The 70,140-nt window shown below is 40.6% G+C and overlaps 5 protein-coding genes and 1 long non-coding RNA gene across 13 annotated transcripts in view; all 6 read right to left on the reverse strand.

The window, feature by feature from the left end:
• The window catches only part of atf7b (activating transcription factor 7b), a 5,785-nt gene extending 3,241 nt beyond the window's left edge, over nt 1-2,544 (reverse strand). Inside the window, exons 1-6 of one of the 3 annotated variants that reach the window (XM_080892376.1) lie at nt 2,246-2,544; nt 1,251-1,312; nt 914-1,010; nt 637-764; nt 414-539; nt 167-324 (exon numbers count right to left, since the gene is read on the reverse strand). In XM_080892376.1, the coding sequence (XP_080748502.1) occupies nt 167-324; nt 414-539; nt 637-764; nt 914-1,010; nt 1,251-1,298 (557 nt within the window). In that variant the 5' untranslated portion in view covers nt 1,299-1,312; nt 2,246-2,544. The remainder of the gene's footprint in view (nt 1-166; nt 325-413; nt 540-636; nt 765-913; nt 1,011-1,250; nt 1,313-2,245) is intronic. The other 2 variants (XM_080892375.1, XM_080892377.1) reach the window with 2 other exon arrangements.
• A 1,092-nt stretch (nt 2,545-3,636) lies between these two features.
• larp4ab (La ribonucleoprotein 4Ab) lies at nt 3,637-13,980 on the reverse strand (the record flags this gene model as incomplete). 2 transcript variants are annotated; one of them, XM_080892373.1, is made up of 15 exons in its annotated part: nt 3,637-4,798; nt 4,946-5,123; nt 5,222-5,340; nt 5,435-5,596; nt 5,718-5,769; nt 5,865-6,026; nt 6,551-6,654; nt 6,876-7,103; nt 7,626-7,679; nt 7,925-8,035; nt 8,323-8,426; nt 8,857-8,993; nt 9,479-9,704; nt 10,807-10,945; nt 12,833-13,980. In XM_080892373.1, the coding sequence occupies 15 exons, from the start codon at nt 12,833-12,835 to the stop codon at nt 4,430-4,432; spliced, it is 2,148 nt and encodes a 715-aa protein (XP_080748499.1). In that variant the 3' UTR covers nt 3,637-4,429. The 2 variants fall into 2 exon arrangements, with proteins under 2 accessions (XP_080748499.1, XP_080748498.1); XM_080892372.1 differs by lacking the exon at nt 12,833-13,980 and having other exon boundaries at nt 10,807-10,951.
• Nucleotides 13,981-14,128: 148 nt separating this feature from the next.
• On the reverse strand, nt 14,129-17,732 carry pfdn5 (prefoldin 5). Its single transcript, XM_080892379.1, has 6 exons — nt 17,580-17,732; nt 17,241-17,343; nt 16,486-16,517; nt 16,294-16,368; nt 16,075-16,180; nt 14,129-14,426 (listed from the first exon to the last, which is right to left on the reverse strand). Exons 1-6 carry the CDS (start codon nt 17,643-17,645, stop codon nt 14,344-14,346), a joined length of 465 nt encoding a protein of 154 aa, XP_080748505.1. The 5' UTR covers nt 17,646-17,732; the 3' UTR covers nt 14,129-14,343.
• Nucleotides 17,733-18,869: 1,137 nt separating this feature from the next.
• Nucleotides 18,870-37,593, reverse strand: espl1 (extra spindle pole bodies like 1, separase). Of its 2 annotated transcripts, none has more exons than XM_080890849.1 (32): nt 37,426-37,593; nt 37,194-37,282; nt 36,728-37,030; nt 35,881-36,633; nt 35,669-35,770; nt 34,584-34,695; nt 34,172-34,299; nt 33,758-33,951; nt 33,379-33,621; nt 33,067-33,211; nt 32,406-32,565; nt 32,162-32,301; nt 31,628-31,762; nt 31,427-31,540; nt 31,126-31,300; nt 30,861-30,998; nt 30,615-30,771; nt 30,312-30,421; nt 28,945-30,089; nt 28,469-28,850; nt 27,851-27,982; nt 26,174-26,387; nt 25,893-26,086; nt 25,570-25,697; nt 24,906-25,028; nt 24,572-24,721; nt 24,308-24,475; nt 24,050-24,154; nt 23,736-23,851; nt 23,569-23,652; nt 22,405-22,569; nt 18,870-19,802 (listed from the first exon to the last, which is right to left on the reverse strand). In XM_080890849.1, exons 2-32 carry the CDS (start codon nt 37,272-37,274, stop codon nt 19,601-19,603), a joined length of 6,498 nt encoding a protein of 2,165 aa, XP_080746975.1. In that variant the 5' UTR covers nt 37,275-37,282; nt 37,426-37,593; the 3' UTR covers nt 18,870-19,600. The 2 variants fall into 2 exon arrangements, with proteins under 2 accessions (XP_080746975.1, XP_080746974.1); XM_080890848.1 differs by having other exon boundaries at nt 28,457-28,850.
• An 897-nt stretch (nt 37,594-38,490) lies between these two features.
• Nucleotides 38,491-47,250, reverse strand: pfkmb (phosphofructokinase, muscle b). The gene is made up of 22 exons (XM_080892663.1): nt 46,954-47,250; nt 44,672-44,745; nt 44,078-44,155; nt 43,613-43,802; nt 43,229-43,394; nt 43,096-43,140; nt 42,572-42,680; nt 42,385-42,480; nt 42,209-42,301; nt 41,995-42,120; nt 41,749-41,813; nt 41,589-41,652; nt 41,319-41,465; nt 41,104-41,174; nt 40,903-40,990; nt 39,901-40,053; nt 39,636-39,800; nt 39,474-39,535; nt 39,277-39,388; nt 39,076-39,175; nt 38,864-38,969; nt 38,491-38,735 (listed from the first exon to the last, which is right to left on the reverse strand). The coding sequence occupies exons 1-22, from the start codon at nt 47,036-47,038 to the stop codon at nt 38,594-38,596; spliced, it is 2,337 nt and encodes a 778-aa protein (XP_080748789.1). The 5' UTR covers nt 47,039-47,250; the 3' UTR covers nt 38,491-38,593.
• Nucleotides 47,251-60,191: 12,941 nt separating this feature from the next.
• On the reverse strand, nt 60,192-64,209 carry LOC308401974. Of its 4 annotated transcripts, XR_013972661.1 has the most exons (4): nt 62,537-64,209; nt 61,973-62,151; nt 61,670-61,853; nt 60,192-60,813 (listed from the first exon to the last, which is right to left on the reverse strand). It is a non-coding gene; the product is annotated as an uncharacterized lncRNA (long non-coding RNA). The 4 variants fall into 4 exon arrangements; XR_013972662.1 differs by lacking the exon at nt 62,537-64,209 and having other exon boundaries at nt 61,973-62,518; XR_013972663.1 differs by lacking the exon at nt 62,537-64,209 and having other exon boundaries at nt 61,670-61,751; nt 61,973-62,515.
• Between the last annotated feature and the right edge of the window lie 5,931 nt (nt 64,210-70,140).

Consider the following 70,140-nt stretch of genomic DNA (forward strand, 5'->3'; position numbering starts at 1 on the left):
TCTGGTTGGACTGGATTACTGACTTTCTTGCTAGTTGGTCATGTGAAATTAGACTTATAATTTCTACATTTTACCAGCAGTTAATTCATTTTAAGTTTTACAAATTGTCAGCATGGTCCAAACAGTAAAACAGTAAAGCAAACCACAGCAACCTAAATTATTTTACCCAAGCTGTCTGTTGGAGGGTGGAGCTTGTGTGATGACGGAGGTTGGAGATGGCAACGTGGGGTGTAGTGAGTCATTACTCATGTGAAGGGGAAGAGAACCAGGACGCACAATAGTTGGAGTGGGAGCAGAGCTTGCCACGGGCTTTGTGTAGATCTCCTGTTAATAAATTAAGCAATGTAACTATTTTTGTGTGTCCATCATTTTTACGTGCGTGCAAGGACAGCAAATTACAACACAGCTCTCACCCTAGAGTCTCTGCTGTTTTCTGACATGCTGGACGAGGAATCAGGAGTTCCAGGAGGAGAAGAATCGACTTGTAAGGGCCCCTCATCCTCATCTTTTACTTCAGATGGTGTTTGTAAAGATGCGGCCTTGAAGACCAAAAGCAAAGATGAGAAGATGAAAGCCTTCAAATTTTATCTTGAAACCAGCACACTGCGTGATCTACAGTAACCCTGTCTTTCTCACCGGGTTTTTCGTCCTCTGATCATCTTCCTGCGTTTTGCAAAACTCTTGCTCGAAGGAGGTGGCCAGCTCATTGAACAAACCGACCTCCTCACAGTTCTTCAGAAAACGTGTGGGAGTGGGGGTTTGGTCTGCCAAAAAACAAAAAAAACTGTCAGTATTAGTGGACAAAAATATCACCTTCAGACACAGACTATTATATACAATTCATCTATTCAGAGCACTGACCACCTCCTCAGCACAGATTAATTTAAAAAAAGACAAATGGCGATGCCATTACCTGCAATGATAACAGAGTCTGTCCTGGCAGGACCAAATTTTAATGTCATTTCATGCTTGTGTTTGTGTACTGACAGGTGATCTTCATTTGTGAATCTCTGCAAAAGACACCACACATGACATTTAAGGAATATCAAGACAGTTTTAATCCTGATGCGAGATTAATAACGCCTGGTTTCCACTATTAAAGCAATGTTTCATCATACATTACACAGCACCTTATCAGCAGTCGTAATTGGTGAGCTAAGCTGGGTTCAGTTAATAACAAGAGAATAAAAAGCAGAGATTCAGACTCCTATGGCTGTTTAGAGTTAGGGGTATGTCTTAAGAAATCATACCTGCCCACATCCTGGGGCAGTGCATACAAAGGGCCGGTCATCCGCCATCTCAGACAAATGATCTGTAAAAGAAAGCAACAAACACAGCAATGTCATCCAATTTATTAGGCGATAAACCAGCTGATGTTCAGGTTCCCAAGACATATTACATAAGGGCACCAGATATGTTACTACCAAATGTTCTTAACCTACAGCATCAGCTTGAGTGTCATGGAGCTGATAAGAACTACAATCTAAATCGTCATAATTTACACATGCCTGCTCATCTGTCACCAAAATCACAATAACATCTGGATAGGAGGGACACAGGCCGAAGACTGTGGGCCTGTTTTGAGCATTTCTTTAGACTCGGTTGGGTATAATGTGGGACTAGCGTTCAACGATGAGGCAGCAAGAGCCAAAGCACCTCACCATGCAACCTCCACTTAACAGGATCGAGTCACTGGCGTTGGCTATTAGCGCTGTCGATGTAGTCCGGCTATGTAGTTAGCTATAAGACATGGGTTACAGACTGTGGACAGGACACACAGGTTACCAATCCATTACTGGTTAGCTATGACTTAATGAGAAATGGGCCGCAAGGTAGCACATCCACATTGCTAAGCACGTGAAATACTGTTTTCCACAACCTGACATACGTGTCATTATAGCGAACATGGAAGCTAACATTGAACAAACTCATTCCAAATATCAGAAGGCGCGGCACGTCTAGCAAATAAAGCTGTTTAGTGCAAGTACAATCCCCTAGCTGAGCTCATGCTAAGTGCTAATGGAAGCTTCGTTAGCTTGCCTTAAGTTACACTAACACGTCCGCCAACTTAGTAGCTAGCATTACACGTTAGCACGCTAATGCTAAATAGTGCCCATATACCAAGCCACGACTGTATGAGCGCGGTGCATGCCTTATGAATATCCAGACACATATATATACACACATTTTTTTTCTTTAAATGACGATTTACATTACATTTTACTAAAGTATGCCCTAAACTTACCCCACGTTTAGACTGCCTCTTCACTCCCCCCCTCCCAGCTCCGGACAGCGCTGCTGTGCTGCTGCTTGGCCGTTGTTGACACTCTTGACACTTCCATTATCCAAATACCGCGAGAGAACTTGGAAGAGTTATTATGTAACAGGATTTCTCTATGCGGGAGGAATCGTAGATTTTACACGAAATAAGATTGATATTATATGAATCATTACATATTCCCTGACTTTTATCTCAATGTGCCGTTATGTCAACTCTACATATATATTCCGCTGTGTTCGCGTCAACTACCAGCGAAAGCTATGAACACACCCACTGAAGACTAAGCCAAACGCGCCTACAGCAGTTACATAATGTTTATTTCCGGATGTTTACTTGGCAGATGGCATGTTGAAATCCTTGAACAGATTTTGTTTTCTGGCTTAAAACACAAAAAACCAAAACCAATTTTAAAAAATAAAACCTTTATTTTTTTGAATACATCAAGCTACTATAACTCAGCGCATAAACCAATGTACTCCGAAAAATGTCCAGCCCATTTAAAAAAAAAAAAAAAAAAGGGGCAAGTCCTACAGAATGAACTGAAACTTTTGTTGCCTCAAAATGAGGTGGTTTACAGCATTTTTTACAATGAAATTAAATCCCATTAAGGCACTAGGAGTTTGGTTTGATAACTCCTTATAGTCTAAAACACAAGCAGTGTCAGTCAGCTGCACACTTTAAAAAAATAAAATAAAATAAATAAAAATCCAGTATAAACTACTGATTACTAGAGTGTACAGCCTGTCTTGTAAATTCCCTGTTAACATCTGAATTCTATCTTAAATTACTCATCTCTTTTAACCATATTTAATAAGAACAAGTTGAAAAATCCATCCCAATACCCTTCTGTCATTTGTAACTGAAAGATATTCATTGTCAAGCCACAAGCTGCATTACAGATCAGAACCTAACCGCTAATAAAAATTAGTCTACACACCAATTCATCAACATTACAAACACTGAATAACATGTAGTCAACGCTAACAACAAAATACACTACCATGTGGACAAACAAAAACTGAATTTGCAAACACAAAACATACATGTTAAAAATCATTAAAAATGGTTTGAGATCCACAGCTACATTCAGCACGTGTGATTCAAGCAATAAAAATGCTACTTTTGAAATCAAGCAGTGAAAACATTCAACATTGAGGGGAAAATTTCTGCTCCCTGTCCCTCAGGCCATTCATAATATTTTAGTAGTAAAGAGGGTTCACTGACGAAGACTTGAGTCAGCATGACTGTTCCACTTCAACAATCTGAAACTATGAAGGAACCACAAACACCAAATTACTACAATGACCTAGTTAACTGGATTATTTACCTAATCCCAGTGTACACTGGTTTTGTGAAATAGAAACCAAAGTTAGCTGAAAAAAAACAAAACAAACCCTTTTTACTTGTACTTTACAAAGCAGATGCCAACATCACCAAGATCTGGTCAAACACTTTCCTGCCTACATCCACCAACCATTAGCACTGATAGAATAATTAGATATTTATAATTTATGAAAAAGAAAAAGGTTTGTAAAGTCTAGTAAAAATGACATAAGCAGATCTGCTCCACTTATTCCAATGTTAGCGGTATTGATCCAATATTTGTGCCACAAAGGAAAATTATTGCAAAACACAAAACCCAACAAGTATTATAAGTTCAAGACAAGATTCACTAGTCGTAGAACAAGTGTCTACAAACATTTCTACAAATATTGCTACTCTTACCTTTCAAAAGTTCAACCCACTCTGAAGCTGAACATGTCAAGTCCATGGATAACTGACAATAGATACTAGTTTTTCAGATTACTTGTTAATTACATGTTTAAAAAGAGACACAAGGTCTCATATTTTCTAAACCACAGATGTAGATGCCACAAATTCAACAAATGTACAGGGACATCCTCATATCATATCATGACACTACTTTCAGCAAAGTATGCTTCATCACCGCGAACCCTGCGATTCCATCCATGACGACATTTTTCCGAAAAGGAAAATCTATTTATAATTTTTCAAATAATTTCAGGCCTGCAGTAATCTAAAGAGATGTGACAAACTCATGAAATGAAATATAGGCATCTGTCTTTATATATTACATATGTACATATATTCTTTTCTGTTTTCAGTTCATTTTCCCCCACCCTTTGGTTACTTTGGTGAACTTGGAGGGATATTCTGTTCTTTGCCACTGCGTCTGGCTGCCCGCTGTGGTGAAAATCGTTTCCCAGTGTTCAGGCCCTTCTGATGTTCCCGAATCTTCTGCCCTGGCTCTCGGACTCTGGCTTGGCCACTTCCCCCTCTGAAGGAGCGCAGTGGTTGCCGAGGAGGCCGTTTATCTCCACGTTTCTCTGCAGTTTGTCGGCCATTGGGACGAGGCTCCTCCACCCTGTTTACCTTGAGCTCTTGCAGGGGTTGGCTGTCTGAAGAGGTGGGAGTGGAGGGAGAGGGCAATTGTGCTGGCAGCGGTTCTTTGGCCAGCTTCTGGCACACCTCTGCATAACTGAGCTTTTTTAGACCCTGGTGAAAGAACAGGGAACCACAGTTTAAAAAAAAAACAAAAAAAAACAACAACAACAAGATGACAAAACACGCTGAGTTTGGAGAGTTGTAAGCTGATGTTACAAGACAATATAATGTGATAAGCAGCACAAAATAAGTCCTTACCGGTTCTGATGTTGGAGATGTGGGAAGCGATGAAGATGTTTCGGTAGAAAGAGCCTGGCTGCAGGTGGAGGGAGCATGTTCTGAAGGTGATTGTGTGTGAGTTTGTGCGGATGAGGAGACATTTTCCTTTGTTACAGGAGCTTCAGTTTTATCCTCTTCCTTTACGACAAGAGAATCACTAAACGTATACAAAAAAAAAAAGTAAGGGATAAGTGAATTGTTGAAGACTCAATACCTTTGTTATTCACTGATATATTAGCCTGAAGCAAAGGTTACCTTGAGACTGGTGGAGTGGTTGTTTGTGTGGACACAACAGCAGGTTTAGGTGGAATTACAGGATCAGGTTTGTTTACAGGACCTTCTGCGATGTTTGTGGGAACATCTTTGCTGACAGACTGTAATGACAATTAAAATTTGTGCATTTATATTTTACCTCATTTTGTAAAGAGTCTTAAGGATAGAAAGCACCAGGAGAGGCAACATATTCACCTTGTTTGTCACCTTCAGGCCACGCACAATATCAGAAAGGCGCATCTCAGGGACACTTTCCTCCTGCATACTGACCACAGATCCTGGCAGAGGTGGAAAATTGGAGGCTGCCAGGTCAAACTTTGGATGCGATGCCTTGGCCTCCGGTACAGGGACGGGCTTCTACATTGAATGAAGAAATAAAATTCAATATATTAAAAAGCAGCACACCAAGACACTGTAGGACACAGTCCAGGCAGTCAACTTCTTAAATGAAGAGCACGAAAAGAGGAAACCGACTGACCGTTGCCTGCTCATCTTCCCTTTTTCTCCTTGTGCTTCTATTGGGGCCTCTTCTATAAAAACAAACAAACATACCATTAGACTGCCACATCAGATTGGAAACCGTTTTAGTGTTAACAGGGGTAAGTGTAGGATAACACCAACTCACCTGCCCCGTCCAGACCCGCTCACATCTTTAAGGTTGAAGGAGGCCAGAGAGATCAGCTGTTGTGTTTGCAGGACCTGTGGACCAGACACACCATCCAACCGGTTCCTTGGAGCAAAAGAAGAGTGCACATCTCCAGGCCTGGGATGACCTCTTAAATGATTTCTAGGTGCACACAAAAAAATTACAAGTTTTACTACAGAAATCAAGCGCTACCACAAAAGCATAGTTTGACAGGATTGTACACTTTTTTTTTTTAATAAAACGAGTGAACACAAGACCAATGCAAGAAAGCTCATCTTTATTGGTTTGCAAATGACAATAACAGAGGAAACTGACAGTACTCTTTTTTTTTTCTCCTTTGTTTTTTTTAAAGAACAAAGTTTCAGTCCTGAAGCAAAATAATGGACTCCGGAAGGACTGGTACCAAACTGCGTTCTATTTAAGTTAATGCTAGCATTACCATCCGCAGAAAGTATTTTACCAAGTTCAAAGTCCTTAATTACCTAAATTAAAGCTTACAACAAACACTGCCAGCACCTGATGGTCGGTGCTGTGCTTTTGGAAACCGAATTTCCCAGAGGAGCCCACCCGAGGGATTAATAAAGTTTTATCTTATCTTATCTGATGGTAACTTCAAGTCTGCACTGATCTAATAAACTAAAAGTTTGTATCATAACTGTACATACCGGTTCCTGGTCATAGCAGCATGTGTGTTGACGGAGCTTGAGTTAGCTTTGTAGTTCCCGGAACTGCTGTAACCATTCATATATCCACTGTTGGGGAAAGGTGCCTGCATATCACCAAACAGGAAAAATCATTACAAATGTAACTAAAAAAAAAACAAAAACAAAAAAAACCCTCTGATACTTCTAATATTAACTTTGAGTTTACAGAGGTTATAAATATTAGCTACAATGGAGACTGCCATTAATTTGAACAGCATTAAAAACATTAAAATAAATAACATAGCAGCTTTATGGGACATTCTGAATAGTATATTAAGGTTCTCACCAGCGGTGTTTCGAAATAAGGCATGTTTGATGGCTGAGGATTCCAGGAGGGAGACACAATAGGATAAACAGGGTATTGCTGCTGAGGGCTGTACATCGACTGCATGTACACTGGAGCACTTGAGTCATATGGGGCCTGCAGTGGAGCATGTTGACTGTACACACCTGAATCCTGGATGCTACAGAAGCCATTCTTGCCAAAGAATGTATTAATGGCCTTAATGCGGGCCTGCAGGGAAAATGAGTGAATCAATATCGATATAACATTTCCACAGGACCCATATAGCTCTACTGTCCTTAGTCCCCTCAGATCTCATAATCTCACGGTCATTAGGCCATAAAAACTGCACCGACTAGGAGGAAAGAAAGGTGTTGAGGGGGAGGAGGGGAAGGAGTATAAAAGAAAAATAAGGGAGAGAGGAACAGCATAGAAACAGACAGATTTTAAGAAAGCCAGTGAAAGGTTCCACCCAGCCAGCCACAGTCCATATGGGTCCTTCCAAGCGCGATACTGATCATCACTGGGGCTTAAACAGGACCATCAACAAATCAGTGTTATTTGCTCCATCAGATAAAAGAGCAGGGCACACGATGTCATAGCAAAGTCCAGCAAAAATATCACTGATAGAAAAACTTTTTTTAAAAGCCCTTAAAAAAAAAAAAAAAAAAAAAAATCCCCATTCTTGCTTATCAAGTGAAAAACAAAGCGTAGCAAGCTCCATACATCTATAACAAGCACTGACTGACTCACCATGATTGGTTTCCCTTGGAACATTTTAACTTCCTCTCTTAGGTATCTGTAAGCCTGAGGGCAAGAAAAGAAAACAGTAAAGAAAATGTGGTAGAAATGCTCTTTCCTTTAATGCAGAACCTTAGTGAAACATGAAAAGATCAGAAAGTACTGCACCTGCTTGGTAGTGAGATTTAGCAATTTTAAGTTAAATATGCCAGGTAATAATAGAATATTTAACTGGTTGTGTAAACCTAAAATTGTACAACCAGTTTAAAAATAAGTAAAAGTAGCTTGTGGTAATTCATAAGGGGACGTACCTGTAGTGCATCCATGTCTGACTGAAAAGTTATGTACCAGTTGCTGTTGTGCGCAAACTCAACACTTAACAGTTTCGGGCAGTGTTCACTCTTAAAAAGAGCCTCTACTTCCTGTGAGAGGAACACAACATGAAACATTTTGACCTAAAACAGACCATTCCATCACTCTCCACAAGTCAGCATGCAAAGTCTGACCGAAAAGAAAAAGAGCTATCACTCAGCTACAGCATACACACTACCACACAATATTTTAATCATCTAAAGCTGACTTGACAATAGTTATCACAATTTATGCAAGCACAATCAGTTTCCAGCCCTCGTTTGTAGATTTTACTATTCAGTCAGACAGTATGGGGTTACAGAGCAATATTTTATTAGCATGTAGGAGTCGTCTTTACCTCAACTGGGGTTGTCTCCGGCACTTCTCTTAGAATAATGATGCAGCGACTGTGGTTTGGTCGAACCTTCTTCCCAGTTTCATCAACTTGCACCATGGGGGAGGCTTATTAAAAAAAATAAATTTTTTTTTAATTATTTTCCTAAATCTTCACAGTGCAGCTGAAGACAACTGACATATCCCATTTATGTAATAGCTATGAAAGACCTTTGCTCCACTGTAGCCAGTTTAAAGTTGGTAGACACTGTGAATAATCTTATTTATGTGGTAAATTAACCACACACTAAGAGTAAAACAAAAGGAATGTAATGAATTCTTTCAAGTATGTAATGCATTACTTTTTAAAAAGTAACAATGGGCACTTTAAGTAGTAAACTAGGTAATTGCATTTACCTAATAAATAAAAAGTCTTACATTAAATCTTCTATATTTGATCAAGCTGGAGCAGGTAGCAGTTTAAGAACTATTAGAGTTCAAAACTTTTAAAAGTATCAGCCTGTCTATGTGAAACAACGACAAACAGAAGCACTTGTACCTCGCAGTACATCCAGAATGAGGTCCATGTCAGTGGTAAGAGCTTTAATGTTCTCCATACAAGCAAGTGTCCAAATGGGAACAAACTGATCACCATCCATCTGGGATATCAAGTAGAGGTCCTTTGAAAGATTCTCTCTGCAATACCCAAAACATTGGTCTCTCTGAGTTACAGCTTTTTCTTTGCAGTAATAGTAAAACACAAACATCAACCTTTTAACAACCAAAATGATGATGGTGGTTGGTGGTGGGGTTGATGTTAAATCATTTACATTAGTGTAGGAAAGCCATTTATTAAGCACTTTTGTGTTAGACATTGTCCAATTTAACATGTCACTATAAAATAATTTAAATTAAAATAAGTTTTGTTCAATAAGCACAGAGTTCGCAAATACTAAAGACATTTCAGAACATTAAATCACTATCGGCCTGAATTATTGTTTGTGCAGCTGAATCAAGATGAAAACCGCAGTTAAGCCAAATTAGAAACTTCAGACACCAATGACTCAATATAAGAATATACTCCAATTAAAAGTTAAATGGCTTCTTACAGTTATGAAACAAAGTAAATTCAGTAATTACTGCTGTCCCATTAAGGCAACAAAACATTATACACAACTCACCTAGAAAAGAAGAACTCGAGACGTTCCTTTAAAGACTGTCTCAAACTCTCTTCGGACATCGCCTGCACCTCAGATGAATTATCTATGGCGGATTCGCACTGTGGGTCAAAGCCTAAATACCCCTGGTCAGACGGACTGATGTCATTCACAGGGGTATACTCAGCAATGCTGTCCACGTTTTCACTGTAGTATCCTTTACCTCCTGAAGAGGGAACATCTGAGTAATCTAAGAGAAAACAGTAGCCAAGTGATAAGTGTCACATTCAATAAAGTAGTACACAACAGGACTGAGTGCACCTTTGTGCAATCTCACTAAAAATGTTTCATTATTTCAAATATTACAAGTGCAAGGTTTCATCCTATGGAGATATATCTTTTGAGGACTACACTGAAACTATAACGGGCTATAAACTATAACCCTGCGGGCCCTTAACATCAAAATGAGAGCTAAGCAAACTCTAATCCAAGAGATTTCCAATTAGTTCAACTACATGCATGTAAAATGACATGTGAATACGTGAACTCCAAATTGTGGATCAACTGCCAGTGAAATTCAAACATCTGATTATAAGACTTTAGCAGAAAAGGCTACAGAAAAATGGGTGATGACAATCGGTACAGTAATCAATATGTATAAATGAGTCAAAGCATCAGTGACACAATATCTGTCTTCTTAAAATGACAGAGTGTACCACTTGCACAATCTAAGTGATGAAATTAGATGGGCCAGTGTTTCAGACTTGCCAAAGGGCTTATTAAAGGAAATGACTGTTTGTCTGCTTGAGAAGTGTCAAGGACAATACAGAACTCAACCTTCATGGGTCTTCCAGGGGGGTGGGGAATAAAAACAAAGCAAAACTTCATTGGCCTTCAACACAAAACTGCAAGACCAAACTTTGCTACACAATATGAACCTGATAAATACAGGAGCACACTAACAAACCCCCCCCAATCTCATTCATGAAAACCAACCAACTTTTGTTGCACTCCGGTCCTACTGTTTGGTCAGCAATTTTCAGTTTAGTGAACCTGAACACTTAATTCATTCAATCCTCACTGTGCAACATTTATGTCATAACTGTTGATACTATAATACACAAAACAAGGTTTGTCATGTTTGCATTTACTGCACACTCCCATGGACAAGAGAAGCAACCTCAACCATTTCCTCATACCATGTCTATAATTTTACTATACATGTCTATACTTGCCACACAGCAACTCCCTATTTTTTTATTTAAAAAAAAAAACACTGTACAAGTGAGAACGTTTGGTTTTAGTGTAGTACCATATAAGAGGAACTAACTTTTTCTTCCCTGCAAACATACCTTCGGTCATTTCAGCAGGAGGAGGGCAGGTATTGAGCCATGGAGCATTGTCCATCTCCTCGGGACTCTCACTCTGTTGGGCAGGAATCTCCTGCCACACTTTGGCATTGGGGTTCAGGCCCGCTCCCTTTGTGGTAACCTGCATGATCATTAAAAGAGACAGAATAAATAGATTTTTCCTTCAAACATTACACATAATTGCATACAGTTGGTAGGTTACTAATTTCTGAGAAACATTCATCAATCATAAGAAAGTGGTATTCAAATATGTCACTCAAAGTGGAGTGAAAGTAAGACTGGACGAATTGTAGCAAGAGTAAATGTAATTTTTAAAAATGAGAGATTGTGTACAGCCTTGTATAGTGTAAAAACATGTATATTACTGAATAAAGAGATTACTTTAGTGTTGTACTTACTGCACTGTGGTCTTAATTGATATTTTTGATTTGATATTTTTTTAATATATGTACTGGAGTTTAAAAAAAACAAAACAAATTGAATGAGTCATAATAATAATAATAATAATAATAATAATAATAATAATAGATTGGGTTCCTTGAAAAGCGCTGTATAAATCCAAAGCGCTTTACAATGCCACTATTCATTCACTCTCGCATTCACACACTGGTGGGTGGAGGCAAGCTACAGTTGTAGCCACAGCTGCCCTGGGGCAGACTGACAGAAGCGAGGCTGCCATATCGCGCCATCGGCCCCTCTGGCCATCACCAGTAGGCGGTAGGGTAAAGTGTCTTGCCCAAGGACACAACGACCAGGACAGAGAGCCCGGGGAACGAATCGGCGACCTTCCGGTTACAGATGCGCTTTCCCACCCCCTAAATGATGAGTCTCAAGTGTCAAAAAACATTTGTGTGCCATATGTCAAGTCAATCAACAAGACAGGTCAGTCAAGATCCTAAATAGACATTCAAAGCTAATTTAGCATTATACATCAGAGCCAATCCAATGGATGAACTCTGTTCATTAGCGATCCTTTAATCCAGCTTTGCAAATGTGTCGACTCTTCACACACATTCACCGGAGCCCTGAAGTAGTACTACTAAAGCATTGACACGCATACGCACGTAAGCCCCAGCTGAATTTTCATTGGCTTGCTTATCACCATTGTTCCGCCTCTCAGTCGCTCACATACACCCGTACATGGCGCAGACCCGCCTCAAGGCAGCATGACTCGAATAAGGCAGTTTGACCTGTCATCCATTGTAAAATCTCGAGTGTGCAATATTTAGAGTAGCTACACAGTACTAGAATCTTATTTTCAATCCAATCTGCTTTCCAACACTGTATTACAAAAGCAGCAGGTCTGGGTTTACAGTGAAATACTAGAAGTACTTTGAGGGTCGAGAAGAGCACATGGCACCGACATGCCTGAGCGCTTTCAAACACGAAGTGATATTCACTGTGTTCATTTAAAGTTCGCTTAAATAAGTCTCCCTCTGGTTAAAATGGCTGTCATCGATCATCATTACCCCTGCTGTACGTGTTCTTATATTTTCACAATGAACGTCGCATAGTGCTATGACCTTTATCACGGGCTATTCAGCTACAGTGGTGCTAACGTTTAACACAAATCACGTGCCATATTTACTACACGTGTAATCCAACTTTAAAACGCACACCGAGTGTTACTCGTAAAGCAGCAACACCAAGTCAATGAGTTCGTAAATACGTGTTTGCCGAATAGGGTCTTTGGTTGGTGTCCTACCGTAACGTTGCCATATGTAACAAGTGACACCACCATGTTTCGCTAACTCGCTCTCGTCTTACCCGCACACGACACCGGCTACACTTCGTACTGCTAAACTAAGCTAATGTGTTTGACATGTTAAAATAATGCAAGAGAAGTGCTTGTGGTGAATGAGAAACGTAAAGACAAAGTGTAGTGTAATCAAAGAAAAAGCACACAAGTATCTGAGAAACTTCACACAGCACGCGTGTGTGAAACGAGAGAAAGGAAGCAAACAGGTTGCTGCTCGTTAGCTAGCAACAAGGCCTCGTCAAAACTCACCATGCTGATTTGATCTTCTCCGTAGGTCCTCGTCAGTCGCGGGGAACCGATAGTTCAATTGTCGTGCGAAGTTTGCTATTAAATATCGTAAGTCGAAGTTGCTGATCTTGGTGTCTACGTTTAATTAAGGTCTCTTCCAACAACTGCGGCAGTACGGTTAAACGACAGCTCGCGCTCCAGTTCCAAAGGCACGTCCGCGCGCACGACAACTTTGAGATCTGTTATCTTTAAGACACCGAAAACTTTTTTCGCTATATTTTTTAACAAGCACTATCCATTTTACTCATGAATTTCTTCCATTCAGATCCTCATCCCGCAGATAAACTTCGCTACTCTCCTCCAGCATGTGACAGTTACGTCCTCTATCTTCAACCGACCGTCCCGACAGGCTGCACTCCGCCTCCACGGCAACAGCAACGCAGCATAGCAACCATCTGTGACCTCAGGAAACGGAGTACTGCCAAACAGCCTTGAATTAGCTTTGGAAAGAGCCAGTCCAATAAGTTCGTGTTGTCGCAGTAGGAAAAGTAAAAGCAAGGAGAGTTTTTAAAATGTGAACTGTGACAGCATGCAGTTCGGACAAAACTGGGTTACCGGGCGAAGTTCACCTAAACAGTAATTAGTGGGTGGAACTTGACACGGTGCTGCTCCAGCACGACAATACTGATGAAATCATGTCGATTGAATCAACGCAGCTCTCATAAAACCCGCACACGTGATTTCACTTTTGGCTGATTAAATCTGCAAATTAAATCAGAACTGTGGAGGACTGACAAAATTAGATCATTAAAAAAAACTGCTGTAGAGAAGCTGTAGTTTACTCTGAAACAGTCAAAATGTCCTGTAGAGGTCACTGTTTTTGAGATTTACCTCAGTCAAACTTATTACAGGGACTTCGTTTACCACAGTCTTTCAAAAGCAACACAATTTGCACAACACTATGTGATTAGTGGATTACTGATTACCCAGCCTGTGCAATAAATCAAAATCCCTGCTAACACCTGAAACACTGCAAACACAGAAACAATGATCACTGTCTGCCTTTTAAAGCCCTGCAAGCTTCATTCTAACCCAACCCCTTCTAAACCCCAGCTAAACAAGTCAGAAAGGATGGCGCAGCCCCTGTGAATTTAATTAACCAGAATAAATAAAAACATGGGAGTGGGAGTGCAGCGTCTTGTAAGTAGTACCAAAGTAGAGTCTAGTAGTGCATTTTTACAATCTTCAGTCTTACAAACAAAACAGCTGTCCTTATTGACTTTCACTGATAAACACAATAACACAAACACTTCAATGTTCATTGAATCCACAGTGACCTCTTTAATAATCAAACATGCTGGACACCCAATTTAATTTAAAATTGACCAAGCGCATATGGCTGCTTTACAATAACAACAGGCTACTTGTAATATATTTGAAACAAGGTTTGTGCTCGTCAGATTGAAGCATGTTTTCTCAACACAAACTAAAAAAATCCTCCTGCTCATAAGGAGTTCAAACAGCTGTTCTTATTATGCCTTGGTGGTCCCCATTTGCGAGGCTTGTTGGCTCTGTTGTAACTGCTGGATCTTCATGTTCATTACTTCAATTACAGCTGCAAAAAAGAAGACAAGTATAATATAAATTCAACGCTGCTATCGATTAACATTAACATTTTCCGATATGCACTCATACCCATCTTTTGTAATGGCATGGACACTGGAAATTACCGTTATTCTTTAATGTTAAAGACTCAACACATGGCTTCATAAAAAAAACAAAAAAAAAAAACAGTCATGGTTCATAAGTCCACTGATCAAACATTTGCTGTCCCAGAAAAAACATTTAGTTTCTTTATATATTGCTAGTTTAATCAATAAGAATATACATAAAATCCTTGCTAGATTAATAATTTATATTATCCAAATCCCAAAGAATAGTCACTAAAGTGACATTTGGCCCCTCCTTAGACTAACCCCTGCGTAGTGCAGGAATTCCATTGCAATACAGACAGTAGGGGGGCAGGAAATGTGCCAAATTTAAAGACTGAGCAGTTCATAAGCATACAAATGACTTTCAGTTGAGCTGTTTCTTAATTTAGCATGCTGTTCCTGTTGGATGGGAGAGGCTGAAAACATTGCTTTTCTTCACATTTGGACTATTCACTCAGGTGATTTGATGAACGACTTTTATTGTATTTTAGCTCTATTACCCTTCATAGCTTACTCAGAATAACCCTTGAAGCTCTTTTCTGAGTGGTTTCTGTCATATTTAATTCCTGACTATTAGAACAAAATGAGTGTGTTTGAATCAAAAGTTAGTGAGGGGGTTTCTGCCCCTAGTTACCCCTGGATAAACCCGAATACTGTTCTAATGGTTGTTGAACCACATCTTCATTGATAAATGCCAAGGTGTAAAGTCGTTACTAACCCAACAACACTAACATGCTGTTTTATATAACTTACACATGGGTTAAATCACCCAGCATTAGTGTACTAGGTTGAGGGTACAGGCGAGGTCATCAAATGTCATCTTCATAGGTTAATTCATCAAAATTCATATTAGCTAGCTATGCTGAAAGCTACTTAAGTATTTAGTTTACTACTCTTTAGTGTATAAAACAAAAACTGTACTGTAAAAAAGCCAAGGCTAAACGAACTAAAAAACAAAACAAAAAAAAACAGAGTGAGGACAAGTACGATGCCTGGCACAGACACAGTGAAGATGTGGGGGAGTTATGTTGCATTGCAAACTTATTATCCAACGTGGTTCATCACATGAGTGGACATGGATTTGCAGCTGATATCATCTTCACCTTGTAAGTCTGTGTTTTTGTCAATGATGATAAAATGTGTTTATGAAGACACCTTCTGTACGGGAAACAACTGCAAAGGCACTATGAGTAATTTGGTTGTTATTTGGCACAATCTGTCACCACAACTGTATCACAACTCTGCAAGATACACACATGAAGCTTTGCCGATGAGATCAAAAGGTAAAGGTAAAGTTTCAAGACTGAGGTTCAATCCATTCAAAAAGAGTCGACATTAATGTGGTGAAAATAATCATAATTGCTGTCGTCTAATTTTTAGGATAATTTCATTTTAATTGAAGAAAAAAATAAAAAGTCCAGAAACATGCATGTCATTGAATAAAATAAGTATTTCATCCCCCTCCAACCCAGCCAGAATTCTGACTCATACAGTGCTTAAAACCAGTATAATGTCACATTGTATGATGGTGCACCGAGATAAGGAAATTACCTTGTTTCATGGCATGTTTTTCCTGTAGGGCCGGCTGAATTTTCTCTATCTGCTTTGTGAGGAAGTCTATTTTGCGCTTAAAGAATGCCTTTGAGTCTTCCACGTTCTGCAGAGACATAAAGGAGAAATCTCAACACAACTCAAACACATTTAAACATTTTGTTTCATTATAATCCATTCATGGCTTTTCAAATTGCAAATTTTATTTTATTTTTTTACCTTTTCAACATAGTATCCTGTCCCCACATCCACTAAAACGTGTTCCACATCATTTAATGTCCCAGGGACATACATCTGAGTAACAGGAATGTCAAGGACAAACATGCATAGCTCAAGATAACCATGACGTAATTTAAAGCACATCATACAACACAGCAAAACACTTACTGTCCAGTGCAAACAAAAGGATACAGAACTGGTAAGAGGCACAAGGAGTTCTTTTCCTATATGAGAGAGGAGAAAGGAGGAGGTAATAATAAATCAAATTAAGCCACAGATTTCCAGCAAACATTACTGAAAAAGCAGAATTCTGTTTTTGGCCAGAAATGGTCGTGGGGGGTGTCATAAGAACTAATAAGGTTGTAACAAGTGTCGTTTTTAATGTGATGACTGGTTATATCATTACAGTGCATATGAGCTCAGATCAGCGCCTCAGCCCTTCTGTGTTTTGCTCTTGCTTTTTTTTTTGTTGAAACTGCGAAAGGGGTAATAGCCACAAAATTTAGTCATGTACACTATAATCCAGGATGTGTAGTTGATTTTTCATAGAGGACGTCCGATGAATGTCTTAGACCTTAGTTATTAAGAGTGGTTATTTGAGTTGCTGTTGTTCTTCCATCAACTCAAAGCAGTCTGACCTTTCTACTCTGACATCAACATGGCATTCATTCAACACTTGTGCTGACTTTCAAACCTCTCTAGGCTGTCTTCAACCTGCTCCTCACTCTCACTACATAACATTTATCAGTTAACTGGTTGGTTAAAAGGGGAAGTAAATAAACAGGGTAGTAGCTGCTACTTGCATTTCATTTGAATACCGGTGCATCTAATATATAATAATACGAGTTATTGCCGATATAGTCAGTTTCACGCCTCTTGAGTCTTGAGATAAACATGTTTTTCAATCTACCAGAGGTAGGCTGTCAGAAGTTAAAATTATTACTCACCTTTATTGTTTTTGTTTAGGACATTCAAGCTATCTTTTGCCTCAACATACTTGGTCTGGACAACTTTGAGCTGACCTATCGAAGACGTCAAGAACTCAACTTCCTGCAAAAAGACACAACGCGTAGAAAGCAAGTGGCACACGGTTACCAACCAATGGTTTTATACTTGACTTGATAAGGTGTGCCGACAGCATCAACAACAATGGGTTTGCACTGTTAGCATCAGTGGTGCTAGCCGGCTGAATACCCGGGCCCGTTCTCAGCACGCTTAAAGCTCTGATTAGACCCCTTTATAAGGACACATTCCACACACACACACGGATAAACTAGGCACACTACCTGGTCTAGCTGGGTTTTCAGTCCCTCTAATTGAGGCAGGGAGAGGTCTGTCAGATTCACCGCCATGTTGGAAGCGTGATGCTAAGAGACCTTTAGTGATGCTGTTTCCGGGTTATGGAGCTGGACCGTCACTAGTCTGAAACATCGCCCCACTGCGGAGAAGTGAGGAAGTGAACCAGCTCCTTATGCCTCTTCAAGGAGAAGTATGTGAGGCTGACAGATGGGTTCAAGTTTGAGCTGGGATAACACTGGGGATCTGAACTGAGCCCCTTCTTGTTTAAAATGGTGATCACTGACAGATGAGGTCAGGGAGGAGTTTCTGTGGACTTTGATGTTTGCAGATGGCACCGATCTGTAGTGAGAGCAGGAAGAAAGGAAAAGAGCCTGAAGAAGTGAGGATATACTCAGGAGAGAAGAGGAAAAAAAGTCAATAGAAGAAAGAAAGAATACATATGTGTGAATGAGAGAGGTAGCGAGGTGCAAAGGTAGTGAAAGTAGAAGTTTAAATACCTGCAGTCAACCATCTGAAGCAATGGACAGTGCACAAGAGAGGTGAAGAAGAGTGTGTAGGCAGGGTGGAGCCAAGTGTCCGGGGTGATTTGTGACAGAAGGATATCAGCGAGTGTGAAAGGGAAGGTTTACAAGGTGGTAGTGAGACATGCTATGATGTATAGTTTGGAGATAGCTGAAATGACTGAAACACAGCAGTCCGAATTGCAGGTGGCAGTCGAAGATGAACTAAAGACGCTTCTTGGATAAAAGATGAAATGTCTCCAGATGCTTTCTCCCCCCCCAAGCTCCATAGACTACGATGACCTGGTTGACTGAGAACCTTCACAGACAATCGAAGATGTAGTTTTCAGTGGGAGAGATCAGGATTTAGTAATGAGTACACAGAGGGAATAGCAGTTTGATGAGGTAAAGCTGAGATGGTTTAGACCTGCGAAAAGGGGAGATGGCAGATGTATCAGACAAAGGATCTTGAAGATGGAACTGCCAAGCAGCAGGAGAAGAGAAAGACAACAGAAAATATTCATGGATGTAGTTAAGGATGGTATGCAGAGGGTTTGTGTGACAGGGGATTCCTGGGATAGAGTGTGATGCAGGCAGATGATCTGCTTTCAATCTGCTCAGGCCAAAAGAAGAAGAAAAATATTGCTGGATATAGGCCCTATATAAAATTTATTTTTTGTGCTTGTGACAAAACAAAACTAAAACTGCAAGAGCACCCAGAAAGTGTGGACATCCACCAACTGCTGTTAAAAAATAATTTATTCCAAAGAAATAACACCATGCATGCCCCATGGGTGCAAAGTTCAAAACAGTGACTAGAAAAACATTCAGCAGTGATACGAGAAGATGGGCTATGGGGGGCTCCTTTCTGAAGACATTTTTCGTGTCAAACACTTTTATACCGTTACTCTTCTTTTTTTGTATTGGTTTAAGGTAGAGAGCTTTATGTAAATATGTCAGGTACCACAGGCACCAGGTTCAATGTACACTCATTGGCCACTTTATTAAATAAACATTGCTAGTACTGGGTTGGACCCTCTTTTTCCTTCAGAACTGCCTTCATTCTTCGTGGCATAGATTCAACAAGGTGCTGGAAACATTCCTCAGAAATGTTATTCCATTTAAATATGAACGAATCACAGAGTTGCTGCAGATTTGTCTGCTGCACATCCATCATACCAATCTCCTGGTCAACCAACTCCCAGAGATTGAGATCTGATAATTGTGGAGACAGATCTGGGCTTCATTTCTTTACATAATTAACAGGGCACCGACAGATTGTGGGTGAAAAAAACATTTATTATATTTTAAAAAGGAGTTCATTCTATACATTAATGATGAATTAAAAAAAATAAAATAAAATCCTAAGTTATTTAAAACATATTGACACACACAAAAAAAGATAATCAAAACAATGGTTATATAACATTTTTTTTATAATGTTATACTCAAAATGCATTTATAAAAAAAAACAAAAAAAAAAAAAAAAAAAACCCCTCAGTGGCTCCCTATGATAAGTGCACTGGCAGCCCGTATACCACGGGCGCAGAGCCTATCAGATATTTCAAGTGAGTGGCCTGCCGAGACGACCCCATGAAGTCGAGGAGTGGTGCCCCGGAGCCAGCAGAAAACCACGACTCTAACAAGACCTTGGTGAAGCGATCAATATCCCGATCTGTGACATCCCAGAGATTTCCCAAGATGAATGGGCTAAAACAAGCAAACAAAAAAAAAAAAAAAAAAAAAAAAAAAAAATCAAAAGGATGATGACCATAAGACATGTTACAAACTAGATACTCTACAGCATAGGTGTCGAACTCTGGCCCGCGGGCCAAATTTGGCCCGCAGCCTACTTACATTTGGCCCACGAAGCCATACCAAATTACTATCAGAGCTGGCCTACTGGTATTATACAGCTAATATATATATTGTTTAGTATAAAGCTTTGCTTGTTCCATATTCAGTTTTTCAGCAAACGTGTTTGAGTCCATAAGAAAAGATTCATTCTTATATCTGGAGGAATAAATATATTTCAATAAATATTAACGTTAGCCCGCGACTTTGTTCCAGTTTGAATTTTGGCCCACTGTGTATTTGAGTTTGACACCCCTGCTCTACAGGATGGGCCATTTATATGGATACACTGTAATAAAATGGGAATGGTTGGTGATATTAAAGTCCTGTTTGTGGCACATTAGTATATGTGAGGGGGCAAACTCCTCAAGATGGGTGGTGACCATGGTGGCCATTTAGAAGTCGGCCATCTTGGATACAACTTTTGAATTTTTCCCCAATAGGAAGAGGGCCATGTGACACATCAAACTTATTGGTAATGTCACAAGAAAAAACAATGGTGTGCTTGGTTTCAACGTAACTTTATTTTTTCATGAGTTATTTACAAGTTTCTCTTTGTTCACAGCCATTGACATGTCGAAGAGGTTAACACGTGAGGAGCGGATCGAAATTGTGTTGATATCTGGTGAACGCAGTAACCGGGTCATTGCAGCAGATTTCAATGCAAGACGCCCTACGAGACCACCCATCTCCCATGCTACAGTCAGCAAACTGCTCGCTAACTTTCATGTCACTGGAGAGTGGCATTAGTCGAACATCCCTTCGGTGGATATTAGCTACTCACAAATGGCACCCTTACAAACTCCAGCTGCTGCAGCATCTCACCGAGGATGACCCAGATTGGCACACAGAATTTGCAGAATGGGCAAAACAAAAATTGGAACAGGACCCTCAGTTCACGCAGAAGATTTTGTTCAGTGATGAGGCAAACTTTAACGTGAATGGTGAAGTTAAACAAAACCACCGCTATTGGTCTGACACTAACCCACATTGGATGGATCCCTCCAAGACTGTTGGAACAACAAAAGTGATGGTTTGCTGTGGTATATGGGGTACAACGATAGTGGGTCCATTCTTCATCCATGGAAACCTCAAGGCCACTGGATATTTGAAATTGCTACATGATGATGCGTTTCCCTCTTTATGCACTGAAGCTGGCAGGTTCCCTGAGTTTTTCCAGAAGATGGTGCACCACCACATTATGGGTGCCAGGTCCGAGCATTCCTAGATGAGCAGTTTCCTGGAAAGTGGATTGGTCGTCGTGGGCCAGTTGAATGGCCCCCAAGGTCTCCCGATCTGACCCCCTTAGACTTTTATCTTTGGGGTCATCTGAAGGCAATTGTCTATAGTGTGAAGATACGAGATGTACAGCACCTGAAACTACGGATACCGGATGCCTGTGCTGGCATTTCTCCTGCGGTGTTGCTATCAGTGTGTGAAGAGTGGGAGAAGTATAAATGGATTAACTTGTTATGTGAAGCCAAAGCAAGCAGCTGAGAAGGAACTGCAGTCAAAATAGATTTTGATTGAAACAAGATATTTTACCTGTATTTATAAAAACAAATGTACATCCATTAGATTCTATTTTTTAGATTTAGGGACCACTGTTCTTTATTAAAATGATTTCTGTCAGTTTACAAAATAAGCCTTGTATTGCCTTAAAATTATCCCTTAAATAAAGTCAGTATGCAGTTTTCTGACAAACTTGAACAGTTCACTGGATATAAGTGACTCAATTTGACTCTCAGACACAACTGTGTTTGTTTATGTAATTACTGTATATAAAAAAAACAAAACAACCTATTGTTTATATTCACATTCACAATGGGCAGCACATTGAACACATTTTATAAGTGGTCATAAACTTGTAAATAACTCATGAAAGAATAAAGTTACGTTGAAACCAAGCACACCATTGTTTTTCTTGTGACATTACCAATAAGTTTGATGTGTCACATGGCCCTCTTCCTATTGAAAAAACAAAAGTTGTATCCAAGATGGCCGACTTCTAAATGGCCACCATGGTCACCACCCATCTTGAGGAGTTTGCCCCCTCACATATACTAATGTGCCACAAACAGGACTTTAATGTCACCAACCATTCCCGTTTTATTACGGTGTATCCATATAAATGGCCCACCCTGTACATAAGATTCCCAAATATTCCTTCTGTTAACAACAGTTTGTTTCAAAAAAATTGCAATTAAATCTGCAACAGCAGTATTAAAAAAATATATTATTTATGTTTATTTTTCTTTATTTAAATTTTTGTTTTTAGGTTGTAATCATAAGTACTTTGTAGTGCACAAGTTAAAAATAAATGCATACAATGAAAAGGTTTCACATCAGCTATTATAACTTGCTTCAGCCATCAAAAGGAAATGCTGTGCATTTCATATGATCACGTTATCCAGTTTTCATTCAGCTGCACATGAATGAAAATGCAAAAATATCTTACCAGCCTGCTATGATGTAATTTAGCACAATGCCATTTCCTTCCTGCTGCCCCCGGACAGCCAGGGCTCCGCTGCTGCAGCCAAACAGCAGAGATGCTGCCCTCAGCGGCCGTTTGAGAACAGCCTGGCTGTCCAGGAATCGGGCTCCTGCTCCATGGCCCACATAACTAAAATCATGGAGAGATAGATTAAAAAAAGTGAAACTCGCAAAACGAACAGAAAGAAAAAAATAAAAATAAAAAAAATAAAATAGAAATACAAGGTAAAAAAAGATGGATGGAAATCTGTTGACAGAACTGAATGTTATGAAAAACAAGCCCTAATTATGTAAAATAGAATGACTATTATATGTTTGACAAAGAGAAAGTTTTATTTTTGATTAAGAAATCAGTCCCAGTGTGAACCATCTACAGTAAAGCTCAGGGTCACCATCCAGACACCTTCACTTTCTGCACACTGCCCCTTACTTATCTCCAGAAGGCCCTCAAAGTAGCACATTAAGCTTTGGGTCTTTTTGTACACATCTCTACATAGGGCTGTTCGATATAATGATATATATCGGATGACGATATAAAAACGTCTATCGTTTCATTTTACGCTATCGTTTGTTTCGTGGTGTCGCAAAATAAAACAATATTTTTTTCATCGTTCTGATGGTCACTGTAGTGGCTATATTAATTTCTTAAAGTTCTCTCTTTCTCTTATATTTAATATAACCACACTACAGACGGACAAGCGCCTGTTTTTACGGGTTGTCGTTAGCAACAACGATGGTAAAACCAGACTTGTCCTCAAGCTACTCCAACAAGACCGTGGCTGAATTATTTTTACTAATAGAAAAACTTTCACCCCAACCTCTTTCCTTTAAGCCCTGACAGGTACACCAATAGCATGATGCTGCCAAGATGAGAGTATTACCCAAGTGATGAAGTGCCTTGGAGTCCGTCACAGTGCTTAGTGGTCTGCTTACAGAATTAATTTTTACAAGTATGTATATATATGTAGTTCATTCAGGTTGACATTATTGGTTTTAATGTGTTTTTAAGGGAGACCCTTTTTTTTTTTTCTTTTTAAAGAATTTTAAAGTGAATCTTGAAGAGAGAAAAATGTTCAAACAAAGGGGTTTGAATCAGTAGTTAATTTTTACTTGAAAAACTGAAACTCACATGTAGACGTCTTTTGTAGAAATAGCTTCTTCTAGTCGGCCCAAGGCAGGTGCAACTCCACACACTCCTTCCCAGTCCGGTTTGCTTTAATGAGAATAGAAAACTGAACTGATGAAAAACATTTATGCATGGACTTGTGCTCAATTACTGATATGTTTCAGTCTCACCTGCAAAACCAGTCTTTGAAACGCTCCTGGGAGTTTCCTAAATTGTCATCAGGATCGAGCACATAAAACACTTTCTTTGCATCCACACCACGCCTCAAAATAGACTCGGAGTCAGTCTAAAAGAATGATTGAAATAATGATAACATTGCGACTATTGAAATCAACTATTTCATTAGCAATACAGACACTTTGCATTAATCCTTGACAGCATGGGAATGTCTTTATTAGCATTGCAGTTAATGAGAGGTGTGAATGTTAAACGCCTTAACATACATGTATGAGTCCTACCTGACAGTTATAGAGCTTAATCATACCTCTTTTTGAATGCTCAGTCCAAGCAGCGAGTGCAGAGAAGGCATCCGACTTACAGAGCTAGACTTTAAGACGGGAATGCTCTCCCATGGCAACTTCTGAAGGTACTGCAGCAAAAAGCACAAAAGCTGATAAGCAGCAAATACTTTGTCTTCTCACAAGTGATACAATGCAGTGATGCTTTTCAACTTGTAGTGACACACATGCCTGCATTAGCTATAAAAGTGAATTCAGTATTTCACAGAGATGATGAAACCAACCTTGTCAAGGATTAGAACCACATGATTTCGGGGCTCATCCCTCTGTAAGAGCTGGGACACAGCAGTGTGAAGAAGCTGATCACACTCAGTGTCCCACTGTGGAGAAACTCCTAGAGTGAATCTTTTCAAATCGTCTTCAGATAGCACAGGAGATGCAGAAAGCAGAACCTAAGACAAGTCAGAGGCATTAGTGGTCAGAATAATCGATTAACCTGATGTTAAAGATCCATGGAAATGAAACAAAAACAAACAAAAAAACACCACCTTCAACATCTCTTCTTGCACTGGCACCCCCCTTGCAGATAATGCCTTGTAAAGGTGTTGGGTCTGTTTGGAAAGCTCAGCATCCAGTGAAAGGGGTAGAAGGAAGGTTCTCCAGCATCCAAGCAACTTCTCCATGTCCTTCAAGAGTTGCTGAAGGTGAGATAGCAAAATGTTTTCACTTTAAAAGAACGCTCTAAAACAGCAATTCACATTGCTCATAGAAATTTTGTTTCTATGACACTTTTTGGTCTAAATGACTGTTTAACAAAATCAAAGTAGGTGAATAATGCAGGCACTATGAAGTCCAGCAACGTCATTTATCTGTAATACTGACCTCAACTCGAGAGTCGAGAGTCCTGCGGCCCTCCCACCACTTGGCTTTCTCAGACACACAGCTCACAACCTTCTGCTCGACCAGAATGCTATCCATCTCCTGGACTAACTGGCTAATGGGATGCTGCACAACAGAAAGTCAGAGTTAGTCATTGTCTGTTAAAAATATGATTTAAAGGTCTTATAAACAAAGCTGGACAAAGCACTGGGGCTGCTGCTGTTGAGTGTCACGACTGAGGCATGAAGTCACAGAACCAAACAAAGTATTTAAATTCAGGCGTCAGATTATGACAGTAATAAAATTCCCTTACTTGATTGTTTCTAGATTTAAGCTCCCTAGTAGATGCACCTGTGCTATGAATTTGAAAATCCTAGGTGACTTCTTTCTTAAGCTATTGCATTCACAAGACTTTCAGAAAACTTGACCTCTGACGTTGACGAGACAAAGTTGTCTGAGATTTTTAATAGATACACTTATGGTATAAAAATCTTACGTCTCCTTGTTCATGTTATCGTGTTCACAAAGTTGGGTGGTAATACCCCACCAGTCTTTTTATGGCTGAGAGGTAAAAACTATGTTAGTTTACATTTTCATTTTGCATTAATTGTAAATGTATTTGCTTTGAAGGAAGAAAATAGATCAACAGTCTGCTGAAAACCTTCACCTTTTGTTTAGATGTGTCAATATAAACTGTGACAGGAGCAGAACTTTTCTCCAGACGTGTCAGCATGATGCTGTTGCTCATTTCTCCTGGTTTGACTCCCATTACAGACATGACACATGCAGTCACTCCTAAAACAGAAAGTATAGACAGAGAAACTGTCAAATGATGTTATTTAGGTCACATTGATAATGCAAACTCTGCTTTTACTTAGCTTAGCCTTTCAAATGCTAAAGATTCTGACATAGTTGGGCTATGGATGCTAAAATAGAAGACGCTCACTGCTGTCAGGGTAGCAAGAGAAATCAAAGAAAGTATTATTCTACCTGAAGGAAGGTGCTGGATTTGTTGGATAAACTCTTGGCCGTGGGTCTCTGGAAAAGTCGAGGGGTCAGCTGTTGGGAATAAAAAGATGTTCTCCATCTGAGCCAGCCTCTGTTCACACACAGTCTGAGTGAGCTCATTCAGACTCAGAGTATGCATCTTGTCCTCCAGCTCACTGGAAGCCTTTTTCAGCTTTCTATTACAATAGAAATGACGGGTGTCAGAAAATAGAATGTCATGAGTGGAAAATCATAAATTGACACTTCATATTACAGGTGCTTACTTGAGACAACTGGCTATATGCCTGATTGTGCGATGCCGACTTGTGATGCCCACAGAATGGCTATGTAGCATTGCTGTGGTTATAGAGTTTTGCTGTCCCGTGGTCAAGGCCAAAAGAGCACACAGGGTCGGATAAAGAGTGGGAGGGGGGAAGTGCTGAAGAGTCAACCACGCTGAACGGAGCAATGACTGAACATCCTCCAAAGTGAGATTGTCTGAAAAAAAGATGTTAAGGATGAAACTTCATTAGGGACTCCACATCTAATATATTACTTCCATGTTTATTTTTCTATTGTTGTGGCCCTTTTTTGACACTTTGGATCAGATAATTACATTTTAAAACTTAAAAACAGTGTTAACATACAAATCTGGTTTACAGTCGTGGTATAGGGCTGCTCGATTATGGCAAAAATGATAATCACGATTATTTTCACTGAAATTGAGATCACGATTATTTGACGATATTTATTTAACCCTTTAAGACCTACTATAGAACCAAGTCCACCAGAGCTTATATTATTTTTTTTTTTACATGCTGTAGTGCCATTTGTGGGAGCATTTCAAGTTGCTATACATCAATACAACTGTTATAGCCCATATTTTAATAATATGTATGCATTAAGTCCATAGTAATTACATAAATTGCAAAAAAGTGCAATAAACTACAAAAAAAATTGAAAATCGCTTTTGTTTTGTTTACATATATTTCTACTTGGAGAAATTTAAGAGGTTTATCCCTCAAAACTTTAAATACAATAAAGTTGCAAAAAATAGTTTACAACAACAGGAAATTTATTTTGAGTGTCTTCATAGTTTTATTTTGGAGATACAGCAATTTTTATATACTGCAGGAAAAACAAAAAAACAATCCTATGATGCAAATTTGCAAAGAAAACAGCATGTGCATCATTTCACTGTGGGAAGTGTTAGGAACAGCTGATAGGAACGGCAAAGCGTGTTTCTGGAATATTATGTTTTTGTTCCTGCAAGCGCTTTTTATGCAATTTTTGCAAAGCTATATGTGGAAGGAAACCGTGACCGAGGACAAGCTGATGGCATCAGATGTAAGTACAACTCCTCCGGTTTCATATGCAAAACAAATTATTGCGCTAGCTTACACGGTTCAGGTTCTACAGGGATTTAACAATAGTTACGCAAAACGGAGCGTGCTGCTCTGACCGGCTTTAAAGGGTTAACAATGACTTTAAAAAAATAATATAACATAGTGTGCAACACCACTGAAGTTTTTTTTTTTAAACTCTCTTTTCAACCAACGGCAGTCACTCTCCAAATAACTTCTGCTTAGCTTTCAGAGCTTCCCTCGGGTCCTCTTAATCAGCGGTCTCCAACCTTTTTTGCGCCACGGACCGGTTTATGCCCAACAATATTTTCACGGACCGGCCTTTAAGGTGTCGCGGATAAATGAGGGAGGGGCTAATAATCGGCTCAGTCATTTTTAATGATCGTTGAAAGCCCAGATCGTAATCGTGATTAAAATTCGATTAATTGAGCAGCCCTATCGTGGTATCATAGCCCTTGTTTTACTTTATAAAGCAACCCTTCCTTTATAGTACTTGAACTCATTTTACATTGGGTGCCAGCAAAAGGAAAACAATCATAAGATACAAGTATAAAATCCAGTCCATTATTAATACTGCATCATCTGATATTGGCTCACCTGGCCTGCTGTCTGCATGAGAGAGGTGGATTTGTGCATTCTCTCTCAGATGACCTCTGCTTCTGAGAACCAACAGCTCATCTCTCTCCAGATTACCGCACATATCCCTCCGCAGCACCTCAAAATCCACGTCTGGAGAAACAGTCAAGATATTCTGTTAGAGACTATAGTGACCACTATCCTTCTCTCACCCCAACCGGTCGCAGCAGATGGCCGCCCCTCCCTGAGCCTGGTTCTGCCGGAGGTTTCTTCCTGTTAAAAGGGAGTTTTTCCTTCCCACTGTCGCCAAAGTGCTTGCTCATAGGGGGTCATATGATTGTTGGGTTTTTCTCTGTATCTATGAAGCGCCTTGAGGCGACTTTTGTTGTGATTTGGCGCTATATAAATAAAATTGAATTGAATTGAATTATCGATATTTGTATTTGCTTGCGGATATTTGTTCCTCAAGTAAATGTTGTGAAAACTACAACTACGCACTTTACTGACAAGGGAGTTAGGGAGAAACTTCTCTGTAATCTGAATTCACTGATGTAATTTAAAAACAAAACAGCAATACATGTGAATGACTGACATGTAGATGTTCCAAAATGTGCACAAAATACATACTGTTATCTTTACTTGCAGCTGAATTGTCCTCAGCATCTGATGTCCTAAGTTGTTCAATGCTCATGTCCAGAATTTCTGGAGTTTCCTCCTCAATGGTCCTCATTGTGTCTGGTTCCTCCACAGCAGCTGCGGAAACTTGTTTTCTGGTTCTTCTTGTTGAACCAGGCCGACAGACCAATGTCTCGTCCTCAGAAGAAGCAGCACGAGGGACCACGGTGCTTTTTTTTCCTCTAACCTGCCTCTTGGGGGGAACCTTCTCTGCAGGTGCATCTGGGGTTGTTTTGGTATTGTGGCCAGCTCTCCTAGCAGTTGTTCGTGTCTTAGAGGCTTCAGCTTTTACTTTGGGCTCTGCCTGCGCATTAGCCTCTGAGTCGCTTTCATCACTAAATTCCACCTATAATTAAAATTTAAAGACATTTTTCTTATTTTTGCATAAAATTGGAGTGCACATCATGAAATAATAAAATCTCACATCATTAGATGCTTACCTTGAAACGGGATTTCTTTGTTCGTTTAGGAGCAGCAGGCACAGGCTGAGCTTTGCCTTGAACTGGAGACAACTCTTCATACACATGAAACTGTAGCTTAGGAGCAGTCCTTGATGGTTTCTGCACTGAAGCAGGGCATCTTACCATCTGTACAGGAGTAAGGGCCAAAGTAGGTACCGCTGTGTTGAAGTCATAAGAGCTGAGCTCTTTAACAAAAGGATAAGACTTTACAGTTACTGGTGTGATAGGAACCTGACTCTTTTCTTTGGTTGAGGAGCTTGTGACTTGAATCTTAGGTTTGACAGACCTGGTCTTCTTTGCCTCCTTTTTTGGATCAGCAGTAACTGAGTTTTTAATGACGTCTTTAGATTTTTTCAGTACAGATGCAGGAGGATCATTTTTCTGTTCTGATTTCAGGTCTTTGCCCTCTTTCGGCATATTCCAAGTCCAAGCTTTTGAGAAGAGCTCCTCAGGAGTGCATTCGTTTTTGGCAGCCAAGCTTATCAGGGATGCAATGGCTTTGGCTGTCATTAGGCCTGCTCTCACAGGCCTTAGCATTGGAGAAGGTGTAGACTCAACAAAAGCTAACCCAGCTTCCAGTATTTTCCATATAGCACAGACCTTGGTAAGGCTCGGATCTACCCCAGACAAAGCCATGTGCAGATAAACACGGCCAACTATATCCTGCATTAGGGAGGGTTTAGAAATATGCTTGCCAGTATTGTACAGAGGGAAGAGTTTAGCCAATTTTACTCCAAGTTTGGCAGTAACAGTCTTAGAGCGGGATAATGTTGCCCATTGAAGTTTGGAGCTGACACTGGTGTCATTCGGATCCAGCTGAAGAAGCAGATCAGCTTGTGCAGCTGCCCAGCGAGCAGTGGCACGACCTAGACAGGGTTCAGAGCAGCAAGGGCACTGACATTCAGGTTCATGGGTCAGTGACGACAGCCAGCGGTGAGGCAGGGCTTTGAGAGGTGGAGAGCCGGACAGATCCTTCACTATAGGCTCTTTGGAGGTCCACCTGGTGCTCAAGATGTCCTTGAGATCATCCTCTATGGTTGGAAGAGGAGACTGAGGTCTCTGGACAGGACGACCTTTCCTTGGCTTGATTTTCACTTCAGCCCTCTGCACCTGATCAGAAAAGTCTTTGGGAAAACAAAAGAAAAAAAAAAAGTTACAAAACAACAACCTTGCAACATATTTTATAATTTCACGTGGCCTCTGGTAAGTCCAGTCTCATTGTCTATTGTGACTCAATAACATGAAAAGCAACATTTCAGTTGTGATCATATCATTACCTTTTATTGGAAGTCAACACTATTAAACTAACATCTGGCCCCATGTGTTGGAGCTATACATTTACAGACCTGTGGAGCGCTCCAGAAGGTTTCTGACGATGTCCAAATCAGTTCTACTTTCATCTTTTTCTCCCTGCATCAGCTCCAACTCTGCTTTCATCACCAGCAACTCGGAACATCTACAAAACAAACAACAAAATAAAACACTGTTAACAGGAATTCATAATTTACTGTGCTCAGTGTAAAAAACCCCCAAAACAAGCCACAATAAAAATGTCACTTCAATACATTAACATCACCAATGTAGAAAGCATATAGACAAATATCTCATAAAAACTGCATTTTAACTCACTAAGATGTACATGTACATACTGGCTGAGTGTTTGAAGTTTTATGGCCAGTTTCAAGGCTTCTAGACACTGTAGTCTGGCGTCATTAATGGCCCCGCAGTCGCTCCTCACAGACACCATCTTCTTAGAACAGTTTAGCAGTTCTGCAAGCAGCTGCCACTTAAGTGCCAGGTTATCTCCTGCTCATAGGGGATAAGAAGGGAATAGGAAGACAGTTACAAGAGGCAAAACAAGCACCAATGACTTTCAGAATGAGGGACAAACATACCCTGGTTGATGAAAACCACGTTTGTGCTACTGTTGCTGCTGGTGGTAGTCCCATAGAGGCCCTTTCCTACCAAAGTAACCAGAAGGCTGCAAAGAAGCTTTAGGCTCTCGTACAGGGCACCATCTGAAGTACTTATACCTAAGAGATACATACACATGCATACATACATACTATAGGTGAAAACTTCTTTGCCATATTCTAACAATGCAAAATTAAAAACACACAAGGCCATCTGGCTCAAGAAAGAGTTGCAAGTGCTTCTAACCTTGGTCCATTATAAGATTTTTCTGAACTTGGGGAAGCAGAGCTGCATCTATGCTCAAAAAAGAAGCGCATGTTTGCAGAGTCCGTGCACGCAGCAAGTACCAGCTTTTTGACTGTTTCTGCTGCTGCTTTAGTTCCTTCAGCACTTCAATAAGGCAGCGAAGTCCACAGTCAATCTGAAATGGGAGCAAACGCAAGAAGGGCAATTAAAAGACAAAATCCCGCCAACAATGATAACTTGCAAGAATAATATGTTTTAGGAAAATCAAAATCAGTGGATTAATGTGAAGAATGCTACATACCTGCCCATTGTTGTAATGGCACTGAGCTTTCACCAGGATTGCCAGTAAGGACAAGGATGAAGATCCCTCTGCTGTGTTACTTGGGAGAACTGATTCCACTTGGTCTAGCTGTGTCTAAAAACAATATGGCGCATTTGGATATTGCCTCTTATTAAACAAAAGCATATAAAGTAAGAAAGGTTACTAAACGGCATGCATTACCTGCGCCAGTTCTGTGGAGCCCAAATCAAGAAGAATACTGGCTGAATGAATGAGCGAGCTGGCACAGGCCTCGTTATCAGCCAGTTTCCTTGAGAAGTCCGTCAAAATCTGGAGAGCCTTCAAAGCCTGGAGAGGCTAAACAACAGAAAACAAAACAGTTACAAGAAATCTCTCTGGCCATACACTTATTCTGGTAAAGTTTGATATCATAACTATTTAACATAATTATTATTTAACACACAAAAGGATTCAATCATGCCTTCTTTTTTTTTTTTCTTCCTTTTTTCTTTTTTTAAGTGGATGGAATTGGTGTTTAGATAACTTGCTGGAAACAAAAACATGGTCAGTGAATATTCTTGCAACACAGCAAACATACCATTACAGTGCAGCTTCAAAAAAAAAAAAAAAAAACCAAAAACATGTTCAACCAATTAATTTTTCATTGGTTACCAAGTGGCAAAATGTGCTTCTAGAATGACTGATATTAGCAAAACGGAGCATAAAGAAAACATTTTACACATCCTGTGCTGTTACCTTTCCCATGAGTCTGAACAGTGATGCAGTCACACCAATGGAACGACACGTCTCTTTTGGCTCTCTGACAGAAGGCAGGGTTTCACTCTGAAAAATAGTGGTCCAAATATCCAAAGCGCTTTCCAACGGCTGACACAACTCTGAAGACAAAAAAAACAAGGAGGACTGTAAATATCACACAAACATATCCAGTAACAAACAATCAGTTTAGATTTGACTGACGGGGGGAAAAAAAATTTCTTACTGTGCTCTGCAGTCAGGTTGAAATGCAGCCCTTCATAAACCGGAATACTGTCCTGTGTTTTCTGCTTGTCTTCATAATCAAAATCATTGTTTCCTATGGAACTGGTCACACACTGTGTCTGCTCACGCAGCTCTTTCCTTTTTCTGTCACTATCAATGGCCTGGTTAAAAAAAGAAAGAAAAAAAAAAACAAGCAACAATTAATCCAAACACAAACAAATAAGAAGTATCAAACTAACACCAGAAACATTATATAAAACGAGGAGGCAAGCTAATATGGCTGCTGTCCTTCTCTAAAGAGCCAATCGACTGCTGAACTGGGAAACAGCTTAGCCACTTATGTTCGTGAAACATATCATGAAACTGTGCACGTGCACATGCAGAGTATAAAGCTTTTAAAAAGTATTTCGGGACAAAGTCATCAGACTTTGATGTCTGGTCTTTACTGGACTCAACTGCTGATTCCATACACAGTTCCCTTAAAATTAAAATATATGTCTCTCTTCCCATTCATTTGAATAGGGACCTCTAAATAACCTCTCATGGCTTCCACTATGCAAACCGGACTTTACACTTTCAGTTTTACTCCTTCTCACACCTTTGTGCAAACAAACAACAGCAATCCACAAAAACAAGCAGATGATTGATGACACAGCGCTCACCTCCTGAAGGTTCTTCTCCAGAGTGCAGATGTAAAGCCATAGCAAAGCATGGGCTTTGTCATCCTTCAGTTTGTCTGCATTCTCTGGAGTCTCTGGTTCTTCATCAAGAAGTCGTAGAGCTTCGTGAATAAAATCCACTGCTGAGCTGTGTACACAAATAATATAACATAATGAGCACAGAGAAAACATTTACTTTCCATAGATGGTGATAACCAAAGTACACAGTTTGGTGGTACACTAAAGAATGTGTTTTGTCTCTCAAGGACCAGAGTTCATTAGAACTGGTGCAAAAAAAAAAAAAAAAGTTCTTACCAGTCAGTCTGTTCACTGAAATCCTGGAAGCACACAACTTTGGCCATTTCACAGAGGTAAACAGCCCGCAGATGTATATGGGAACTCTCCTCGTGACAGATATCCAACAGATCACACAGAGTGTTGTACCGTTCCTGGGCTGTATCTCCTGGCATCTCCTTGTAAGCACTAAGCTCTTCCTCCAAAAGGCGCAACATTACATTCTCATCAGGTACATCAGGACCAAAACCGTCACGCAACGTCCTGCTCAAGAAATGGCCAACACAAAACAAGCATTTATCTTTTGTTAAATCAATATTCTACTCATTTAATATTGTTAGAAAAGACAAATCTAAGACAAGCATACAATAAAAGTCACTTCATTAGTCCTTGTTTGTACCTGAGCCTAATGTCTTCTTCAGAATTACACGCTGCATCAGTCTTTGTTTTCACCCACAGCGATACAGGTTCAGTCATGTGAGCAGTGATTTTGTCCCCCAAAGCCTTCAGCCACAGGATCACCCAGTCCAGAGCTCGATCATACTGCCCAGTCCGCCGTGAAGTTTGCACAGCCAGCATGAAGGGCCGGCTCAACTGATCACAAACCGTAAAAACAGACATTTTAAAGAAAGTACTGCAAATATTTAGCAAATATAATAAATTTCCCATACATTACGTTGGTTTCATTCGTAAACCAACTGCTGCAGTCTGCATACTAATGTTAGTCATAAACCCCCAAATTTTCCCCTAGCTGTGCCTCACTACAAAATATGACCAGAGATATAAGATTACACAATCATTAAAGAACACTTACCCTATCCACAGAGAGAGAGGCAGGGCAATTTTTGCACAGATCCCTGCAGAGGATTTCAACTAGGATAAAGGCTTTGTCATAGAGACGTCTGTTGTACAACCCACAAGCCAAGTTGCTCACAGCAATTACTAGAAGACACATGAACACAAAATGACAAATAAAAAAAGGCACAAAAACCCTGACCAAATAAACTGAACTATTTACCTCATGGTATTTCTTATTTGAGCTAGAGACAAAAGAAAGTCAACAAAACTTTCATGTAATTACATTCTTTAAAAGCAGTTTTGTTACCTGACGTTTCATTTATGCCCGTCAGGAAAAATCCTTCTATCTAAAGTATGGTATAATTTAAGGAACCCTTTCATATAATTTCATTTCAAGTGAACTGACAACATTAATAACAGAAAATCACCTGCTTTGATGACAAGGTTTTCACTAGACAGTTTATGCAGTTCTGTCATCATCAGTCCAGCTGTGGCTTGGCAGTAGAGCAGCACTCTTTCCAGTGTGTCACTGTCCTCCAGCTACGTACAACAAATCACAACCAACAGTTAAACCAAGTACAATCAGAACTGGGAAAAAACAAAACAAAACAAAACAAAAAAAACAAAACAAAACAACCACACAGAAATATATGATTTTTCAGTTTTGCCAACACCATCATCATCTACAGAAACACCTTTGACTGTATGTGCACAACTCAAACAGTAATAAACCAGAGCAATTCTATTATCTATAACAGTGGTTAACAAGCGGCTTTCTCTTTTTGAATTTGTTTACCAAAATGTTTTACTTTAAAAAAAAAAAAAAAAAAAGAAGCTATAAAGCAAGAACTTTCCAAGTTCAGTTTAAGAGAAAATTAAAAAAAATAAAAAATAAAAAAAATCATTCTATATTTTTCCCTGGTCATCCATGCCCCTCCTGCAGTCGTTCTAATCCCCACAGCTCTAACTGCATACTGGTATAAGTATTGGCAGACAAAGGGCGACCGTGGCTCAGGGGGTTGGGAAGCGTATCTGTAACCGGAAGGTCGCCGGTTCGATCCCTGGGCTCTCTGTCTCGGTCGTTGTGTCCTTGGGCAAGACACTTTACCTTACTGCCTACTGGTGTTGGCCAGAGGGGCCGATGGCGCGATATGGCAGCCTTGCTTCTGTCAGTCTGCCCCAGGGCAGCTGTGGCTACAACTGTAGCTTGCCTCCACCAGTGTGTGAATGTGAGAGTGAATGAATAATGGCATTGTAAAGCGCTTTGGGTGCCTTGAAAAGCGCTATATAAATCCAATCCATTTTTTTTTTTCCTCTTTCTTCTTTGCTAAATTAAAAAACAAAATCAACAACAACAAAACAACAACAGTAAAAGAAGAAGAGCAAAAGAAAGTTATTAACAGCACAATGTAATTATAAGAGAAAATATCTAGTTGGGTCTTAGTTTTGTTACTTTCCTTGAAAAACATAATCAAAACAATGTTATGTTGTCACTCTACCCATCCCTACTTACCTCAGATGCAAGCATGCTCTCGTAGGCAAACTCAAAGCCTTTGTAAATACTGAAGCAAAGTGACTTCTGTAGTCTGCTGCACTCGGTCTGGCATGACAAGTTCTGAAAAAATAAATGTAATAATAATAATAATAAAAAAAGCACTTATAATCAGGAAAAAGTCAGTTTTTCCAAACTTCAACCTATTTTGACTCGTCAGGGGCAATGCTAACCTTGTTTAGTATCCTCATTACGCACTCTTGGTGTTCCTCAAAAAAAGAAAACAAAGCCAGTAGCACCGGTCCACTTAAACCCTTGTCATACCCACTGTCGACAGCCCACACAACAAAGCTGCACCCTTCCAGAAATGCATGACCTTCTCTGTCACCCAGGTTACCAGAGACTGATCTCACGGCCCTAGCACACTCTGTTAAAGCCTGGCGAGCCTCATCACCTGCTTTCACTGTTGAATGAATCATTACTCCCCATTTGGCAAGCACCACTGCTGTACACTGACAGCTAAGAAACTCTGAGGCCTTTCTCTCAATTTCACTCAGGAAGGAGGAGGCCAGCCTGTGGTGGCCAGCCTTACACAGCACCTTCAATATAATCAGCACCATTTCAGAAAGCACGTAAAAACGTGATGCTGCACGCTGCTTTGAGCCATCCCTGTCAGAGTCTTGATCACCAGTCCAACATGTGTTAAAAAGTGTGTTCATTTCCTGTAGAAGAATGGAGGTATCCTCCTTTGTCATCACTCCACAGCTACTCTCAAATTCAGTGATGATATCTTCAATGTATACGACAGCTTTAGGCAGAGATGGAGTTGCATTTTCAGTGTCCAAAAGCAAAAGAAAGCTCAAAGCCTGCATCTGGCAGCGCAGTCTGTCTTGAGGATTTAAGATTTTCTTGTCTTTGGCAGCAGATAGTCCGTTCCACAGCACGGAAAAACAGCTCCTCACAAGAACACAGTAGTCTTCTTCATCCTACAGAAAATACAAATCTTGTTAAATTATTAATTTTTCAACTCAATGTCAGACATACTTCACAAGACACTCTTGTAGAGAAAGCAACGCATACCTGTTGGGCTTTAGAAAGACGACTGTAAAGTAGTCCAGCTATGTGGCTGCACAGAGTGTGAACTTCTATGCTGCTTAGCTTTTTGACAATATGGAAAACAATCTTTTCCATGTATAAGGGGTTGCTCTGAGGCACAAGTGCTGCAAAGATGTCATAGCCATGAAGAGAAAGCTCCATCAGTTTCACCAACTGACCGATGTGCTCCAAGTCAAGGCCTCCAACTCCAAGTTGATGGTTACAAGCTCTGATGATCCGGTCACACAGTGTGCGACCCTGAAGCCCGGGCTTACCCTTTACATAATTCTGCAAAATAAAGACCATACATAAATAAATCCAGCTTTCAAATCGAGAACGTAGAGGCAATTAATAATGGATTAATATAGGTACATTAACAGCTTGCGTCAGACTAGCAATTTAACGTGAATTCTAAAGTTAATAGCATTCTTCTTAATAAACTGGTCCCAACCTCGAGTTCGCGGAATAAAAGTTCCGTTTCTCTCACGGAAGCAGTCCGCTTGATGTATTCGTCCACCTTTAAACACTTCATGACGACAGCTGTGGAAAACACGTTAGCCAAGCGTAAATAAAAGATAACTTAAACTTCAACACAGTGGCTAGCCTAGTTAGCGTTAGCAACAACGTCAATACACTATGACGCTATAACAGACTTTTAACCGAGAACAGTTACTGCGACTTACTTGAAGGTCGACGTCTTTAAAAATGTTTTTTGTGCGTACGGTAGATAAACAGGTTTTTAGCTGCCCGCAATAAGCAACATTTCCACAATAGCGTAATGTTGTTTTTAATAGTGTACGTTAAAAAAATTACTATCAATGTCCGCCGCTTTCCTCTCACAGAATTTACTCCCCCGCTCACTGTTTTTAAAAGATCGTTGAAGACCAATCCGACAAGACATCCGTTTTAGCCGGAAACAGAATGAATTATGGGTACCGTAGTTTTATTGAGTCTCACTGCATATAAATCGTACATTAGCCGGAAAAATGCAGAAATCACACTGAGAACTCATTGTCAAAATCTTAAATTAAGAAAAATATTACAAGCAGTAATTAAACTTTATGCTTGTAAATAATTATACATGTCCATTGTCGTATTATATATTAAATTGAGGAACACATGTTTGTAAACTATTAAATAACGCCATGGGGGTGTAAATAGTATTTCATCCTACTCCTTACTAGACATTTAATGTCTAGTAAGGAGTGTGGCATATGGAGTTATTCATGGTGACTTAATTTTGTTTTGATTTTTACTTTGTTTTCTGTTGCTCTTTTATTTATATTTACATGTTTCAAATGAAACAGTCAATCACAATCTATTTTCAGCCCATATAAATCAAAGATAGCTCATTATTTCATTTATATGTTAAAGGTATTAGTGCCATGTTGTACTTAATTATCATAATTATTAATAATAATTAATTATTAATTAATAACAATGCACAGTGACAATGGTATTTCAGAGCACATTTTGAGTCTAAAATGTGGTTAAAAGAGTAGAAGAAATCTGATGTAATATTGGACAGCTCTCATATAAAGGGAAACAGTTACAGATAACTGAAAAGCTGTATTTTATATAAACTTTAGATTGAAATAAAGTGACAGGCATTATATTTGGGTGCATAAAATAGACAAAAACCTTTTTTGCACAGCAGCAGCAGCAGTGAGATAAGCAATGAAGGAAAGTGATCACCTTGGGATTTGGTGAAGGAGTCCACTGTGAGACAATTTTTTTTTAAATTAATAGCTTTATTTATATTGCACTCTCCTTAAACATGGTTTACAAAGTGCTTTCAAAGAAGACAGTCAGGTCATGTGCCCATGCCTTATAAATAAGCCTACAGCTGAACTACTGATTAACTAAGCCCCTCTTCTTGATGACATGCTCCATTGCAGTCTTTTCAGAGATGTCCAGGTTGACCTTGTACTTGGCCAGGATTTTCAAGATGGGCCTCAGCTTTAGCCACCACTGAGTCTTTGGAATACGATGACTGCAGAGGGAAATCAATGAAATCAAGAGATCAAATTATTGAGTAAATATGTAAAACATTCTTTCTGAAGTTGCATTTAGTTATTTCAGCGCACTAGATAGCAGAAAAGAATAGAAATGCGGTCTCACTCAAAGTCAGTCTGTTCTGACAGTTCTGCCAGAGGCTGAAAAACCAAAGCTCTCTTCCTCATGCCCAACACGCAGGCTGAATCCTGAGAGTTGGCGAAGATGCGACCTTGAGGTTTAAGGTTTAAACAGCACAAGTGGCATTAGCACAGGGAACATCGATGGTCAGCAAGTCAATACAACATTTTGCTTTCTGAGGTATACTAAAATCTCACCATGTCTGTAGCATTCCTTCAGCTTGTCAGTCAACCACAGGACAGACTTCATCCCCATCTTTGTGCCAAAATTCCTGTCAAAAGGACTAGGGGTTCCACCCTGATAACATACAGGTTTCCTTTAATGCATAATATTGAACTGGGTGTCAAATAATGATCTTGGAAACAAAAAAACAAGAAGATCTTCATTAAGCAGTTCACCTGCTGCATATGCCCAAGGACGTTCTTCCTGCAGTCAAACACGCCCTTACCCTCCTCTGAGTACAGGTTGAAGATAAAGTCAGTGGTGTAGTTTGCATTGCACTTCTCATTTCTAAAACAAAAGTAGAATAACAGATAAGATATGACCTCCAGTGGTGAACCCTATAAATGTAATAATGTTGATAATTCCCTCAAACCTCAGAATGAGTCCTCTCTTCACTGTAGTCTTCATCTTCTCCACCAGATGTTCCACATTTAGCTACAAATTAATTATTTTTTTTTTGAAGTCAAGAATAAGAAACCTGTGTTTAAAAATATCCACATATCCATCAGTGATTCTCATAACGAGACAGACAAACCTCTAAGTCATGAATGTTGAAAGGCTCTTCATAAATGTAGGCTGCATCAGCTCCACCTGCTAAACCAGCCGTGGTTGCCAGATAGCCGCAGTATCCTCCCATAGTCTCTATAATGAATACTCTTCTCTTGGTTCCAGCAGCAGATTGCTTGATCCTGTCGCACGTCTACAAATGCAGACACATGAGAAGAGAACAATGTGCTGCATAGGACTTTGATGCTTTGTTGTTTTGTTGTGCTTAAGAGTGTGCCAAATAAGAGCTTTACCATAGTTATGGTGTTGAGGGCAGTGTCAGCACCAATGCTGAAGTCGGATCCAGGAACATTGTTGGACACAGTAGCGGGAACAACAACGAGTGGGATACACAGCTCCTCATATTTCTCTCTAGCTTGCACCAACTGCAGACCTCCCAAAAATGCCTATGAGGAGAAAACAGTAAAAGAATGAGTGTCTGTCGTTCTTGTTTATGTGCTCTCAATGTGGCAGGAAGATACGGAAACAGAGTAGACTGGTTTCATCCACACAGAAACTCACCTCCACATTTGTTGTGGGTAACTGGCACTGACCGAGGGTTGGTTTTTTGTGTGTGTGTGCGTGCGTGTGTGTGTATGTTTTGCAATTGCTGTAAACCTGTTTCTGTGCTTGTTTTGGGTTAATTGGAGGTGCATGTACTGGGTTGTGCTTCCACTCTAGTGCACAGATGCTCTACACTACAAGCTCAGCTGTCACATTTTCCTGATTTTCTGTGTAGGCCAGAGCCTACTACATGCTGCAGTCTGAAGGCAACCTACACTGTAAGAGGTCTGGGTTCTATTTTTAACTGTGAAAGTTAAAAATAGAGAGGGTAGCTGACCTATGGCACAGCTGGTTCTAGCTTTGGACTTTGTGTTTTGTCATTCTCCAAGTGGGAATTGGACACTCCCTCATGGGTGCAAATGTAAACACATGTTAAATACGTTATTACTGTGTTAAAGAGATGTGAAATGCTGCATCAAATACATTGTTTGTTTGTTTTCCTAAATGTACTGTTTTGTGTATTAATATTTTTAAATGATAAAAGAAATCAACTTAAGCTTACTGTGATACAATGTATTGAATGGCAACGTTTATGCTAATACTGTACATGGTCCCTTTTAAATAAAACTACTTAATGAATAATAATAATAATACCTGCATTTACTCTTTATCCCTGCTCAAACCTAAAATATGTAGGTTATGGTGTGAATACCGATCTACCTGTGGCATTATCACAGTCTAATGCTGCTCACCTCAAAGCCTCCGATAATGATCACAGCATGAATGTTGAACTTAGTGATGCTCAGACTGATCTTCTCCATGAACTCCTGAGGCAGGGATCTTCAGAACAGAAGAAAGCCACATGATAACAGATTATATCTCCCTAAGATAAAAGTTATGGAGATGTAAGACTTGTAACACGCACTCTCATTACTGCACTTGTCACCTCTCACCTCTTTGTGCCCAGGAAGGAGCCCCCCTTTCCAGTCCATCCTGCCACTCCAGACCAGCCAATGGGCTCAATCTGTGGAGTCACAGAGCATGTGCTCTATCGTATGTCATGGCTGTGCACAGTTATGGTAAACAGCTGTTTAAATGCTTAAACAGTAAACGGTCCCTGGTCTGGCTTATTTATTTAATTATTATTTTTTGCATGCAATTAGATTACAATTCCATGGGCCAAGCCATCGAAGCCATCATGCACAGCCAACATCTGGTGGCCCTGGAGGAGTCCAGTTCTGACAGCTGAACGGACTGCAGCATTCATTCCAGAACACGGAGCTCCCACATTCAGTATGGCGATGTTGATATTACTCTGGCAAAGAAATATTTACAGAGATATTTGATTTTTATTAAAAATATTTACAGAGAGATATCGTTTTTCAATGAGGCTTAATGACTGAAAGACAATTTATTCGGTAGCACGGCAGTTTCAAACCTTTGCCTCTCGGGGGCGGACATGAGCCAGCATCTTGTAAGTGTTCCAGTTGTTCCCAAAACTCCTGTTGCCAGAAATTAGAACAAAAAAATATGGACATTGAAAAATTATTGCAGCACATGAGCATTTCGTATTAGCAACACAAAAGTACATGTCTCACTTTCCCCTGAGCTTCACCGCATCATCATACCGCCCCTCAGCCATGGCTGTTGTGACATCTTTAGTCTGATATAGGTGAAGGTGGAAGGAAAACAAAAATCTGGGTCAGATATTCTAAAATATCAACCCCAAAGCCAATTATAGCTTGCCTACAGTATCTCATACATGTTATATATTCCATATTGGATACTTAGAAGATCCCGTGTGTCGAAATCTGACTTTTTGTGTGCTTAGGATCTTAACTCACCACTTGCACACACTCCATGAGTGGAAGTCTGACAGCCATGTTTCCCGACAAGCTGACCACACAAGCAGGAGTCTCTGGTGTGGCCTCCAGTAGAGCCATAACTGATTCCACTCCCATTCTGCTTGCCTGAAACACATTTTCTTTACACAGTTAACTTTATAAAGAAAACAATACCAGCCGGTGATTCATTGTGAAGATCTTACTGAGACATTACCAGGATTCTATCAAAGGCAGAGGGAGTCCCTCCTCTCTGCACGTGGCCCAAGATGGTTGTGCGCGTGTCAAAACCTAGTTTCTTTGATACCAGCTGCACAGACAGATGATTTATGAGCAGTCCTTCTAACTATAGTTGAGCTTAACGTGGTATTCTGGAGTACTGCCAATACTGACCTGTTTGACATGATCACAGGTGATTGGTTTACCTTGGCGGTCCATCGCTCCCTCTGCAACAATGATAATATTCAAGCGGGTGCCACGGCCTCTTTGCTAAGAGGGACAGAGTAAAACACAGTATCGCAATTCACTTTTCATGTATGGACTGTAATGAAGCCAAAGTGAACATGAATGTGAAATCCACCTCTGTTAGTCTTCTGAACAGATGCTCCTCCCATCCATCATCTGGGGGCATCTCTGGGATGAACACCCAGTCAGCACCACAGGCTAGAGCTGTCACCAAAGCCAGGTAACTGGAAACCAAACAAACTAAACCAAGTAATATTTTTTCTAAAACTTTAAAATATCTAACGCTAATATTGGTACATATTAAAATGAGATTTTTGTTGTAAAACTAATTCCTAGAATAATGATAATAACAAACACGATAAAGGAATGTGACCAAGTAAACATAAGATAAAACAAAACAAAACATCGTCCTCAATTTTAGAGATGATATCAAGAATTTGTGGATTGTTTTAAAAGAAACTGGGATGACATAACTTGAACACACATATATCACACACAACTCATCACCTCCATTTCCATCTATTTTGGTGTCAGTGCCATATTCTGTGGTTCCACAGAGATAATGTAATTACAGCTTTGTGACTACTGAACTGACACTTGCACTGACGCGCACAAAACACTCACACAAGCTGTACTTACCCACAGTGCCTGCCCATTACCTCCAGGATGAAGGTCCTCTGGTGACTGCACAATAACAGATTTTGGGTCAGGAGTTCTGAAATCAGTTGTGTCCTTTGTTCACATTTAAAAATGCGAATGCCTCTGGGCATACCTCTGTGCGGTGGTGGTGATGGCATCCACGATCTCTATGATGCGATGCAGGGCAGAATCAGTGCCGATGGTCATGTCAGTTCCACAGAAGTCATTGTCAATGGAGCCCACCATGCCAACAATATTAAGGTGGGAAGCGGACTTGGCCTCAATTGCCGTGATCTTACCTGAGGACCAAAATGACAAAACACTTGACAAATAGGCTAACAGCAGTAAAATGCACCTTGCCACGTTCCATAACTAGCCCTGTGATTGGCTGGTGATCCAGAATCGGCGCCAGGCATAGGCAACCCTGAACTGGACAAGTAGTTTAGAAAACGATGGATGTTTCATAACAACATGAGTTTATTGTGTCGCTAAGAAAAGTGAATTCTGTGTTTCTCACCGGCTTTAACAAGGTCTGCCAGCAGCTCGCTCCACTCTGTTCTGAATTGGTTTGCACCCGTCAAGCTGCCATCACCTCCAATCACACACAGGTTGGTGATGCCCAGCTTGACTAAGTTACAAGCAGCCTTTGTGCGACCCTCCTTGGTTCGGAAGTCCTGACAGCGGGCACTGCCGATCACAGTCCCACCCTGACGTCAGGCAATGAAGAAGGGTTTCAGACCCCAACAAGAATCACAAAGAGGATAATAAGGAGAATGGCAGCTGCAATTATACAAAATCTAAGCACAAATGTTTCATTTCTATTTAGTATTGCAATTTAAAAATGCTGATATTTAGCTGCTAGTTTGATCTACTGCTTTAGAGTGTAGCAAAAAGTTAGTCTGTGACCATTTTTTAACATAAAAAACAATAAAACAAACAAAAATGAAAACCCAGCAGTTTTTGCATCCTTGTGTGTTCTCACCAGCTGCAGCATCATTGACACACTCTCCCACGTAGCAGGGCGGATATTGTCTCCTCCATCTACTAGACCCTGGTAACCCTGTTAACAAACAAGAACAATATCACCTCAGTGAAAAGGGTCATATCTTGGATAAAGCTTTGGGCTTAATAACACGGGAATCTTAGTGATTATATAGTCAGCTACTCTACTCCGTCAGTTGATTTTATTATTATGGTGGGGATATTAGGCAGTGGAATATATGCCATATAGAATCAAATAATATTTTTAAATTTTAAAAAGAAAAATAACAAGCATAGACTTTTTATTTTATTATATATTTACTGTTAACGGTAGTATTAACTGAATAACAATATTAGGTATGGTAATAATAATAATAATGGATTGGATTTATACAGCGCTTTTCAAGGCACCCAAAGCGCTTTACAATGCCACTATTCATTCACTCTTGCATTCATACCTGCAATATTAGGTATGGTAGTTTTGGTTTGTTGCACAAACATCATGCCGAAACTGAACATACCACCTGGAGCTCTTGAATCTGTGTTTACAATGATTAATCTGAAGAAACCAAATGAAGTTAAAAGCAGAATTTACCTCATGCACAAAGAAGACCTTGGCTCCAGTGTAAATTCCCACTCGGACTACGGCCCTCACAGCTGCGTTCATACCTGCAGGAATAATGTATAGGAAACTTATGACAGCACAAAAGTTTGGTTTAAATTTTTGGGATAGATGCGGCACTTCAGCAACTTCCTGCCTAACATATGTATGTCTAATGATTTAAAGTCTGAGTGGTTTAAAGTTTTGTACCATTGCCCACAGCCAGAGGGTTCTGGGTTCAAACCTGTGCTAAAGGTCTTTTGCGCAGAGGTTTCTTGTTCTCCTTGTACTCCCACTGCCATCAAAAACACACAGGAGCAATTCTCCTGTGATTGCCTTTGGCTAAGGTGCTGGGTTACACGTGGAGCTGGCCCCCACATGCTACATGCATGAATATCCACCACTCCTAATCCTACAGATTTTCTATACCTATGGCAGGGATGTCACACTCCTTTTACAATATGGGGGTCATACGGTCCACTTCGATCTCGGGTAAGTTAGATCAATGAAACACCTTTTTCTATCAGTACAGAGATGTTTAACTGCACATTTAATCTTTAGAATAATTTAGTATGAGAAAGAACAATGCAAAGTCAATTACAACAATATATCCCAGTTTTCTGCATAACAAAGTTGCCACAACTCTTTGGGCATAAATTGTTAGAAATAAAATTGTGTAAAATGACAGAAAAGGTTCTGGTAGCTCATTCTGCAGGCTGTCCTGCAATTATCAAATACGAGTTTATATTTATTAACAAAAATATTCTATTCTTTTATTACTGGACACATTGTTAAAAACAGAAATGAGAATAGGAGTGAAAAAAAGGGAAGGTTTATGTCATTTGTTTATCTATTATGGTGGTATGTAAATGGCCATAAGAGAGGTCTTTATTGATAGGAAAAGCTGTAAAATGCATGAAAATACAGTTAAAAGTTCAAAATGATGCCCTTCTTAAAAATTTATGATAACTGGATTAGCATATTTTCACAACCGATTTTTACACCTCAGCCTCGTGGGGATCACTAAAGAATATTCCACCCTCGCTTGCATTATTTTTAGTTTTACATCAAAGTCTGTCTGGTTGTCTCTAAGTTAGTGGGGTAACTCGAGTAGGCTATTTACTCTTTCCAAGGCACCATTTTCTTTGATAATAATCTGCACTGATTTAGCACAACTAATCTCTGCAAGTATAATGACAGTTCTTTTTTTAGACTTCATATTAACATGCTTCATCAGCTGATAAACACCAAATGGGAGCATCAAGAACCACAAGAGAGCTGATAGCGGTAAACTGCTGGAAAGGAAACTGGGCCTGTGTCTGCTCTTTTGAAGGGGTTGTTTAAAGGACAAGATATGGAAAATTAACTTTAAGGGTGTCAAGAGCATCTCCACTTACGGTGTAAAAAAGGAGAGGAGAGTTGGACTGCACTCCCACTCTATCTCCCCCCTTTACAAACACATGACAGAAAGGTCACGCCTCTAAAATTAGCCCCCATAACAGATACAGTTCTACAGAGAAAGGTGGAAGAAGAGGAGGAAGAAACTTGGTAAATGACATACAAGTTCTAATGAGGATTATGTATTTTAGGTATTTTAGGAAAATAAAGAAAGGTTAGAGATATCCAGTTTTGCACTCTGTTCAAGGATCTTATACATTTGAGATGGAAAAAAAAGGAATCATTTGAATAGCTCACTGCCTCACATGCTTACACTACAGGATTGTGTGGGGTCACTGACACGCCTCCCAAAGGTCACAGTGGAGATATTCCTCATCAAGTTAAAGGTCAGGGGAGCATCTATCTCTGTCTGTAGTTCTACCACGTCTGGGTGAAGTCCTTCATGCTGCCCTTTTACATAAGTTATCCATAAGAGTGGATAGCTCAGTAGTTTAACTCTTTAGAAGGAAAATCATTAAATATGATCAGTGAGTAAAAATTTGCGAGTAGTTACAGTCGATATTAAAACAGAGCTGCTGTGGTGATTAAACATGGCAGTGAAGTTTGTCTGGGCCATTCTTAGTACTTTAGCTAAAACTGATTTACAGTGTTAAGTCTAATTCATTGTTATATATGCACAGTTTGTATTCATTATGTTTATTATTTGTCTTTGACAACCAAGAACAGTTTCAAAGACAAGACTTAAATTCTTGACTGTATTGTCACTGCTGATGAGTCCCTAAGTGCTGATTTTCACCAGTCAAATCTGCCACCTGCTGAAACAAAACAACAGCAATACTGCCTGGGCACACCATGCTCCCCGGAGACCATCTACTTACCCTGGGCATCGCCTCCGGAGGTAAGCACGGCAATTGCCCGACCCACTCCCATCTTCGTGGGGTCGGTAGGACTCTGTTGTGCCATGGTCCTGGAGCTGAAGCTGACTGGGAGAAAGAGACCTTGAATGCAGAAATCCCTGCCACCCTGCTGTACTGTGTACAGTACAAGGAGCCTCTAAGTCAGCCTGCCTGTTATGGAAGGTAGTAACAGTTGCAAAAGTGCACAGCCCAACTATCCTGTTGGCAGACATTCGAGGCACACATAGTTGTGCTTACGCATTTAGACACACACACACACACACGCACACACACACACACACACGCTCTACGAACCCCCCTTCCTCAAAATATGGTTTGCCCCCATGGTGTCCCGTAAGGCCATTGGGCCACAGTACAGCCAATCTAACAATGCCCACCGCCACTGAATAGGAGCATGGCAAGGTTGTACTCTCATGCCAAGTCAGAGGAACGCTGCACAGATCAATGCTGGCGGTGATGGTGTTTACTTTAATTGCAGTCTGGCTTACCAGCATCCTCTGCTGAGAGGTCATCACCACCTGTGGAGGAAGAATTAGAATACAATGTTATCTAAACTATGATCCTACCACAGCTGTATGTGACTTAACTGTACATGAATCACTGGTTATTTTTTTACAAAAAGCAAACCCATAAGTCACTTTAAAGTGCAAACTGGCATTTCACTCACATGACAGACCCTCTCTACAAAAGATGAGCTTCTCCAGCATTATCCTTCAGCATTTTCTCTCCTATCCATTTTGTAATTTAAAGCATTAGTGATCCCTCTGCAACATCCTCTACAATGCAGTTAGTTTACTCCCACAGGCTTTATCTTTTTTGTGTTTTGCAGTTGATAGGCTGGCTCCTTAGGAATGAATGCCGAAAAACAAACAAAAAACACACGGTTATATATATATATATATATATAAAAAAAAACACAAAAAAAACACCCAGCACGCCCCTGCGGGCGGTTTATCCTTCAAGCTCGGGTCCTCTACCAGAGGCCTGGGAGCTTGAGGGTCCTGCGCAGTATCTTAGCTGTTCCCAGGACTGCGCTCTTCTGGACAGAGATCTCCGATGTTATTCCCGGGATCTGCTGGAGCCACTCGCCTAGCTTGGGAGTCACCGCACCTAGTGCTCCGATTACCACGGGGACCACCGTTACCTTCATCCTCCACATCCTCTCGAGCTCTTCTCTGAGCCCTTGGTATTTCTCCAGCTTCTCGTGTTCCTTCTTCCTGATATTGCTGTCATTCGGAACCGCTACATCGCTATATATATATATATATATATATATCCATCCATTCGCTTCCGCTTATCCTTTTCAGGGTCGCGGGGGGGGCGCTGGAGCCTATCCCAGCTGTCATAGGGCGAAAGGCGGGGTACACCCTGGACAGGTCGCCAGTCTGTCGCAGGGCCAACACACAGGGACAGACAACCATTCACACTCACATTCACTCGCACCTAGTGACAATTTGGATTAATCAATTAACCTATCCCCACAAGCTGCATGTCTTTGGACGGTGGGAGGAAGCCGGAGTACCCGGAGAGAACCCACGCAAACATGGGGAGACCATGCAAACTCCACACAGAAAGACCCTGGCCTGATGGTGGAATTGAACTCAGGACCTTCTTGCTGTGTGGCAACAGTGCTAACCACCGTGCCCATATATATATATATATATATATATATATATATATATATATATATATATATTAGGGGTGCAACGATATTCGTATCGATATTGAACCGTTCGATACAGTGCTTTCGGTTCGGTACGCATATGTATCGAACAATACAAAATTTTTAATTTATTTTATCAACTTTCCTTCTGACGATGCTGTCTGTGTTGAGCGCTCAGTGAATCTGCGTTCGACTACTCCGCCTAGGCTCGACAGTGCAGCCTAGGCGGAGTAGTCGAAACACAGACAGCATCGTCAGAAGGAAGAGCGCAGGGCAAGCTAGCGAGACAGAAGTTAAGCTCTCCTTGCAACATGGACCTCCCCCACCCTCATTCAGATCTGGCGTTTGGAATTATTTTGGTTTTCATGTGACGTATGACCCTGAAGGTAAGCGAGTCATGGACTAAAGTAAAACAGTATGTTTGCCATGCAATGCTCAATTACATGGGTGGGAGCTAGTGTGTTAGCGCAGTTAGCTCGTTAACATGTTGGCCGTCTAGCCCCATGCACGGGGCGATCGGCGGTAGCTCGTTAATGGAGATTTGCCGTGTTGTGGCGTTAAGGTCATTTCAACGAGATTAACCTGAAAGCACTAGTGGGAACACAACGAATATGACTGCACATTTACGCCGACATCATCCTAGTGCAAAGACAAGTGGAAGCAGAAAAAAAACAAGCAAGCATGCTACTAACTTTAGCCGAGTCATTTAGACAGCTGTTAGCACATGATTCTCCTTATGTGTTTAATATGCTGCTGAGAATATAGCCCAGAAGAAGCGGATAGTATAGCTTTTATTTTGGAAAGAGCCATTTCTCTGTAATAAACTCTCTTTTCCAAAGATGAGTGATTCCTCAATCAGATACAGGGCTCGCAATATCGCTAGCCCGACGTCCCGGGGCTAGCGATCTTTTCAGTCGGGCTACCAAAATCTATCTCTTCCCTGCCCGTCGGGCTATTGTAGGAAAAATATATGTCAATGCTTTTGCATTCTTTCAGAAATGTAGCTGGGTAATTATGTCATTGGCATCGGTGAGCCACTGTCAATATGTGACATATTGAAATCGCGTTTGAATTTGCGCTTGTTTTTTTTGCTTTCACTTTGCAATCGTGCGAACTGTGTATAGAGAGCGACAGCACTGATCTGTGAGTGATGATAATTTGTGCACCAATTCCTCTGACATCGTCTTATTAATTGTTAGCTTACTATGCAAACATGACAAGTGAAATCTCCCGCAGCAAGCTTAAACATGTGAGAGGTTGATCACGCAGAGAATCGCTGAGCTTATGTGAGTGCGCGTGTAAAAGCAGCAGGATATATATTTGACTACGATGACCTGGATGACTGAGAACCTTCACAGACAGATATATATTTTAGTTCTGCTGAGCCAAATAAGACAGGTCAGGGTGAAGAAGTGACAGCCAAAGAAAAGCTTACCACAAAACGGAGAAGTTATGACAAATCAGACTATAAGGCAAAAAGAAAGTGCAGCTTTATGGTTTTATGGACAAAAGAATTTCTGTGGCTGCAATATGATGAGCTAAATAACCAGGGCTGCACATACACTGAACAAAAATATAAACGCAACACTTTTGTTTTTGCTCCCATTCCCCATGGGATGGACGTAGAGACCTAAAATTCATTCCAGATACACAATATAACCATCCCTCCCAAACAGTGGTCACAAATCAGTCCAAATGTGTGGTAGTGGGCACATCTGCTATATTGAGATAATCCATCCCACCTCACAGGTGTGCCACATCAGGATGCTGATCTGACATCATGAGTAGTGCACAGGTGTACCTCAGACTGCCCACAACAAAAGGCCACCCTGGAATGTGCAGTTTTTTGCGCTATTGGGGGTCTGGGGACCCAGAACCGGTCAGTATCTGGTGTGACCACCATTTGCCTCATGCAGTGCAACACATCGTCGCATGGAGTCTATCAGATTGTCAATTGTGGCCTGTGGAATGTTGGTCCACTCCACTTCAATGGCTGTGCGAGGTTGTTGGATATTCGTGGGAACTGGTACACGCTGTCGTATACGCCGGTCAAGCACATCCCGAACATGCTCAATGGGTGACATGTCCGGTGAGTATGCTGGCCATGCAAGAACTGGGACATTCTCAGCTGCCATCTGCCCTGAACAATGTGAACCATGATTCATCTGTGAAGCGCACACCTCTCCAACGTGCCAGATGCCATCGAATGTGAGCATTTGCCCACACAAGTCTGTTACGGCGACGAGCTGGAGTCAGGTCAAGACCCCGATGAGGACGACGGGCATGCAGTTGAGCGTCCCTGAGACGGTTTCTGACAGTTTGTGCAGAAATTGTTTGGTTGTGCAAACCAATTGTTCCAGCAGCTGTCTGGGTGGCTGGTCTCAGACGATCTTGGAGGTGAACCTGCTGGATGTGGAGGTCCTGGGCTGGTGTGGTTACACGAGGTCTGCGGTTGTGAGGCCGGTTGGATGTGCTGCCATATTCTCTGAAATGCCTGTGGAGACGGCTTATGGTTGAGAAATGAACATTCAATGCACGGGCGACAGATCTGGTTGACATTCCTGCTGTCAGCATGCCAATTGCACGCTCCCTCATTGCTTGTGGCATCTGTGGCATTTTGCTGTGAGACAAAACTGCACATTCCAGGGTGGCCTTTTGTTGTGGGCAGTCTGAGGTACACCTGTGCACTACTCATGATGTCAGATCAGCATCCTGATGTGGCACACCTGTGAGGTGGGATGGATTATCTCAATATAGCAGATGTGCCCACTACCACACATTTGGACTGATTTGTGACCACTGTTTGGGAGGGATGGTTATATTGTGTATCTGGAATGAATTTTAGGTCTCTATGTCCATCCCATGGGGAATGGGAGCAAAAACAAAAGTGTTGCGTTTATATTTTTGTTCAGTGTAAGTGGTCCGCAGGTGCGCATTCGCTGTCAAAATAAAAAACACGCACAAGGGTTAGGGTTAAATTTAAAAACTGTACTTTTGAGTTAAAATATATATTTATAATTTTAATAAATGACAAGTTAAAAAGGCATGAACATTTTTTTTGTATCGAAAAAATATCGAACCGTGACACCAAAGTATCGAACCGAACCGAACCGTGAATTTTGTGTATCGTTGCACCCCTAATATATATATATATATATATATATATATATATATATATATATATGGGCAAGAGACGAAGAGGCAAGAGACGAAAACAGGGCATTGTTGGAATGCTACTACGCAAGTAACCCCGGCGGAAGGGGCTACATGAATAGGATGCGGGACCTATGGATTCTTCGATATCCAACATCCACAATGACGGCGAAACAACTAGTAGCTCAGTGTTCCAACATTCGAAAGAAGGGACTGCTCTCACAGCTAGAGATTGACGAGGTACAACACAAATGCTATGGCAAGGAGGAGTCAGGACGCCAGGTCAGGGGGGAGATATCATCACCCCCACCCGAGATTGGGTACATAGCCCCAAGTGCGATAGGAGAAGGATCGTTGAGTGCGAGAGGAACTGACCTGAAAAATAGGATCATGGCCAAGCTTGAAACCTGTATCCCCCGTAGTCGGTTACCAAGATTACGTGAAGTACCCTCAGAAGGTCTGCTAGATGATGTTAATGCAGCACTACGGACGATACCTACAACCACGATTACCGACACTAACAAGCTGATCTACAATACGGCAGCAGTGATCAGTGAGATGCTTGGCTACAAGTTGAACAGCCACAAGGGGCAGTACCCTCCATGGAGAAGGAGGCTAGAGGGCAAGATCAAAGTAGCACGGAGGGAGGTTAGCCAACTAATGGAGTTGCAGAAAGGTGCGACAAAGAAGGTGCATAAGAAATACAGCAAGCTGTCCATACCTGAGGCCTTGGAAACTGCCAAGCAAAGACTCATAGCCTTGGCCAGCCGCTTGAGGAGATACACCAGAGAGATAGAAGGCAGGAGAATAAACCAGCTGTTCTCCACAGAACCAGCAACCCATAACGGCAATGCTCAGTGGCTAGTGGATCTGAGGGCAGACCACAGCGACCTCCCTGAACAGGGTCCAGTAACCATCACAGTGGCAGATATCCAAGAAAGGGTCTCCAGTATGAAGAGTTGGACAGCACCAGGGCCCGACATGGTTCACGCCTACTGGCTGAAGAAGCTGACTGCACTCCACGAGCGTCTGGCAGCACAAATGAACCAGCTGCTAGTTAACGAGAGACACCCGGAATGGCTAACCGAAGGTCGGACGGTCCTGATCCCCAAGGACCCCAAGAAGGGACCGGTCCCCTCCAACTACCGACCAATAACCTGCCTCAGTACTACATGGAAGCTCCTGTCAGGCATCATATCAGCTAAGATGAACAGGCACATGGGTCAATACATGAGCGGGACACAGAAAGGGATTGGCAAGAATACCAGAGGCGCAAAACACCAGCTACTGGTAGACAGAACAGTCAGCCGAGACTGCAAGACCAGACTGACCAACCTGTCCACTGCCTGGATTGATTACAAGAAGGCCTATGACTCAATGCCCCACAGCTGGATACTGGAATGCCTAGAATTGTACAAGATCAATGGGACCTTAAGAGCCTTCATCAGGAACTCAATGGGGATGTGGCATACAACACTAGAGGCCAACTCCAAGCCCATAGCACAAGTCACCATCAAGTGCGGGATCTACCAAGGAGATGCTCTGTCCCCACTGCTGTTCTGCATAGGCCTGAACCCCCTCAGTGAGATCATTAACAAGACTGGCTACGGATACCGACTACGGAACGAAGCAGTTGTCAGCCACCTCCTGTACATGGATGACATCAAGCTGTATGCCAAGAGTGAACGAGACATCGATTCACTGATCCACACTACCAGGCTATACAGCAATGACATTGGAATGTCATTCGGACTGGAGAAGTGTAGTCGGATGGTAACAAAGAGAGGGAAGGTAGTCAGAACTGAGGGGATTGAAGTACCAGAAGGCAACATTGCAGACATAGAGGACAGTTACAAGTACCTGGGGATCCCGCAGGCGAATGGGAACCATGAAGAGGCCGCTAGAAAAGCTGCAACCACCAAGTACCTGCAGAGGGTCAGGCAAGTCCTGAGGAGTCAGCTGAATGGTAAGAACAAGATCCGGGCCATCAACACGTACGCCCTGCCCGTGATCAGGTACCCTGCTGGGATAATAGGCTGGCCAAAGGAGGAGATAGAAGCCACTGACATAAAGACAAGAAAGCTCCTTACCATGCATGGAGGGTTTCACCCCAAGTCCAGCGCCCTGAGGCTGTACGCTAAGCGGAAGGAAGGGGGCCGGGGACTGGTGAGTGTCAGCACCACAGTCCAGGATGAGACAACGAACATCCAAGAATACATTGGGAAGATGGCCCCAACTGACCGAGTGCTCAGTGAATACCTCAGGCAGCAGAAACCCAAGAAAGAGGAGGGAGACGAGGAACCATCATGGAAGGACAGGCCCCTGCACGGTATGTACCACCGGCAGATAGAGGAGGTGGCTGATATCCAGAAATCCTACCAGTGGCTGGACAAAGCTGGACTGAAAGACAGCACAGAGGCACTAATCATGGCAGCACAAGAACAAGCTCTGAGCACAAGATCCATAGAGGCTGGGGTCTATCACACCAGGCAAGACCCCAGGTGCAGGCTGTGTAAAGATGCCCCAGAGACAATCCAGCACATAACAGCAGGGTGCAAGATGCTAGCAGGCAAGGCATACATGGAACGCCATAACCAAGTGGCCGGCATAGTGTACAGGAACATCTGTGCCGAGTATAATCTGGAAGTCCCGAGGTCAAAATGGGAGATGCCCCCAAGGGTGGTGGAGAATGACCGAGCTAAGATCCTGTGGGACTTCCAGATACAGACGGACAAAATGGTGGTGGCTAACCAACCGGACATAGTGGTGGTAGACAAACAGAAGAAGACGGCCGTAGTGATCGATGTAGCGATTCCGAATGACAGCAATATCAGGAAGAAGGAACACGAGAAGCTGGAGAAATACCAAGGGCTCAGAGAAGAGCTCGAGAGGATGTGGAGGGTGAAGGTAACGGTGGTCCCCGTGGTAATCGGAGCACTAGGTGCGGTGACTCCCAAGCTAGGCAAGTGGCTCCAGCAGATCCCGGGAATAACATCGGAGATCTCTGTCCAGAAGAGCGCAGTCCTGGGAACAGCTAAGATACTGCGCAGGACCCTCAAGCTCCCAGGCCTCTGGTAGAGGACCCGAGCTTGAAGGATAAATCGCCCGCAAGGGCGTGCTGGGTGTTTTATATTTATATATATATATATATATATATATATATATATATATATATATATATATATATATATATATATATATATAAAAAGTCTCCTCTCAGTTCAGCCAGTCAATAAGTCCAATTCAGTGCTGAACCAACAAGACCTCAGGGTATTCCATATAGATGACTACTGCTCACAAAGCCTGTAATTCACACAGCAATTTACACTTGTTTGTATTGTTTGTATGCAAGAAAATGTACAAATCTTCTGCACCACAAAACTGTGCCCATTTTTTTCTTTCACCTGCACACACATTATACCTTGTTAGTCCCCTGTTGACATGCACAGTTATGAATCAGATGAGTAATTACATGCAGCACAGTATTACACCTGTGCTGCATGAGGTCAGCACTTTGCTCCCTTTCAACATAAATCCTGTACGCTATTGCTGATCTTTAAATAAAGGGGAAAAAAACCCCCTGACAGATCCTTGCTTAAACTCACAGTCAGCCAAGAGATGGCGGCAGCATCAGACCTTTCCCATCGCTCTGTTTATGAGCACTGGAGAAGCACACGCAAAGCTTTAGCCGAATGCCCATTTTTTTCTTTCACCTGCACACACATTATACCTTGTTAGTCCCCTGTTGACATGCACAGTTATGAATCAGATGAGTAATTACATGCAGCACAGTATTACACCTCCAACAGATGTGGGTACAGGCTTGTTTGTGTATGAGTCCAGAGGGTTTTTGCAGTTTTTAAAAATGTTTGATGAATCACACCTGAAGAAGCTGAATTAATTGAGGAACCAGCACGGCAGAACGAAATACATTATTTTTGGTCTCCTAAATTAATGTTGAATTAACTATATTGCTATGTGTTAGATGAAAAATGAGACAAAACAAAGCTAGATGAAACTCAATATTTAACACACAAATAATAGTTAAACAAACCAATGTGTGGGATGTCAATTTTTGATATCGATGCATGTGTGAATTGATTATATATGAAAAGTAAGGATCAATATGACAACAAGCTAACTGCAACAGTTTGGTCTGTTGCAGTTAGCTTGTTGAAGCTGACTTTAAATAGACGCAGGAGCTGCTATCTGTAAACCTCACAGGAACCCCTCCCCTCCTTTCCCCCATTACTGTGAAAATGCACAGTCATCCTAACTGAATATGTCAAACCGTGTCATTTTTCTGTATTTACTACCCAGTAAGGTATGACAATTTACCAAAATAAAAATAAAAACAACACGTCAAAAGTTCCTGAAAACAAATTCAACCAGTCAACCGGTCTCATACTGCCATTTGAATAAAACACAGAGTGAAACATAGACCATACGGGCCCATACCAAAACACACAAAGGAACAAATTTTACCTTGGCACTTCTTTCTTAGCCAGAGGAGCAAGCAGGCCAACAGGGTGGCACAAAGAAGCCACAAAGCAATGAGGAGCCCTGAGTGCCACATCCTCCCAGTACCTCTGTTCCTTTGAAACCATTCTGATCTGTATTAATAGCTTTGATATCACTTCTTCATTGTGGAGTAGTGAGCTTCATCGTTTAAGCATGTTGGGTAATCAGATACAAATTGCAAGTGTCTGCAGCAGTCAGACGGCTGGGTGGATATATTAAGATCATGTTTTGGTTTGTGTTAACGAGTGAGACAGTGGGTTTAGGCTTCAAAAACAAAAGGGAATTGGTAAAGTGCTAAAATAGTCAGAAGATGTTTAGGATGTTTTTGGCCCCAGTCACTCAGGCCTAGAGACCAGTCAGTTGCTAGGTGAAATTGGTTGCAAAGAGGTACACATTATTGTACCAAAAATCCTCTTTGCAATTGCTTTGGTTCCTAGCAAAATGCCACCTGTAGTTGCCTGTAGTTTGCACCGTAAGAGGGGTTACAACTATAAAATTTATACAAATACTGAAGTCAAAAATGTCCAGTAAAAGCACAGTTACAAGCAATTTTATTAATTATATAAATATGTACTAAATGCAAATCAATTAATGAAACAAAATTTTAAAAAATCCACCAGTCCTGGTGAATATTAGGTTAGGAAATAAGGACATATAAGCTATTAAAATTGCTCCAATACTACTACACACAATTCCAGTACAAAGCCAAGTGGCATCATGATCCACACTGCCCCAAATGTGCACACTGGCTACTGCAAAGAAGCCCTGAAGAAGACAAAGGACCAGGGTTAAAATTCATGTCTGATCTGCTGACAATTAGCAATTGTGACAATTTCTGAAACAAGTAAGCATGCTTATACAACTTTATGTGTACTCGAGCTCTGACTTCAGTTGAAGAGATGAGGCGTGAGCTGAGGAGGAAGGGTCTGACGTTTATCCAGATTTTCTCTTCCCTTCATGTGTTCACTTATTTGGTGAAGGAGACTCTTCGCCAATGATAAAACATAGGTTTAGTCCTTCATATCTTGAGTTTGAAGGTGCAGACATGAATTAAAATTTTCATCCATGTCATGCAAATGCCTAAAAATTCTCTTCTCCTTTGCCTTTGGTGTACTACATATGTCGGCTGATCTCTAGCCACATACATAAAACATGACTAGGCAGAATAAAAATGTTCATCTTGGCCACAATATCTAAGGTGGTGGAGCTTCCACAAATGGCGCCCCCTCCTATGTAATTTTGATAGATTAATTCTAAGTTTATGAGGATGCATCAGTTTGTTGGAAGATTTAATTACAAACTAATAAAAAAATAGAATTATTCTTTTTTCCGATTAAATAACCTCAAAAAACAACTGTCTGTACCTTTAAAATTGCCGTATGCCGCAGAGTTGAACTCGCCAGACGATGTGTTCTGTAGTTCAGTTCATTATAACTTTGCCAAATTTATTTAAAGAGCTGACAAACTGGTTTAATGTCTCTCTGTTGGTACAGTATGACATTATAACAGTGGTGTCATGTTAAATGGGGTCAGTGTTTTTTAAATCGATGGCTGACTTTGCAGCCAGCAAGCTATGCAGCCACGTGACAATGACACTGGAGTGGCTCTCATACCAACACAGGTTAAGATTACAGCAGTGAAGCACAGGCAGACTGACAAATAACATGCATTATACACACAGCTACAGTATATTTTTGAGGACCCCCACTAATATAATGGACACCTCAACCCATAATCTCAGCAGCATACCTAAATGTTTGACGTATCCTAACATTAAACCAAATCTTAACTGTAACACCACGTCCTCACCTTTTTCTAAAAAAAAACCTTTCAAGGTCTCAAAGTCTAATTCTGTGTCATAGGAACAGATTAAGACTTTGGGCGCACATACACAACCAGACAATATGGAACTCCAAAGTGTTCAAAATTAAATAAATAAATAGGTCAAGATGAAATAAATAACTATGTGAATAAATAAGACACAGATATGTAATGTGAGAATGATATTGTGAAATAATGGAACACATTTTGAAAAAAATGCTCATTATTGTGAAATATATTGCATTCTGCTATATAAATTTACTTATTATTGTGAAATATTATTTCATGGTCATTATTTTTCACAATAACAGAGATTATTCCTGAGGCATTTTATTTATTTCCAGCCGTTTTTAGTCCAAAATGACCTTTTTTCAAAGTCAGTCTTTATTTCAAAATCCCGTTTTTCCCGATGGTCTATTTATTTCATAATGCGACTTTTCAGCAGAATGACTTTGTCTGTCAATCAATGTAAGTGGGCTGGACCTTTGCACCTATTGGCTTATCGTTTACCATTGACTAGTTCTCCTGGATACCGGCTCCGCGGACGGCTACTGCAGCTAGCAACAGCGTGCTAGGTCAAAAGTCACGGAGGATGGCGGACTGGTGTGAACTTCAGCCAGTTCTGCTCATTTAAGCAAATCAGATAGAGAGGGATCATTTACCTGTAGATACTGTTTTGAGTCGTTTAGATGTTTCTGAAATGCTTGGGATGATAATTGCTCTTCAAGATGTTCGCATCGATGACAGCATTGTCAAAGGTTTAAGATCAATTCAGCACCGTGTTCGTTTGGAATACGCCGAGGAAGAACAGTCTTCAAATGTTGGCCGTCCACGTCTAGAAATCCCGGTGCAGCACTCAGGACTTTAGTGCTGTCCGGGATAACCGTCGGGGTAATTGCCGATACATTTTTCTGTGTCTCCGAGCACAATTAGGAGGAAAATGACGGAGGATGGTCTAAGGTAAGTTTATGCTGTAATTGAGCACCTGTGTGATTCTGTACACAGCATTGTTTAGATGTTGACCTTAATTATGACGTTTGACAATGAATTATTATCGCTTACTTTTTTTTGTTACTGTCTAAACTAAGTGGGGCAGCTACGGCTAAAGCTATCGGCGCCATCTCGGCGTTGAGACACGTTTAGCAGTGTTAGCTGTTAGTGTGTTAACTCGGAGACTGGGGTCAGTGGAGCCTGTAGGACCCTTTTACACAGAGAGTAGACCCACCAGCTTTCCACAGTCTACTTACTTATCACATCTTGTTAGACAACAGGGTCATTAGTGCTTTAAATAGTACATAGTTGAATGTTTCATTGCTGTTTGCAGTTGATTGTTCTCTGATAACGCATAACAAGGTTGATGTTAAATAGCGAGTTTATTGAAATGGTTTTGTCTATTTCAGCAGCATTATAGATATACTTTCTCTGGTGTCTTCGGTAAAGCTAAAACAAGAATACATTTACATCCTTGGTTCTTTCAGCATTAATTGGAAAACTTTGAGATTTGCTGTGCGCCTCCCAAGCCATTCTCTTTTATCCCACCTGTCAGGTATAGATGGCAATACTTTAAACAAAGTTACATTTGTTATACCTGAAGAGAACCAATCCTGACCTAGAATGGGTGAATGAATAATTAGTTGGTAGCCAATGCCTAAGCAACTCACATAGGCCCTGGCAGACTCAATAAGTCCATCTAGGAACAGCTGCAGGAAACACCTCTTCAGTTTAGATTTAAAACATGTGCATGCTCTTTCAGGTTGATGAGGATTATGGTGTGGACTGGACGGGACAACATAATCGCTGCCCATCAAATGAGATCACCATTCCTGAGATTCAGCTCCCAGATGCACTGAATGAACAAGACCCTGCTGTGCTACCAATACTTCAAAATCACTTGTAGAAAGACATTATTACATTTAATCAGTTTCTATGTCAGGAGGATATTTTTTTTTTTAAAATTTCTACAGCTTTGTAGCTAATACTGACTCAAAACAGCATAACCAATTTCATTTTCAACAAAACAGTGAGTGGCTATAAAACAGGATTTGTTTTATACAGCTGTCACTTTAATGATATTCATTTCTTGGTTGGATATACAGTACATGTCAACTCTGAGCAGATTTAATACAATGAACACAGTACAGTAGTGTAACATCTTAATTCAAATAATTTTTTCTAGAAATTTTTTTTGTATCAGTAGCGAGTATAAACAAAACATATTGTGTAATTTATAATGTACAGTGAACAACTGATTTTGATATCTGAACTCTTCATCAGTTTATATTAAAAAAGCCATAAATGCTCACCTGTAGTGTGTATTTTTCACTGTCAAGTGTATTAAAAAGAACTAGAACTCACTAGATTGTCCGTTTCTTTGAACACCGAGTACAGTAATGTGATGCAAGAAAGAAGAAATGGTCTAATTTTACCATGTGGTTATGGAATCAATCGTAAACCAGACCAAAACCTGAGTCAGTAGAGTTGAGACACACCTGAATGTCCATTAGAAATGACTCATAGGTACAGTAGTGTGCAGGAAGACGTAGTACTTCAAAACCGGTGGAAGACTTTGGAAGATTGCTGTTGACCACTTCCACAGTCATTTCTTGGCAAGACTTCCCATCCTGTCCAAAACTTGATGAGGGCTTTTTGTTGTGCACAAGATGCTGCAACAGAAGATTGTTTTAAACTATAATGACATCCTATATTCATTATTTTGAATCTTTTATGGAGAAATACCATAAAAGATGACCACTTACATACAGGGCACCAGACATTTTTGCCCCACTCAAATTGCTGTTGTAGCTTTTATAGATATTTTTATGTTAACAAAGCTAAAAGTAGTCTACATACAATTCTAGTGCAACTGATAATGCCACCACTCTTATGTATTGCATGGAGCAAATAACAAAACAAAATTATACTATAGCGTAGAGCTGGGCGATAGAACGATAACGATATGTATTGCGAAATAACTTTTTCTCAATAGAAAAATTAAACTATTGCGAAAGACCTCACCGCTCTTGTCCTTTTTATAAAAAAATAAATAAAAATAAATATCGTGATATGAAAAAATCTCATATCGCCCAGCTCTACTATAGTGTACTTTGTTAATGACCCAAGATCACTGGACTGTATGTAATTTACCAAAGGGGCGATCGTGGCTCAAGAGTTGGGAGTCCGCCTTGTAATCGGAAGGTTGCCGGTTCGAGCCTCGGCTTGGACAGTCTCGGTCGTTGTGTCCTTGGGCAAGACACTTCACCCGTTGCCTACTGGTGGTGGTCAGAGGGCCCGGTGGCGCCAGTGTCCGGCAGCCTCGCCTCTGTCAGTGCGCCCCAGGGTGGCTGTGGCTACAATGTAGCTTGCCATCACCAGTGTGTGAATGGGTGGATGACTGGATATGTAAAGCGCTTTGGGGTCCTTAGGGACTAGTAAAGCGCTATATAAATACAGGCCATTTACCATTTACCAAAGTATAATCAGAGAAAACCAATGGCAAAATACCTATCGCAGCAGACTTACCATTTTCAATGAAGGACCGAAGGTAACCTGCCACTCTGCATTTATCCTCGAGAGCATTCCTCTTCTTCCTCATCTTCATCTTCTGTGGCAGGCCACAGTCATTTTATAGCTTTACTTATCTTGTAGTCTTAAGAGCATCAGCAACATTAGGTGTATTTTTATTAAATGTAACCCAGCTGTTCAACTAACCCACGCATACAAAACAGTATATTGGTGTTTTGTGTCAACAATTAATGTTCATCCTTCATAAATTAACCAAATAGCTTTACTATTCAGATGTTAAAAGATGTGACCTGACCTTACCTCACAACAGGGAGCAGTCTCTGATTCCCTTGGTAAGAAAAGAGGAATGATGTCTGATCTTTCTGTCAGAAGCGGCCATACCATGGTTTCCTTAAGCCCTTTCCTCAGCTGCTTGACTTGACGACTTGTTTGTGTTATGACCTACAACGGTGAGACCAAACCAAAACTGAAGTTGGAGTCTGTAAAGTGACACACACTTTAAATGTTAAATATTTAAAGAACATCCACTGTACTAGTAAAAGCATTTTCAAATTATACCCACTTACAAAATCACTACGTTGAACTAAAATTGCTTTCTTTTCTTTCACATAGATTACTTGTCTTCCATATTAGCACAGAAGATAAGCCACTTTAAAACAGTCATGAATAACTATTACCTACAACAATGTAAATAGTAATACAGACATTAACCCAGAAGACAATTATTTTCTCTTACCTAATTTATAGAATTCTTTGCTATGATAAAAAACAGTATTAAAAAAAATCTGTGACTAAACTGATTAAAAAGCTCATTTTTGCCAGACAGACAGACTAACCAAGCAATAATAACATATCGTTACTTACCCTGAACAGCGTTTCGTGGAGTGGCGCTAGCTGTGATAGCGTTAGCATTTGCTAACGTTAACACTGTGCGGTTGTGATGAGAACTTGGACCAGGGACCACTTCATCTCCAGTACACTGCTGCAATACGCAGACTGAGGTGAAGACGTTCAATCTAAGCGGTTAGCAAGTTCTCTGAGTAACTCAGAAACGGACTTGTTTCCTGCAGCCATGCCCTTCACAAGAATTGATACTAGTGATGTGCGGATCGATCCTGAAATATCGATTCCTCCGATACCAATCATTTATGTTCTAGAATCGATTCTCACATTAAAATATCGATATTTTAGTAATTTAGAGTAAATTTGTAGTTTATCATTAACAGGAACACAGTGGAAAGAAACTATAACATTCGGATTGCCTACATTCAAAGGAACTACTTCCTCTTCCGCCTTTCATAGTCATGTGCGAAATACGGCTGTATAAATGTCTCGCAGCCCCTTGGCGTGCGCACTCACAACAATGGCTGAGCGTAATTGTGCGGATGTATTTTACCTCCACAAACAGCTGAGCCGTGGTTTGCAATAAATGTGGCAAAAAAAGTGAGGTGTTGTGGCCATACTTGCCAACCTTGAGACCTCAGAATTAGGGAGACATTCAAAAGGGCTGTTTGGGCGGATAAATATATTTTACAGGGTTTATTTATCGGATAAAATACGTTAAATGTCACCGTTATTATTGGCCGGCCCGGAAACAGCGGGGGTGTCCAAATTCAGAGGCTGCTTCCACCTGAGGACCGGCCTTCGCGGTCTAAAGAAAGCCGGGTAGTACGTCACGAGCTCCCTCGGTGGAGTGAAACTCTGCCGTCTGCTCCTTGCTGTCTAAAATATAACCGGACACTGACGTAAACTCTTCTGTTTAATCAGTTTTCTGTTTGACGTTTATTCAGCTGTGTGAAAACCCCGGAGGAACCCTCCCGAGGGAATAATAAAGTTTAATTTAATTTAATCTAATCTAATAACTTTAATCTCAGCCAAACCGATTTACTCACGAACAAATAAAACACTGAAAAAGCCAAACAAGAACATTTTTAAGTTATCAAAGTGACTTGTACATCATGTTTAACCCGAGTGGTGAAAGACCGCGGGGGTTTGAAGACGATGTGTCGGTCGGCTCAGATATTTGAAGTTTACACAGCTACATTCTCACCTGAAAATATGTTAAAAGTTTTTTTGCGACCCAGAAAGAGAAATAAGAGTGATATTAAAACTAAGTCGCTGCCGTCATTGTTGGAAACTGGAATTGGCTGGGCCGCGCTATGAATTCTGCGATATGGTTTTTCAACTTTGTTGTCCGGGTGGAAAATCTGGAGAAAGGTGGGATTCTCCCGGAAAAATCGGGAGGGTTGGCATGTATGGTTGTGGCAACATCACTAACCTTGTCAAACACCTCAGAGTAAATCATATCACAAAATATGACGAGCGTATGTTGAGGCGAACTGAAGAGGAGGAGAGGGACAGGTGCTGCTAGGGTGAGAGTCTCTCACGGAGTCCTTTAGTCCTCCAGGCAGGCAAGGTGTTCAAATAGCACACAACTTTAGTTTTTTTATTTCTATATGATGAACTCTGCATTATTAAGTGATAAGAAGAAGGTATTCTGATGTCCTGTAATCATTATGACGCTATAATTTGAGATACAATAAATAAAATAAGTTTTTGTACAAAGTATCGGTATCGGATCAGTATCGTCGATACCACCCTGAATATTACTTGGTATCGGATCGGAAAGGAAATCAGTGGTATCGCACATCACTAATTGATACACCTGTAACGTTATTCGCGCCCAGTGTTTTGCATTTGTCGGTGCCTTAAGTTTATTTTGAGCTGCATACTGCCGCCAGCTGCATAGGAGATGCATTGCACCATTAAACCTAAATCGACAATTCATGTGCTATTACTTATGTCTGAGTAAAGGAGCAACCAATCACACAACTGGCTCCGCCCTGTCTTTCTTGATTGACAGACAAAGTCATTCTGCTGAAAAGTCGCATTATGAAATAAATAGGCCATCGGGAAAAACGGGATTTTGAAATAAAGACTGACTTTGAAAAAAGGTCATTTTGGACTAAAAACGGCTGGAAATAAATAAAATGCCTCAGGAATAATCTCTGTTATTGTGAAAAATAATGACCATGAAATAATATTTCACAATAATAAGAAAATTTATATAGCAGAATGTAATATGTTTCACAATAATGAGCATTGTTTTCAAAATGTGTTCCATTATTTCACAATATCATTCTCACATTACATATCTGTGTCTTATTTATTCACATAGTTATTTATTTCATCTTGACCTATTTATTTATTTAATTTTGAACACTTTGGAGTTCCATAAGACAAGCTCATGCATCATGATAGTTTAAAAAAGAGCTTTAAGTTAAATGGTTTTCTATTGTTGTGATTCATCAACTCATGTCATCTGTGAAGGTCACAACTCACAGCAGCCCCTTTAAGAAAACACCTTTCCTTCAGTAAAATGACCTCTAAAGCAGATACATCACTGTGGACAAAAGGCAGCTTTGTGCACCATCTTTCGAAAAATTGTGTGCCCCTGGTGGTTTGAGTGACATGCAGCTCTCTCCTGAGGCGAACCCCAATCAATAGCACCATTTCCAGGTAATCCCTGCTCCTGTCTTCCTGACACTGTTAACACTCACACTGGCTGTAATAAACCAGATGGATCAATACAAGACCAGTTCAACACAAAACACTTCCATCTCAGCTAATGCAGTGATATGTGGACTGGATATCCCTGCAATCTGATCCCTCACCATCTCTAATTATCCAGTTGTCTGTAATATTCTGTAATTTATGTTGTGATTAAGACTGTGATTATCTATCTATCTATCTATGTAGACATAAAGAATCATTTTTTTAAACATTTTTTCATAGATTGACTTTTCCATAGTAATTTAGATTAAGTTTTTAAATTTCTGCACTACTACATTAAATGTTTTAACTACAGGTTACATGTTTAGTAGTTACAGGTAAAACTGACGTTTTTGCATACCAAAGGGTCACAAATAAAAGAAAATGTTTACATTTTTGTCAGATATGGTGAAACAGAGTCGTTGCATTTGCTGTTTGTGAATGAACATGATTAACATTGTGTCAGGCCCTCAAAGGCCCATACTGAACCAGAGAAACTCTGCTCATTGGTGTGTTTTATTACCTTAAGTCAATCTAGGACGAGTATATTATCCTAGATTGTCCTAGAAGTATTTTGTAGACTTTTGTAGACTCTAGACCTGGCATTGCATGAAGTTAAAACCACTGTGGTAAAAATTAATCAGAATGAAAAATAGATAGTGAAGCAAAAGGCCATTTTGAGGTCAGCACTTTGCTCCCTTTCAACATAAATCCTGTACGCTATTGCTCTCCCTGATCTTTAAATAAAGGGGAAAAAAAAAAACCCTGACAGATCCTTGCTTAAACTCACAGTCAGCCAAGAGATGGCGGCAGCATCAGACCTTTCCCATCGCTCTGTTTATGAGCACTGGAGAAGCACACGCAAAGCTTTAGCCGAATGAATCATGCACTGAAAGTGTCAGTGGAAATTTTGTTAGATTTTATTGCAGTTTAATCAGCTCAATGAATGTTTTAATAGGCTGATATTTCAGAGAGTGAAAAGCCATGTGGTGATAAATTTTGTGGGGTGAGCTGCCCCCCCACACCCTCCGTACCTCACTCCTCTTCTCTCCTGCCTTTTTGCTGCAGAGAATTGCTAATGTAGACCTGCACAGCTATTTATCCACTTGTTGGTGCAGAGGAGTCTTATGTTATGTATCCAGATTTTTCACATTCAGGCTAAAACAGACTAAACTGTAATTAACCAGAAAGGAAAGAAGTGTGTATTTTGCTCTTGGTTCAGCCTTTTTGTTGTTGTTGAGATAGCAGCTCCCACTTTCCTCCTTTTTTCTGCATGTTATCCTCTCCTCCTCCTTTTTCCATGGGGGTTTTATGAATTCATCAGGTTGGGCCACCAGGTTCCACCTTATTCTCAGACCTCCAACACCATTTAACATGTATTTACCCCTCCTCCTCTCTCTGAGGATTGCTCTATTTCTGCATTTGTTATCCACAATCCCCTCATTCCCATTATGTACATATCTTAATCACTCCATTTCCCCCTCTCCTCAATTTTATCCATTCTGTGTTTTTTTTCTTCTAGTTTTGACCTTCAGTTCCCTTGTTTCATTACTCTCTCCCATTCCTGTATTTCTTCCCTGTTTTCCTGACCATGAGAAAGTAATGGAATGCAAACTCAATGTAGCGATGACATTTTGGGCTTCAGCCTTTCCCCTTCAGGCTTTGTCTCATACACAGTTGTCCTCTGCTAGCATGGATGTATGATGTGTGGTATGACTCTTCTAATAAGGACATGGATGAGAGAATGAAGGAAGCTGGGGGCTGTAATTAAAGACCGAGGGGTCTTGCTGAATAAGTAGGGAAAGGAGGGGGCAAAATGGTGGCTATCTGCTGCAGGAACAATAAATCAACCTGCCCCGTTAGCCGCCCTTAACACTATGACTACACAGCATTCAGCCCCCCTCTTTGCAAAAGCAATTCCGTCATGTCTTGTTAGCTCATTCGTCTTCATCAGCACCAGTGGGAGGTTCAAACCCCTTCCTCATTCCCACCGCACCTTCCAGCACCCCACCCCTCCTCCCTCCCAATGCCAGGCACCATCGGTCAAAGAAAAACCAGCCCGCATCAGCACGGCCACGGGTGTCATACCATTCTCAGACACACAAACACACACACACAGCAACAGCTGAAGAGACAACAGTTAAACTTAGCTTGGCCGTGCAGATCCGTGTCCCGCAGTAATGTTATTAATGAACGCATGGTTAACACACACAGCACACTAATGGCATTCAGGGCCAATTAAGGGATGACTAATTAATGAGACATTTCCTATAAGGCTTATTGATATGTTAATTTGCAGTTATATAAATCACAGTCTTAATTGTACTGCCCTCAGCTAATAAGATTTTCATTACGTGTAATAATGAATTGTTAAGCCAGCTGAATTTGTTGATTTACCAAGGAACATTGTTTTTGAGAACACATAACAACATTACACAATGATAACAAAGTATTATTTAACTAAATGCTTTTACTTTTTGAAAACGTCCATGCAGCAAACCTAAATGAACTGAAACATTTTTGCTGCACTATGTCACAATGACTTGCACCTCAGTAGCTTTACTGTGTCAACTGAAGTTAGATTTGATGCAATTTTCTACTACTTGAAGGTTTTTGGGTTTATGGGGTTAATTGGTGTTTCTTTTTGATATTAGGTACCTAAATTGCTGGGAAAAAGTTTTTTTTAAATTGTTTTTTGTGTACTTCAGATCATCAAACAAATGGTAATAGTAGACAAAGATGACCTGAGTAAATACAGTGCAGTTTTTAAATTTCATTCTGTCTGAAAAATGTTACCACTGGGTCTGGGGACCCGGATTGCTTGCTGTGATTAATGGAATAATGAGTTCTGCTCTCTACCACAAAATCCTGAAGGAGAATGTCTGATCATCAGTTTATACGCTGAAGCTCATGAACACTTTTGCAGTAGGACAATGATACCAAACCCTGGCAAGTCCACCGCTGAATGGCTAATTTTCCACCTATTCATGTCTTGCAAATGAAAAATGTGATATAGTTTAAACTGCCAAATATTAGCCATAGCTTGATACCATTGAAATGCTACATACATAATGGGCCTAAAATTATGATTCGCTGTATATCTATATGCATGTGATTTTCAGAACACTAAAAAGCTGAGTTTCACTATTTCACAAATGCCTTATTTTTTATGAGCATTTTTAAAATTGTACTCAAGTAAAAGATCTCAGTGCTTCTTCATTTTACCTTCAGTCAGCGGTATCTGATAATTTATTTATATATATTGTGTAAAGTAAAAACTTTAAATCCAAACTAGATACTTTTAATATCTGAAGGTACAGATGATTTCTTGCCCTTGACCCACACTGTCTGATACAGTTCAGTCTACAGTCTTCACTTTGTTTGCTCTGATTATGACTAGAGATCCGACCTGGTTGCCATAAACAGAGCCGTTTGATCTGAACGCTGTGCCATTAGTGGTTTAGGTGCCAGTGGAGAATAATAATGCAGATAAACAATGGAAATGTCTGTTGCTCCCACACAAACAAAAAGAGGCGAGATGAGAAATCTTCAGAGCTCCAACAACAGCTTCAAAACCTTTAACTGTCTGGAAATTTCTGCCTTACTCAATAACACAACACAGGAGGCGCTTTTAAAATGAACAAAGCTACTGAGCTTAATTCCACCTCTCTGCCTGTTTAGTCATTAGTATATTGATTAAATACAACCAGTCCAGTAAAGCACTTCTTTGTCTTTTATCGCTGTACATTGGAGAGCAATGAAAAGAAAGGACAAAACTTTTATTTCGACAAAATTTTTCAAAATGTTAAATCTATAAAAGCTCCATGAATGAACCTCACATCAGCTTTTTAATCAATGAATTTGGACAACTTTGATATTAAGGACACACATTGCTGATGAGTATAAACACAAATACACACTAACAAACATAGCCGCTGTCTATCAATGCCTCTGCATGTCACAACGCAGCCCAGACATTTGATTGACAGCTGTCAGTCTGGCTGAAGAGAGTTGACTGAAGGGGTCAGCCATGGTACCAGGAGGCCGCCTGTGTCGTCAGGAAGCGACCGGGAAAGGGGGATGGAAATAGACAAGGTCTGCTGTGTTGTTCTGGGCTCTCCTCTGCCTCACCCCAGGGGGACAGGCTGGTGAGATGGTAAGAAAGAACGAGAATAACAAACCTCCAAAATGTGTGAAGCTGTTCAGAAAGGCAACACCAAACTATGTAGTCACATCATGCACATACCCTACATTAGAGAGCATGGCAAAAGCAAATTCACACTTAAATATGTCTAAAGTATTTGCCTATAGAGTTTGATCTACAGAAGATGGGTGAAGAAGATGATAGGAAGAGACAAATAAATTAACTCAATGCACCTCACGTCCTCCTCCAGCCTGTTTGATACAAACGAGTAAAAGAAAGAAATGAAAGGAGACACGAGACGAGAGAAAAGCTAAATGGCTGGAGGGAAGCAAGAACCATGCAAGTTAAATAAGACTGTATATTTTTGGTCACTGTCTCAGTGGTGCTGAGAGGAAGAGAGAAAGGGCTTCTAAAGCAACAGAAGAGAGTGTCAAAAACAGACAGCCATATAGACAAAAGCAGGATGCTGAAAACATTCACCTTTTAGAGGTAAGGGGGAAAAAAGCAGGCAGATAGTCAGAGAAAAGACTGCTAGTGTTGACAGAGGCTATTAACAGTCAGATGGTACACTGAAAGACTAAAAGGAGAAATGGAAGGATCAGGCTGTATTCACAATGAAGATGGAAAACGACAAAAGAGAGCAAAGTGCAGAGAAAGGCAAGGAAATGTAACAGAGGAGAAGCTGTCAGCGGTCTGTGGTCCATGCTAACCTAAACCTTCTAACACAGCTGCTGGTCACATGCACGCAAACACACACACACACTCACACGTA

The sequence above is a fragment of the Rhamphochromis sp. 'chilingali' genome (genome assembly GCF_963969265.1).
Source record: "Rhamphochromis sp. 'chilingali' genome assembly, chromosome: 9".
NCBI lineage: Eukaryota > Metazoa > Chordata > Actinopteri > Cichliformes > Cichlidae > Rhamphochromis > Rhamphochromis sp. 'chilingali'.

What these genes read in the sequence shown, in the direction of transcription:
- pfdn5 (XM_080892379.1), bottom strand. Translation starts at nt 17,645, where the DNA reads ATGGCGGTGAATCTGACAGACCTCTCCCTGCCTCAATTAGAGGGACTG. An exon ending in TTGTGCCTCTTACCAGTTCT is followed by an intron (nt 16,369 to 16,485) that starts GTATCCTTTTGT and finishes CCTGTTACTCAG; the next exon opens with ATGTATGTCCCTGGGACATT. An exon ending in CAGGATACTATGTTGAAAAG is followed by an intron (nt 16,181 to 16,293) that starts GTAAAAAAATAA and finishes ATGTCTCTGCAG; the next exon opens with AACGTGGAAGACTCAAAGGC.
- espl1 (XM_080890848.1), bottom strand. Translation starts at nt 37,274, where the DNA reads ATGAAGTGTTTAAAGGTGGACGAATACATCAAGCGGACTGCTTCCGTG. An exon ending in TAATGAGGATACTAAACAAG is followed by an intron (nt 35,771 to 35,880) that starts GTTAGCATTGCC and finishes TTATTTTTTCAG; the next exon opens with AACTTGTCATGCCAGACCGA. An exon ending in GAAGAAGACATTAGGCTCAG is followed by an intron (nt 33,622 to 33,757) that starts GTACAAACAAGG and finishes TTTCTTGAGCAG; the next exon opens with GACGTTGCGTGACGGTTTTG.
- pfkmb (XM_080892663.1), bottom strand. Translation starts at nt 47,038, where the DNA reads ATGGCACAACAGAGTCCTACCGACCCCACGAAGATGGGAGTGGGTCGG. An exon ending in TCAACATTCATGACTTAGAG is followed by an intron (nt 39,536 to 39,635) that starts GTTTGTCTGTCT and finishes ATTAATTTGTAG; the next exon opens with CTAAATGTGGAACATCTGGT. An exon ending in GAAGGAATGCTACAGACATG is followed by an intron (nt 38,970 to 39,075) that starts GTGAGATTTTAG and finishes TTAAACCTCAAG; the next exon opens with GTCGCATCTTCGCCAACTCT.